The sequence below is a fragment of the Vigna unguiculata genome, chromosome 9 (assembly GCF_004118075.2).
Source record: "Vigna unguiculata cultivar IT97K-499-35 chromosome 9, ASM411807v1, whole genome shotgun sequence".
In the NCBI taxonomy this organism is placed as follows: domain Eukaryota; kingdom Viridiplantae; phylum Streptophyta; class Magnoliopsida; order Fabales; family Fabaceae; genus Vigna; species Vigna unguiculata.
Window position 1 is genome coordinate 10,951,247 of NC_040287.1, and position 72,089 is coordinate 11,023,335.

Consider the following 72,089-nt stretch of genomic DNA (forward strand, 5'->3'; position numbering starts at 1 on the left):
GGCCCACTGGATCAGAAAACTGCACACGGAATAAACATGGGTTCTTCTTATCGTATCCCATAATATAAAAAATAACAATAACTATTGAACTCCTTTCGCTACACTTTCTGATCGATTCAAATTCATATTTTCCGTTATCTAATCTGATTGTTTTTCAAATATGTTTTAAATTATATTTATTTGTGAGCTTTAAGGCCATATTCATTAAAACAATTGAGAATTCTCCCTTCCCTCAGTAAATTAATATACCATATTATTAATGTAGACCTTCAAAATCTATATAATTGAAGGTAGGGGTGGCAAACGGGCCAGCCCGGCCCGTTTTGGCCCGGTCCGTATGTGGCCCGTCAAAAAATGGGTCGGGCCGGGCTGGCCCGTCTAGTTTTTTTTTTTAATTAGTTTTCAAATTTTTTAATTAGTTTTATTTTTTAAATTTGTTTATATATATATATATAAAATATTATTAAAGTCATATTTAATCAAATAAAATATTATTTTAACTTTTAATTGATTAGTTAATGTTTTAATTAGATAAGTTAAAATAATTATTAAATTTACATATTCAATTATAACTAATAATTCAAACTTAATTTGTAGGTGTTAATAATTTAAATTACAATACTATTATATATTTCTACATTTAAAATATATAATCTAAAAAATTAATTTTTTTAATTATTTTTATTGTATTTTATTTTTTTAAAACGGGCCAACGGGTCAGAACGGGCCAGCCCGTACTTTGGCCCGTCAAGTTGACGGGCTGGACGGGACGGGCCAGAACGGGCTGACGGGTTGAAATCTTCAACCCAGCCTGTTCCTTTTAGCACGGGCTGACGGGTTGGCCCGTTGGGCCCGGCCCGTTTTGTCACCCCTAATTGAAGGTATGTTAAGAAAGAGAATATTAACACTTTTCTATCTAATAAATAAAAAGTAATTTGTATTTCTATGTATCAATTGGTTTAAAAAAATGATTTCATAAGAAAAATTCTAGTTTAATAAATTAGGTCAATAACTTTTTGTTAAAACCTACTTTTAGAATTTAGTTTGTTTTTCAAACTAAAAAAAAAAAAATCTAAGCTACTTACGATGAGTATATCTTCAATTTCAAATCAGTCTATTCGAGGTAAAATTAACAGAATGAAAATAAAAGAGTATGAAAAATGTAGATAAATACTGAAAAAATTAAAAATTATCTACCGATATAATTCGTTGATAAACACAAATTTTTGTAACTAAAATTACTGACGACTTATCAATTGTTAAAAATCCACCAATATTTATCATTAAATTTTAACAACAGATAAAAAATTGTTAATTTTTTTATTACTGATAATTTACTAATGGATTTAACTATAAAATTACAAGGTTAAAAGTACAAATTTTGACATCCAAATTACTGGTTAAATTTATTGACAAAATTTATTATTGTAACGTCCCAATTAAATGGATAAAATCTATTTAAATAAAACGTCGCATATAACATTATTCAGAGAGTGTGGAAAAACTGAAAAATGAAATACACAGTATCCCAACATAACAAGAAAGGGAAAAATGCCCCACACGGCCTAAACAAGGTACAAGGTCTCGTCAAGTGCGAGAGGACTACTACTACTAAACTCCCAAAAGTTATGGGTCCTCAAAGTGAACCCGATAGACGTCCAAGATTCATCAAACCGCAGCATCTTCATTATTATTACCACTGCCGGAAGTTCTCACATTTGCTCACATCAACAAGGTTGATGATCATCGCAAGGGAGGAAACCACACATGACACACAAGCAAGCGAAAGGGTAAGCTAACGAAGAAATCATCATATCTTACACTCAATATACAATTAAATATTCAAACATACATAGCAGACATCCACATGTGAGGTACCTAACCATATAAAACACCAAGACTTGACTATCCAGATAAGCTTAATGAGGCACCACCACGTGGCAGTGGAATTATGTCCTAGCAGTGAGGCGTCACCGCGAGGCCTTCGCGGAATTATACCCTTACAAGAGGCACCACCACGTGGCCTTCGTGGAATTACGTCCTGGCCTTGAGGCACCACCACGTTATCCTCGTGGAATTACGTCCTAGTCTCGAGACACCACCGTGAATCCTCACCTCGAGGTTCATTGAATTAGGTCCTATAGCTGAAGCACCACCGGGGACTCCCCCTAGAAGGGCCCACAGAATTACGTCCATAAGATGAGGCACCACCACGAGCCTCGCTATCAGGGTCATTGAATTATGTCCTACACAAACCTTACTCATACATTATCAATCAATCATGAAGTTCTTATGCATAACATTAACATGTCATTTAGTATGAGTAATCAACCATCAAATATATCTTATGCCAAGCTCATTTCCAATTCATTTGTTCTCACCCACAACATACATAGTACATGCATATCCACCCCTTTGTACATAATAAATTAATGAACCATCCAATCAAACAACCATCAACATTCATGAAACAAAGCATAGCAAAAACCAAAAGGAGGTCTCGCCCAAGCTAGAGTCCTCGCTCAGACGAGAAAAGTACTCTCGCTCAAGCAGCAGACTCTCGCTTAGGCGAGACTGCAACAATGGCTCCTGGAGAACTTCGCGAGCTCTTGCTTAGGCGAGGTTGTCTCGCCTGAGCGAGACAGTTCGTCGCTCAAATCGCAGCCACTCGCTTGGGCGAGCGCTCGAGCAGAAAAAACTGGGCGAGTTCTTGTGATTCTCGCCTGGGCGAGATGAGCTCGCCTGGGCGAGTATATCAGTACTCACCACTAAACCACGCGTATTCAAACAGGGACTCACTCACAACAACACCCAAAGCATTTTTTTACCATCAGAAACAACATACGATCACCCAAAACACGAAACAGGAACAAAGCACACCAAACAATGAATCAAAAGTATGAAGTCTAGCTTTCCTTACCTGAAATAAGCTAGTACAAGACTCCCAACCCCGAATAGCGAGCACATCAGCTACGAGTTTATCTTAATGAATTAGAGATTAGAGAAACAGAGTGGAAACATGATTAATAAAGGAACCTCAGTTGAAACCCCGACAATAAAGCTAGAATGAGAACAGAACGTTTGGGCGGTTAACTTACTTGGAACAACTGGTCCTCCTAGCTCAATGTAACGGTGGGAGTAAAGCCCTAGCAGAGGCGGCAACTACAGCTCGAGGTATGCGGGAATCTGTTTTACGCAATGAGCACAAGGATTAGGGTTTTGGCAGATTTAGGTCTGTTTTCCCCCTTCTAGGCTAGCCCTAAGGCCCAATGGTTAGTAGCAACCTTAAGAAAAGGAGAGCATGAAAAGTGGCCTTACAATTATTAATACAAATTCTAATTTGTAATGAATCTTTTGACAATAAATTTTTTTATCAATTATTAAAATTTTAACTTATTAATGAATTTTACTAATAGATTTATTATTCATAAATTTATTAGTGACGAAAATTTTTATCAATAATTAAAGTTCTAAATTTCTCGATAAAATTTATCAATAAATTTTATTTTTTCAAGAGTTTTGTTTCCTTTTATAAAATTCTTTTCATAATTAAATAAATTTTTGTACTCACCATAATAGTGTTGACAAAATTAAAGTTTTGGACAGTCTCGAGGTTTAAAGATCCATCAAATACTTATCTTATTTTAACATTTTACTGACTTACCTAATTTATTTATAAGCATGAGAAATTGATTAGGTGAAGCACATGTTAAAAAGAAAATGGCATGCAGTATTACTTTATTACATAAACTAGTTTTGCATGATTAATAAAAGAGGAAAATTAAGTGTTTAGCATTAAATTAAGTGTGCGAATGTGAGTTGGTGAAAATTTGTATTAATTTAAGAATTTTAAATGGTGCATGTTAAAATATTCTTCAAGGGAAAAACACAGTTAACCAACCACCCAATAAACACACATTGATACGACACTGTACAGACAAAACATATAAAAAACAAACACAAAAAACAGAGCAGCAAAAAGCTATGCAAGAAAAGAACCTGCATAAATTTAAAACACAAAACTGATGATAGTTAAAAATGATATTCATTTGAAGTGATTTATATTTTTATTATAATTGAAATAAGTTAATATTAAAAAAAAAATACTTTTTATGTATAATGATTTTAAATTCTATTTTCGGTAAATTTTCACCGTCCACTATAAGAGGAGTGAATACACATTTCATCTTTTATGGTCAATGTTTTTTCATTTATGCTTTTTGGAGAAAAATTATATATATATATATATATATATATATATATATATATATATATGATTGGTCTTTCGATGGAGGAAGTTCACTCGGAAGATACCAACATCAATGAGGTTTAGCTCAATGATTCTTATCGAAAAGATGACGATTTATTTTGAATTTAAATATCTTCTGTAAAGAACAATTAAAATAAGAGTAAAAAACACAGAATAAGACAAAAATGATATGATCCTTACCAGACAAATGACGATCTGCTTTGAATTTGAATATCTTCTGTAAAGAACAATTAAAATAACAGTAAAAGACATAGAATAAGACAAAAATGGAATGCACCACAATCTAGCAGATTGATAAGTAAAGAAAACTTCGCCACAAAGAGGTCCCTCTTTGATAAGAACCCAATCAAAAGAGTAGACGACATAATCAACGATAGATAAGTCAAGACGCCACAATCTAATCCAGGATTTATAAGTCAAGACGTCATGATCAAGATTGATAAGTCTAACGAAGGTTCGTCAGGATTCGCTACAAAGAACCTTGTCTTTGATAAGAACCTTAAGGCCTTAGCCAAGAGCCAAGAGAAATCTCTCTTTAATGAACTAATTTTATTAATGACTGAAAAGTGATTAAAAATGTTATAGACCTTTTGCATTTATAGGCATTAAAAGATAAAAGATAAAAAATAAAAACAGAATAAAATATCAAAAGATATCCAAAATATCAAAAGATATAAAAATATATCCAAGATATCAAAAGATATCAAAAGATATCCAAAAATATCAAAAGATAACAAAAGATAAAAAAAAGGATAAGTGAAATCATTTACATAACTAAACTTAATTAATATATTGAATTATATAAATTATTCTTTAATTGTATGATTTTCATGTCTCATGTCCCTTTTGATGCTAAAAGCTCCTCCTCAAGTTCTTCATGTATATATTCAGGAGATAGTCCTATATCGTACCCTCCATCCTAAATCGAAGTTGTCTTTAACTTCGTGTCACCTGAAGATTCCTTCACCATTGTACTAGATAAAGAGATAGTCATCTATCATAACCTCCTTCCTAAACTGAAGGTGTCCTCAACTTCGTGTCACTTGAAGATTCATTTTCCTTAGGTTTTGTAGTGTTAAAAGTAGTTCCCTCCTTAAATTTCTCTTTATCTTGGATTAGACTTGATGAATCATTCATGATTCTCTCCCGTTTGGAGAGAATTCGACCCAAATTCTAGAAGATCTTTCAAAGGTGTTGGAGGTTTGCCTCTAGGGCCAAATACCTACTTTTGTGAATATATTTCCAATCTTACATTTTTGCCCATAAGTTGGTTAGGAATGAACAACGAATTTGACTCATGTGAAGTTCTTCTAAAATTTGGATTCAAACTAAAAAAAATGCTTTGAATATCTGAAGTACTTGGCAAACAAGCTAATAGATTATCAAACATAGGTTTATTGAATTTCAAGCTTGTGTCTTTCTTTTCCATCACCCTTTCTTCCTTCCATTGTTGATGCCATTGTTCCATTATAAATAAATCTTCTCTAGGCAACAAAACAATACGAGACCAGTTAATATTCTCTCATATTGACAATTTAGATAACTCTCTCATCTCTTTCTCTTTTTCTCTCTTCTCTTTCTTTCCTTTCTCTCTTTTTTCTTTCTCTTTTTCTCTCTTCTCTTTCTTTCTTTCATTTCCTTCTCTTTTCTTTCTCTCCTTTCTCTTTCTTTTCTTTCTCTTCTCTTTCTCTTTTTTCTTTCTCTTCTATTTCCCTCCTCTTTCCCTCTCTCTCTCTCTCTCTCTTCTTTCTCTTCTCATTCTCTCTTTTCTTTCTCTTCTCTCTCTTTCTTTTCTTTCTCTTCTCTCTTAAATGTTGGAAGTTTGATTAACATCTTTTCTCTTCTATTATTCCACTCTAGGTCAATCTATTGTCCTCTCCTTGCGTGAAAATTACATGCCTCTTCTCTCCTACATTTTAGAATATGTTTGTTTCTTCTGGCTTTTACTTCTTGCTCTTCATCACCACCATTAGAGTCAACTGCATCACCCCTACTAATATTCTGGCCTACTCTGAGGCCAAGAAATATACTCATCGAACTAGAAACCCATCATAAAAAAGTCATTTAGAGTGTTTGGAACAGCCAAAGACAACTTGTGTAAGTTGTCTATGAGACGTCGTATGCTATGCCGAACTGCTTGCTGGCTATCCCAAATGTCCTCTTGTCTCGCAAATATTTTACCCATAGTTGCTTGGAAGGTAGCTTCAGAAATAGAAGAGGAGACACGAGATACACTCAGCGGTCAAGGGCGAGCAGTGGGTCTAGGTGCAGGAACATGATCAACTGGTTCGTTCATACAATGTTTAGAAATGAACCTGCTATTGATGGGGGGTTGGAGGCGAAGCAACACTGGTGTGTCTTTCGCCTTGCATAAGGCAATGATGAGTGTTGGAAAACCCAACTTGGTAACATTACTCACAATGAGGCAATCTCTTGTGATATGACAGCTCCAATATCAATTTCAATACTACTCATAATCCCAAAAATCAAATAAGATTACTCAAGATTGATATCTAAGGTATGAGTATTAGGAGAAATGTTGGTATATGAGAAAACACTCCACATTTGTGCCAAGGAGTTCAGATGCTTACACAAAACGCGAACATGAGTGTCGGAAACACCAATAACATAGGACTCGCCAAGAAGGCATAATCGTGTTGCAATGGCCTCAAAGTCCTTCTCTTCATTTAGAAAATTCCCATAGGGTGTGTTCCTATCAGTAGGAAAGACAAGAGTTCTCAAGAAAGTGTTTAATGCCTTGTGGTCGAACTTAATAATTTTGCCTTGGACCTTGGCTTGGCGAGCCAAAGAACCGTCAAAATTGTAAGCATATTCAAAAAACTCTTTAACGAGAACATCATCAACCTCATTGGGAAGGTTCCCCAATACTCGATGCCATTGTCGTCTCTCCAACTCCAACCTGAAATCATCAAACTCCCCCACCTTCATGTTGATATGCCTCTCCAATAAGATCCCGAAAGGCATGATCTCCAGAAATCTCCTTGTAGCAGCTTCAGATGTAAACTTATGCTGATCATACTCAAACTCGGCGTCTTCGTCCATGAAATCAATGGGAGGAGCACGGGACGAAGACCCTTGAGTAAATTTTTGCTTCTTAGAATCCCGAGATGCCTTATGAGGAGCCATTTGCAAAATAAACACCATAGAACCAACACATAGATTGTTCAATAGAAAAAGGTTAGAAACATCAATACTAATGACAATAAACAAAAATTAAACAAAACAACATTGTTGTAGAGGTCCACTCACTAGGTGAGTAGCGAGGACATAGGTATGACATAGGTTGCAGTCGCTAAGCGAGAACGTCTCACCGGACGAGCAATCACTGTAGGACCAAGCTCGCTAGGCGAGTGACAAAATCTGCAGCAGAAATACACTATCGTTGAACGAAAGCGAGCAAGCTCGTTAGGCGGACGCGACTTCATCAAGATGGCACACAAATAACTCACACGCACAACTCTACAAGCCAAACTCGAACACAACTTAGCAACACAAACACCCATAGATCCAAAACCAATAGTGATTAACCCTAAACAAATTACTAAATCAGAGAAAGGAAAAAGGAAAAAGAAGATGAGAAATACCTACCTAGAAGAAGATGAGTGCAAGAAGAAGAAGGAATGGCAAGGAGGAAGCACACAAGTGGAGCGCAATTCACACACAAGAAAAACACGAAAAACGACTAGGGTAAATGTAAAAGAGAAAGAGGACGAAAAGAGGGAAATCTAAGATTTTTAAGGTCTATGAGACGCACTACTCGTTGGGCAAGTACCTCATTTTTTGAAAAGTCAGATTTGACCCAACAACCAACTGACAACATTAAAGACTGTCGCAATCACTGAACAAACCTGGTACCTCGTTGGGCTAGTGGCTCAGTTTCCTCCAACTTCAAATTCATTTTTTTTTTTGAAGCGTGGTCGTTGGGCGAGTAGTGGTTGCCTAGCTACTAGTCCAAAGTGAAATTTCTTCACTAATTCGTTGGGAAGCTACTACTAGTTGTGCGAGTCTGCATAGTTTTAGGATTTCACAGAAAATTAGACTCGCTAGGCGAGAGTGGCTTACCTAGAAACTGCTCTAGATGCAAAATTACGCAATAATTCACTAGGCGAGTGGTGGTTATTGGGCGAGTCTGCATAATTTTTCAAAACCAGATTCTGCAGAAACTAACTCGTTGGGTGACTACCTTGGTCATTGGGTGAACTAAACAAAATAACAATACATAAAAACAGAAGCAAACCTATGCTAAGAGTGATAAAAAAACAAGCATTGGGTTGCCTCCCAGTTAGCCCTTCTTTAACGTCACTAGCTTGACTAGTAACAGTTTATTTATCAGAAAAATGAATGATAGTGGTGAGGCGTTTAACGTCACCCCCCACATAATGCTTCAAACACTAACCATTTACTATCCAACTTTTATGTGCATCATTAGAAGAATGACCCATTAGTTCAACTACGCCATATGGTTTGACTTCCTTGATGGTGAATGCCCTCGACCACTTAGATTTCAACTTGCCAGGAAAGAGCTTGAATCTTGAATTGAAAAGTAGCACTTGCTGACCTAGGTGAAATTTTGTCTTCAAAAGCTTCCTTCATGATAAAGCTTAACCTTTTCCTTGTATCTCTTGGAGTTGTCATATGCTGTCAATCTCATTTCTTCAAGTTCCTATAACTGCAACTTTCTTTTCTCTGCAAACAAAAATGAATAAAACTTAAGGAATTTCAAGGCCCATAAGCCTTATGTTCCATATCCACTAGCAGATGACAAGATTTTCCATACACTAATTGAAATAGTGACAACCCCACAAGTATTTTCATGGCTGTTCTATATGCCCAAAGAGCATCGTCAAGCTTCACCGATCAATCCTTTTTGGATGATGCTAGAGTCTTCTCAAGAATCCTCTTTATCTCCGGGTTGGACACTTCAGCTTGACCATTGGTTTGAGGATGATAAGGAGAGGCTATTTTATGCCTAACCTCACAATGTTTCAAAACCTTAGCTAATTGAGCATTACAAAAATGGGATCCACCATCACTTATGAGGTCCCTAGGAACTCCAAACCTTGAGAAAATATGTTTTTCAAGAACTTGATAACTATCTTGGCATCATTCATTTGGCAAGTAGTTGCTTCCACCCATTTGCTGACATAATCCATTATAACTAATATATACTCATTATTATACGATGAAGGTAGGGGACACCCAAAATCAATGCCCCAACAGTCGAACACCTCCACTTCCAAAATTGCTTGCAGTGACATCTCATTTCTTCTTGAAATGCTTCCAATCCTCTAGCATTATCACTACTCCTAGCATGAGCATGAGCATCTTTGAACAAAGTGGGCCAATAGAAACCAGATTAGAGCACCTTGACGATTGTCCTTTCTCCATTAAAGTGTTCATCATATGGCGAATTGTGACGATGCCATAGGATACCTTTAGCTTCCTCTATAGTAACACACCACCTTAATATATTGTCAACACTAAGCTTGAACAAGAAAGGGTCATCCCAAAGGTATTTTTTTTGCATCATGTAAGAATTTCTTCTTCTGCTGCCATGAAATATCTTTAAGGAGAACACCTGCAGCTTTGATATTAGCCATATCTGCAAACCATGGCCTTTGTTGAATGAGCATCAAACTTTCATCACAAAAAGTCTCACAAATATTCCTCTCTTTGCATGAAATTTCATCATTGACCAACCGAGAAAGATGATCTACAATAACATTCTCACTCCCTTTCTTGTCCCTAATCTCCAAATCAAACTCTTGTAATAAGAGGACCCATTTGATCAACTGTGGCTTGGAGTTAGGCTTGGTCAACAAATACTTTATGGCATCATGGTTTGTATAAATGATCACTTTAGACCTAATAAGGTAAGGTCTAAACTTCTCTGGTACATAAACAATGGCCAAAAGCTCCTTCTCCGTTGTGGCATAATGAAGTTGAGCACCATTCAAGACCTTGCTGACATAATAAATAGCATGAAAAACTTTCTCTCTTCTTTGACCAAGAACATCCCCAATGGCATAATCGCTATCATCACACATCAACTCAAATTCTTGAGTCTAAATTGGTGCAATTATCATTGGGGCAGAAACTAGTTTCTCCTTCAAGCTATTAAAAGCTTGCAAACACTCACCATCAAACTCTAAAGGAGCGTCTTTAACTAGGAGATTACACAGGGGTATAACAATCTAGGAGAAATCTTCTGTAAAAACCTGCATGACCAAGAAAACTTCTAACCCCTATGACATTTGTTGGAGGTGCTAATTTCTCAATGACATCCACTTAGCATGATCAACACCAATTCCCCCAGAAAAGACTTTATGGCCTAACACAATACCTTCTCTCACCATAAAATGGCACTTCTCCCAATTCAGCACAAGGTTTGTGTCAATGCATCTTTTCAAAATCACATCCAAATTCTCAAGGCATGAATCAAAAGATGGACCAAAAACTGAGAAATCGTCTATAAATACATCAATACTCTACTTAACCAAATCATAAAAAATGGCTAGCATGCATCATTGAAAGGTAGCAGGTGCATTGCAAAGGCCAAAAGACATCCACCTATAATCAGATACACCATAAGGGCATGTGAAAGCAATCTTTTCCTGATCCTTAGGATTAACTATTATTTGATTATATCTTGAATAACCATCCAGGAAATAGTAGAAAGCTTGCCCAGCCAACCGTTCCAACATCTGGTCCATGAAAGGGAGAGGAAAATGATCCTTTTGAGTAGCTTGATTAAGCTTTCTATAATCAATACACACCCAATGACTATTCGAGTTGGAATTAACTCATTATTCTCATTCTTGAAAACAATCATCCCTCCTTTCTTTGGCACAATGTGCACAAGACTTACCCAAAAACTGTTAGAAATTGGATATATCATTCAAGCTTCCAACAATTTCAGCATCTCCTTCCTCACCACCTCTTTGAAAGTGGGATTCAAACGTCTTTGTGGTTGTGTAATGGGTTTGTAGTCCTTCTCCAACATGATCTTGTGCATGCAATAGGTTGGGCTTATCCCCTTCAAATCAGAAGTATGACAACCTATAGCCCCTTGATTTGCCTTGAGAACCTCTAAAAGCCTTTACTCTTCAAACTATAAAAGTGCACTGCTGATTATCACTAGTTTCTTAGAATCTTCTTCTAAGAAAGCATACTTGAGATGATTTGGCAATATTTTTAACTCAAGTTTGCCTTGATCATCAAATTTCTCCTTTGTCAACTTCTCCACTTTAGCATTAGTGGAAGAAACTTCTTTAGTTTTTGCCAACTTCATAGTGACTTCTTCCACTTCGGCTTCCTTTTCAAGAGTTAAATTATCATAAGAATTAGTCAAAACTCTCTCAAGAGAGGATTTTACATGCATCTGACTCTTAGTTGTGTCAATAACTTCATCGAGGACCTCCACTCTGAAACAATTGCCACTATCATTTGGATGTTGCATGGCCTCTATGACATTGAAAGTCATAGTTTCATCTTGCACACGTACTTTTAGATGACCATCATCCACATCAATAATCACCCTGACAGTCGTCATGAATAGGCGTTCCAATATAAGAAGGACCTTAGTGTCCTCTTCCATATCCAAGATGACAAAATCCACTAGAAAAATTAATTTGTCAACTTTCACCAACACATCTTCTATAACACCATATGGACACTTACTAGACCAATCGACCAATTGAAGTGTCATCCTCATGGGTTTCACCTCCAAATCTCCAATTCTCCGCATCATGGAAAAATGCATCAAATTTATACTCACTCCCAAATCAATTAGTGCCTTTCCAATAGGTAATTTCCCAGTGGTGCATGGTATAGTGAAACTACCTGGATCTTTGAATTTGGGAGGCAAGAGCTTTTGAATAATTGCACTACAATTGCCTTTCGATTGTCGCTTCCTCAATGTACTTCCTCTTTTTGGTGAGCAATTCCTTCATAAATCTTGCATATGAAGACATCTAAAAGAGAGCTTCAAAAAAGGAAATGGTAATCTCAAGCTTTTTGAAAATATCCAAAAACCTAGAGAATTGTTTCTCCTTTTCTTTTCTGGAATGGGTTTTGGGATAAGGAAGTGACTTCACAATTTTTTTCCTCAGTATTTTTTCTCTTCACTCTATTCTTATCTTCTCCCTCAATTGTTTCATTTATCTCCCTTTTCTCTCCACTCATCTGTCCTTTTTTCTTTCTCACACTCATAACACCTTGCCACTTCTTGTAACAATAACCTTACATTGTTCTTTGGGGTTAACCTCAGTATTAGCCCCATAGTTCTTCTCTGGATTGTCCTCCAACTTCTTAGCAAGTTGCCTAATTTGAATCTCCAAATTACAGAGAGATGTCTCTATGCTATTTGGATTGGAAATGGACACTTGTACTAACTGTTGCATTGCTTCCTCAACCTTAGTGGTCTTATCAGCCAAAGATGGTTGTAAAATAGATGGAGGTCTATTAGAAGGTTCAGGTTGCCCCATGCTGGGGTGAGGCTTCCAACCTTGGTTATAGTTAACATAATTACCCTAACAACCTTGGTTACCCATATAATTAACCTCTTCTTGGGAATTAGTCTTCATGGTACACTGCCCATTTGAATGATCTCCACCACACAACTCACATCCTTAAGGCCTAAGCCAAGAACCAAGAGAAATCTCTCTTCAATGAACTAATTTTATTAATGACTGAAAAGTGATTACAAATGTTGTTGACCTTTGTATTTATAGGCCTTAAAAGATAAAAGATAAAAACAGAATAAAATATCAAAAGATATCCAAAATATCAAAAGATATAAAAAGATATCCAAAAATATCAAAAGATATCAAGAATATCAAAAGATATTAAAGATATCAAAAGATAACAAAAAGGATAAGCGGAATAATTTTCATTGTTAAATTTAATTAATAAATTTAATTATATAAATTATTATTTAATTGTATGATTTTCATGTCTCATGTCCCTTTAATGCTAAAAGCTCCTCCTCAAGTTCTTCATGTATATATTCAGGAGATAGTTCTCTATCACTCAACAGTATAAGGGATTGACACAACTTTCAACCCAAAACTTTAAGACAATGGGTTTGTGGATCTACCCAATGTGAAACTTAGACTCATAAATGGATTCTTAATCATTTCTATCTTAAGGGTGAGTCCCTTCCACCACATTGGTACACTCTCCCTCTAACAAAAGCATTCGAGTACCCCTGCTCGCAACTCTTGCTAGGAAGTGTAAGACTTGAGAAATTTAAATAATTAAATAAATAATTATTTAATAAATGCGGGTAGGGAAAACCTTTATGGCTAGGGGTGGCAATACGGGTCGGCCCGCCCCGCCCCGCACATTTTATGGGGGGCGCATACTCTGGCCCGCCCCGCATATACGTTGGCCCACGGGCCCGTGGGTTGGCCCGCACAGTTTGGAAATTTTTTTTTTACTTAAAACCATTCTAACCATTTTGAAGCAGACCTGGACATAAAAATAGTACAGTAAAATCATAAAACAGTGTAGTAACATGATTGTTGGAGTCTTATAACAGTGCAATCAAGCAAAACAGTCCATCAAATGAAGTCTTGGAGCATTAAACAAATGTAACAAACAAGTCCTGGACATCATATGAAGTGCAATAACAACATAAAAGAGTCCATAAAAGTGGTCTAGAACACGAAAACACCAAACCAACAAAGTTCAAATAAAAAACAGTCCAAAACATAGAAACATCTTCATGGTTGTAGTCTATTGTTCTTCATCTTCCATGCTTATAACATTGGAAGCAACACTGGAGGACCCTTCATTTACCACCACATTTTTGTAAGTAATATTTTCTCCATCTTCTGCATATATTCAAACCAAAAAAATAAATAGTAAGTAGGAATGAATTTACTTGACAATAAAAATAATAGAAAGTAAGAATCAAATAATTACCCTCAACAAAACCATGCTTCAAACTAGAAAGGCAAATATTGGATTCGACATTCTCGGGTAAGAGTCGACTCCTATATTTGTTAAGGATCCGAGACCCAATGCTAAAAGAAGATTCTGATGCCACAATTGTTATTGGGATGCTTAAGAGATCTCTAGCCATTATTGATAGGTCAGAAAATCTTAGACTATTATTTTTCCACCATTCCAAGACATCCACGTGCTCCATAAATCGAAAACCTAGATTTGGTTCCTCCAAATATGTCTCAAGTTGATTCTTTCCAATTCTATTACCTAATTCACTATCACACTCTTTTAATTCCTATTAACAAAACAATGAATAAATAAGTTAGTAACATCAATATGAAGAATTCCATACAAAATACATTCAAGTTAAATTAAACTTACATCAAATAGGCTTAGATGTGGAAGAGAAGCGGATGAGGAAGAAGAAGATTGTCCTTGTTTGCACTTTAGAACATTTGTTGATGTTGTTGTTGGCAAACTTTTACTATATTCAGCAAAAAGGTTGTACAACTTGTCCTTGATTTTTGCCAACTTCAATTCAGAAGTAAGAGGATCAATCTTTTCAAAGCAGTAGGCCAATGCTTGTAATTTCATTCTTGGGTCTAAAATTGCCCCAAAAGCAAGCACAACACTATATTCATCCCAATACTTTTGAAACTTAACCATCATTAATTCAGCCATATTCTTTATTACATCATTTCCATCCTTAACATTCTCCATCAACAAACTTTGAATCTTCCAAACTTGTAAGAAATACAAATTTGATGTGGGATAGCTTATGGCAGAAATTAAGGTTGTCATATCATAGAAAGGCATTAAAAACCTACAAATTTTTCCAGCCCTATCCCACTCTTCCTCTAAAGGACAATATTTGTAACTTTCATCAACCATTGGCAAGCTTCCAAAAACACGTCGATATTTTAAGGCACCTTTGAGCATCAAGTATGTTGAGTTCCATCGTGTAGGGACATCAAGACAAAATCCACATGAATAATCAATGTCATCAAATTTGTCAAGACATTGTTTAAATTTAAAGTTCTAGTCTCTGACCCCCTAATATACTTGATGCTATTTCTAATTTGATCTAGAGTATTGCCTAGCACCTTTAATCCTTCTTGCACAATCAAATTCAATATGTGTGCACAACAACGAATGTGAAAGAATTCCCCACTACATATCAAGCCATTATGTAGATTAAGTTGAGTTCTCAAGGAATTTTGAAGCACATCATTTGCCGAAGCATTGTCCAAAGTGATAGAAAAAACCTTTTTCTCTAATCCCCACTCTTGCAAAAACTTTCTTAGACAACTCAAAACCTGTGTGGGGGGGGGGGGGGGGGGGGGGGGCGGGGGCATGTGACAAAAGTTAAGAAGTTTGCTATTTAGTTTCCAACTCAAGTCCACAAAATGGGCAGTCAAAGCTATGAATCCCTCAGTGTTAATAAATGTCCACAAATCAGAAGTCAAGCATATCCTACCAGGAATGGAAAGAAGCAGAGTTTTAAGAATTATCTTTTCTTTGTCATAGAGTCTCCCAATATCTTCCTTAATAGTGTTTCTACTAACCATAACTGCATCAGGACACAAGTACCTAATTCAGTTCCTAAGTTCAGGATACTCAACAAATTTATAAGGCAAATTGTGCCTAACAATCAGTTCACACAACAACTAACGGTGCACTAATTGATCTATTTTCATTGTCTTTAATTTTCCTTGCATATCTAACATCATTTGACCAATATATTCATTTTTTATTTTACCACACTTCATAATATGCCGATTCAAATGTGAAGTTCCATATTTTCTTCTTCCACACGCAAAAACTTTGTTGCAACCATTACACTTTGCCTTATCCTTATCCTCCCCAACCTTACTAAAATACCTCCAATAATCAGATGTGCTAGCCTTATTTCTCCTTTTATCAACCTCAACCGTTTCAGACTGCTTTTCAGTATCATCTTCTTCAATTTCATTTTCACAAAGAGGTATGTTAACATCATCCTTATCAGCCATTCTTGTTTCTAAATTAATCTAATTCAATTTCCTGATACAATACACACATTACCAAACCAAATCAGCAACAACCAGCAATTGAGCAGGGGCAATGGCAACACACAGCAACAACAACAGCAAAATGAACACACATTTCAAGAAGTAACAATGTAAAGCAACACACACATACAAGCTATTGCAAATTCATAGAAAGCAACAAGAATGAAATCGAAGGGAAGACTCAAAACCTGTGTGATTGCTGGTGCGGTGACCCTGTGAATCGTCAAAGTGGTCGAGGTGAGTCGCTACAACACCGTGGTGGTCGGGAATCAAGAAGGGGGTGGAGGTGGTCGTGAATCGTGAATCGGGTGCTCCTGGGCTGCGCCGCGGTGGCCGTGAATCGGGTGAAAGGGATGGAGGGAGAAGCTCCTCCGCTACGCTGCGGTGGGCGTGGCGTAGAGTGGTCGTCGTTGGTGGAAGAAGACCTGCGCTCCTGTGGTTCGCGGTGCAGAGTGCTCGTCGTTGGTGGAAGGAGATCATTCGACGGCAGCAGCGTTGGCCGTGATTGGGTTGGTCAGCGGCGTGAATTGGAAGGAAGCATTGTGCACTCAAGAATAGATTGCATTTTTAGGGCAGACGAAAATGAGGAAAGGGGCACAGTGCGTTTTTACGGGTTCCCTGGTTTGGTTTCTCACTCTCACACCAGTACACAAAAGAGCATGTGCTCAGTAACTCAATTTTTATGTGGGCCGCGGGCCAGCCCGTGCGGGCCGGGCCATATTGGGCTTGCGTGTTCAATTTTCAGGCCCGCCCCGCGTAATTTGTGCGGGCTTGAAGGCCGGCCCGCCGGGCCAGGCTCGAATTGCCACCCCTATTTATGGCATTAAATGCTAATTGTCATGATGTGGAAAAGTACTAGCTCAAATGGTTGAGTACTTGGTTGTGTGAGAGGATTTGGGTTCGAGTCCTATGTATGCCATTTTTGTGTTATTTAATGGTATTATACATACATATATATATATATACATACATATATATATATATATATATATATATATATATATATATATATATATATATATACATACATTGTTTTAAAGTGTATGTGCAATATTGAGTGTAACATGAATTATTTTTTTAAGATGCTTTATTTATGTTATGTTGCATTTGTTGATTTTATTTGAGCTCACCCTATCTGCTTGTGTGTGGCGATGATTATGTAACTTGTTACATGGGAGCAGATGGTGATGTAAGTAAGCGTGCAAATGTATAGAGTTAGAGTGGGGACCCGCCATGGGAGTTTTACAAGTTTTATTCATGAACTATTTTTGTAATGGTTTTGAGAAACTTTTATGTTTGTAATGATTGAACGCCACAATTTTTAGTTAGTATTGGCGCGTTGACTTTGGATTTTAAATTTCCCACGTTTTGGGAAAAGCATTTATTAATAAATGAGGTTATTCATATATTAAATATTTTTTTAAATAAGTAATTTCCGGCTAGGACGTCATGTCCCTTTAATGCTAAAAACTCTTTCTCAAGTTCTTCATGTATATATTCAGGAGATAGTCCTCTATCACTCAACAATATAAGGGATTAACACCACTTTCAACCCAAAACTTTAAGACAATAGGTTTATGGATCTACCCTATGTGAAACTTAGGCTCATAAATGGATTCTTAATCATTTCTCTCTTAAGGGTGAGTCCCTTCCGCCACATTGGTACATTCTCCCTCTAACAAAAGCATTCAAGTACCCCTTCTCGTAACCCTTACTAGGAAGACTTTCAATACAGGGACATTGTACTCATCTGAGTCGGTCACCAAGACTAACCATCGACTTTGATACCACTTTTGGGTCTTTCGACTTGTTTGAGCCGGTCACCACACAAACCTTTGAATATGATACCACTGTTAGGTCTTTCGATGCAGGTGGCATCAATTATCTCATGGTAGAGGCCAAGTAGATCAGGTCACAATCAAATCGTGATGCTTGTGTTGTTACACTCTTAAGTAAAAAGAGTTGTCTCCTAACTAATGGCTATAACTTTTGGTCACAAGTTCGATTCCTGGTGGATAATTGTTAAAGGGAAGATTGTTACGGGTTACACAATTGTATTGTGGTGGAGGCCAAGTGGGCCAAGTCACAATCTAAGAGTGGGATTCCTAGTAGGACAATTGTTGAGGGGGAGATTATTGTAGGTGGCATCAACTGTCTCGTGGTAGAGGCCAAGTGGGCCGGGTCACAATCGAACTGTGGCGCTTGGGTTGTTACACTCTTAAGTAAAACGAGTATTTTAAATCTAGGGTTAAATTTGTTTGTGATCTTTAACTTTTAGTGAAAATTAGAATTAGTCCATCTTCAAAACTTTGGTCCAATTTAGTCTTTACAACTTTATAAATGCATGAGTTTAGTTATTTTAACTAAATCTTGTAAAGTTTATTTGACATTTCAAACATGTTTCATGATAGCATTTGAGTTGTTTACATCGTTTAACACATTTCTGATTCAAATGTTAATTGAGAAATGCATTTGAAACGTCAAATAAACTTAACAAAATTTGGTTAAAAGAACCAATTTCACACATTTCTAAAGTTATGAGGGATTAAATTGGACAAATTTTCAATAAAGGACTATTTCTAATTTTTACTGAAAGTTAAGGAACTAAAAATGTATTTAACTATTAATTTTAAAAGTTTAAGGTATTGAATTTATGGCTTCGTTTAATATCAAGTTTTTTATTTTTATTGAATGTGGTAGTTAAACACACATTTAAATTTTTAATCATTCTAAGTTAAATTAAAATTAGAAATGTTTTTAAAAAGTTAGAAAACTACCACAATTTCACCATATTTTGTATATCATCGTCATTTCAATTCATATATGCCTTATTTTAATTATATAATTTTACTTTGAGTTAAGTATATTTTTAGTTACTCAATTTTGACACAAAATTAGAATTTGTCTTTGTTACGAGATTGGCAAGTGTACCAAATCACATAAGTAATACAGTGGATAAGTCTAGATATCGTATCCCACATGGATTAATATGGTCTAAATTAATTGGTTAGTTATTGATAAAGGGTGAGTGTTAACTCTTTGGCAAGTGCACCAATTCGTTACAAGTAGTAATATGGAAGTCCAAGTATCGTTTTCCCAAGAAATTTGTGTTTTTTTGTCTAAGTGTAATTACTTACTAATTTTAGCAATGATGACAACATTAAAGGTTGATTTAATTCGAGATAAATGTGCAAAAGTAATATACACTAAAGTTAAGGAATAATTTAGGAAAAAACTTCACCAAGGTTGGATTTCATGAACCATACTAACGCAACATTTCCTACACAATCTTTCTATCTTGCTCAAACATCCACATCATAAGCATATCTTGCTTAAACATCTACATCATCAAAACATTAATTCCTTAACTATTTTAACACACGACTTGCATTAAGATTCGATGTCTAGAATGACCTAGAGATTATGTCTAGTCCTAGAACCCAATCTAATGGTTGTTCTATCCAAGGTTAAGTTCTAATGCATTTTCCAATGATTAGATACAACCAAATAGCAAATATTTCCATCAAGCACATTAATAATTAAGATAAAACATATGAACAAAGAAAAAGATTATATTGCATAGGAAAATTACAGAGAGTATAAGTTCATTACATCCAACCCCAATGAAAGAGGAGTTTAGTCACTCCTAAGCATCTAGAACACAAAAGATGGATGAAATTGATGGATGCATGAAGTAATTTGAGTTCTTTTTGCCCTAGAATGGCCTTTCCTGTGTTTTTCCCTAGCTCTGTTGTGTTCCCACACACCAGCCTCGTCAATTTCGTGTAACTTTCGAAACTATAACCACTTCAGAAAACCATCTCCTCGTTGGGCGAGATGACTTTCTCGCTGGGCGACCTGGCTCTCTCGCTGGGTGACTTGGAATGCTTGTTGGGCGACATGGTCGTGACAATACAACCTCACTTCTTCTCAAATCCTTCACTTTCCTATACAATAATCCCTAATAAAAGACAAAATATACCTAACCTAAAAGAAACCTAAAAACATCCTAAAACTTCCCACAAAACACATGAATTAATATAATTAAGAGGTCCAATCAAACATGAATAATAAGTATTTTTCACACTTTTCAATAAGTGAGAATAACAAAACATTTGTGGGTTAAAGGAAAAATAAATGTAGAATATAAAATATAATGGGAATTGACATAGTGGAAATACATAGCTTAATTTAGAAAAAATATAAGATAAAAGCTTCACTACGGCAAGTCTAAACTTTAATAAGAACCCTAATGTCTTAGACCTTTCCTTATTAAGAGATCGCATGAATGATCAAAATTTTGATGTTATGAATGACCAATGATGTACTCTATGTCTAGATCACTATAATAAAATGTCTCATTAACAACAAATTTTAGTGACCAAAAGTTGTTAGTCACTATAGTGACCAATTTAGATACCAATTTAAAAAATAAAAAAAATTATTGGTTACTAAAATAGTCACTATTATGAATAAAACATTATAATTGGTCGCTAAATTGGTTACTAATTAATTTTGACTCGCTCAGCAAGTATACTCCCCTAGGATATCTTTTAATAAGCTCGCTCAACAAGAAGTTACTCGCTAAGCAAATCAAAACAGTGGAGCTCTCTGACTTGTTCTATTTGAGAAATGGATTGGTTATATGTGTTTCCTTTTATGTCAGGAGCACTAAGGTATGTTTGGATCCTAGAAAAGATGAAAGATTAAGGTATGTTTGGATCCTAAAAAAGATGAAAGATTGACTCATAATTTTAAAGAGAAGGTAGAAAAGATTTTGAGAAAAAGATTCTAGAAAGATAAAAACTTTTATAAAATAAAACCTGTTTATAAGAATTCTATTTATACATAACTTCTTTAATAATAAAATATTCGAGTGTTCATTTTATAAAATCTCTTTTTCTACTCTTAACCATTCTCTAAATTTTCACCAAATTTAGAGATAGATTAAAGTTAATTTATTGAAAAGATTGAATAAGTAACATGAAAAAACAATAAATATATAACTTTTTGTCACAATAAATTTAATAGAAAAAATTGCATTAACATTTTTTAAAAGTAAAAAAATTAAAAAAATATCGTGAACAAAAATTTGAAAAAAATATCATTGTAAAAGAGGAAAAAAAATTAAAGATTTAAGAGAAATATATTAAAATAATTAAAAAATATCATAATCATTATATTTATATATATATATATATATATATATATATATTTAGAATTTAAGTGAGTCTTTACAAATTTTAATATTTATTACAAAATGCAACTACAATATAAAATATACTCGTGGTAGTCATGATTATTTTCACTATTGACGATGTTATGATATTTAATTTTCAAAATCTTATGTATGAAAACAATGTTTCAATAAATCAAAGTAGAACATTGGTGTTAAAGAAAATCATTATTAATTTTTAAAATAAAATAAAATATGTAAAGAATTATCTAAAATAAAGGTAGATAATATCTGAACATCATAGATCATAGATAGCAAGAATGGTGAAACTAAACAAAAACATAAATTAAAGCATTTGATGAAATACTGAAGTGATGGCATGGTTTCCCACTTTGTGTGGTGGGTGAGATAGACATAGACCACTCCCGAAGTCTAAAAGGGTTAAAGGGCTATGCAAAAGGTAGTGGTGGGTCTCATTGTCTGATATTGTCCCCTGCGTAACTCATGCCACAAAGTCTCTACACCCACTCACCTATCATAACCTATGGATGGTGCCTTTCAGACTTTGATGCACCGTTTCTTTGGTTGCACTTAAAGCTGCGATATGTGCATGCTATTTTTTGCCATCACTTTATACTGCACAATCACTCCACCCACAACATGCGCACTTCACCATCACCTAAACTCATTTCACTCACACACCAATTCACTCACTGAATTAGGAACAAACATAATTGCCACATGCCTCACTACCCAAACAACCCTATACTGTCCATAACCATGCCTCCATCCCATCAACACAACCCTCAAGAATATGCTTCTCAAATGGCTCATTGCCCAAACCAAACATTTCTCAACATTCGTGTAACGCATATTCCCTTGTCCTCCACTGTCACCTGAATGCACCAGCTTCACGTCTTTTCACATTTCAAAAATCAAAACTCAAGAAATCCCACACAATAATAACATTAACAATCACAAAAAGTATTTCAAAGTTTAAAGTAGGCACAGTAAATAGAAATGAAAGCGTGAGTACTACTACTAATGAATCTAAGCCTCTACAAAAGGACACAAGCTGAATTATAAATAGAACTCCAAGATATGACAAAAGAGAAAATGCAATGTGGCTTCACAATATTAAAGATCCATCTGTTTGAATTTTGATGTAGGGTAATAGAAAAAACCAAAGTAGAGATTCTTTGTTTTCAAGTGGTCCACGTCATGTCGTTCTCGAAAATCCAGTGGCACACCTCAATCTTCCCAGGGCCTGACCCCAATGCCAAGAATGCCCCATGTTCCGGGCCCCATGCTGACGTGTCAATGTGACAGATGGCAACGCCATAATTCATCTTCTCCTTGGTTTCCACGTTAAGGATATCAGCTTCATAAACTCTCACTCGGGGTACACTGTGGCAATAATACAGCAAGTAAGGGTACAAACTCTGATGACACGAAACTGATTTCGTTACTTTTCCACCGTCCATTGGGTAGACCTTACCAATCATCACACTCGATCCTGAACCGTTCACATTCTCCGTGGTCCTCACCACAGCACTGGGACCCAGCACCGATGCCGCAAACTCTATCATCTCCTCTGCAGACGCAACACACCGTTTCGTCTCTCCCCGGCTCGGCGCCCTCTCGCACTCACCCAACGCGTTAACCATCACGCGCTCCGTCGAAGACCCCTCCCGCGCGTCGAACAATTCCCTCATTTCGTCTATCCTTGCCGACGAGAACGGTAATTTCGAAGCAATCGCCAGGGGCAAAAACGACCTTGCAGGCATTTTATCTTTAATGTTAGGCATTGTAATCACGTTCCCTTCCTTCATCATCGATTCTCTGAAGAACTTACCCGGCTCCACCCGCTTATTAACAACTCTGCCACTTGTTGCGCTGAAATTGCGATACTCTGAAAACGACGCGCCGTCTTTGTTGTACACTTTAAACGCGCGGCCTAAGCCGTAAGATTTAAACCCGAACGAACTCTTCCCCGTCGCGCCCTTTCCGTACTCCGCGAAACTGTCGTTTCCGACGTTGAACGACATGCCGTAGTTCTCGAATGAGGCGGTGCCGGACTTCGACCTCGCGGCGTAGCTTTCGAACGAGTCGTCGCCGACATTGGCGCGGTTCCGGTAACTGATGAAATTGTCGGCGGCGGATCCTCTCGATCCGGCTCCGTATGTTTTGAAAACGTTCCGCGGATTGTTACCGTTGAAGCTGTAGGACCTGAAGGAGTCGTTGGCTGCTCCCGCGCTGAAGTCGCCGTAATTGTTGAATTTCGATTGCAGAATGTTCGCGTCGCTGGCGTAATTCTTGAACTCGCTGGTTCCGCCAATGACGCGTTTCCCGTAGCTGGAGAAGGATTGCGATCCGGAGTTTGTTTCGTTGCCGTAGCTGGCGAACGAGAGTTTGTGGTTGGAGGAGCCAGAGTCGTAGGTGGTGAAACCGAGGTTGGGAACGTTCACCGTTTTATCGTAGTTGTTGAAATCGCTGGAGGATTGAGACGCGGCGGAGCCGTAGCTGGTGAAATTCGTATTCGCAACGTTACCGTTATCGGCGTAGTTCTTGAACTGTTCGGCACGGCGCGTCGAGGAGTCGCTGTATCTCCGAAACGCGTCGTTGTTGGCGTTTAGGCCGTTGGAGTAGTTTTTGAAGGAGTCGACTCCGTCGACCCGAGAGGAACCGTAGTTAGCGAAGTGTTTGTTGTTGTAAACGGCGAAGTTGGCGTCGTCGTTTTTGCGCTGGAGTGTGTGCGTGTTTGATGCGTCGACGTCGAAGGAACAGAATAAGTTGGGTGAGGAGCAGAGGGATTGGTGAAGCTTGGGATTGTAGGGTTTTGGTTTTTCGTTCAAAAGTTTGTTGAGAATACCATAGTGTTGTGGGGTAAGAGGTGAAGCTTTGGCCAGAAGAAAGTGAGGGATTGGAACCTTATTGGTGACTCGAGCGTTCCAATAGCGAATGAGAGAGGCTTTGGGGCTGAATGGGTTTATGCGCTCGCGTGTTTGAAGCAGAGGTGTGTAATTACTTGCCAGAGAAACCTGCATTTGTGGAACAAAAGTTACAGAACATGGAAACAAAACAAAACAGAGCAATGCAATGCAATGCAATGTGGTAGGTTTATTATTGCTGTTATGTTGTTGTTATGCAAATTATAAAGGTAAGACTCTAAGTGTTTGTTCTTACATGGAAAGATGAGAGCGACAAGAAGAAGCAGAAGAAGAAGTGGATGATCATTTTGAAGGTGTGAGAGCGTGTTGCGTGGGGAGTGGAGAGAAACTAGACAGTGATATAGAAGAAGAAAAATAGAGGGGCCATTGATCGCTTGGAGCCGGGGGACAATAAATTTGTGGTCTCCCCAGACACAGTTTGCTTTTCTCTGCGCGAACATGGTATCAATGACTAGGTACGATGCTTTTTTTTTTTCTCTTTTTTTTTCTCTCTTTATCTTATGCAGTGGCTCTGAAGATAAGTATGGGTAAGTTTATACTTTCTTATATTTATATCAAAAACGTCTTTTTATTTGGTTGTCTTTTCTGCTATTGCTCCTTAGATAGTTAAATAGCGTGGCCTCGTTTGAGTTGCAGGTGAAGGTGTTATGTTGCACTAGATAGTTAGTGGACCACATATGCTTCTTGTAGCACAGTGAACCATGATGATTTATAGTATAGTAATGGTCAAGTGGATGCTGAGAATAGGATCATAGTTCTTATTTTGAACATTTTTATTGAATGGATTAGGTAAAGTTAAAATAACAGATAAACTAGGCAATTAGTCCAAGTGTGGGACTCTGAACTCGGGTTCTGTAGATGCTTCCCTTTTGACTTTAGCTGTTCATTAACCGAGTAGTGGGCCTTCATTTACTCAATTCATCTAACTCCACCATCATTATTAATTTGATGGATTCATTATTTTATTAAAAACCCTGAATCTACAGAACTATCATTTACCTAAAATTGTGCTGAATGAGTTAAAGTTCTGTAAAATTTAAAAACAATGAATGTTTTCTTCTGCATAATAAAATTAGATGAGAGTGAGGTTCTGTTTCCTTCAGATTGAAGCTATGTGATGAGCTTGATACCCTTTTGCAAGGATCAAGGTGGTCTTGGTTGGATAGACTGATTGTCAGGTTGTGGTGAATGACATTCAAGTGAGTATAGGGACATCACATGTAAGGAATGCGATGTTTAAGTGAGTGCAGATGAAAAGATAAACTAAATTAATACAAGATTCCTTTTATGGACTCTTCTATTGTTGTAACTAACTAGGTATTTAGGATTAGTTTTGGTATCTCAATACTTCGCCATTAATTGGGTCAGCAAGTGAGTCAAGCTAGAATTCAGATAGGTTGGTCAGCTTAAGAATAAGTATGATTTCGTGAAATTATTTTTTCTCAAAATCTTATAAAAAATATAATATATACTTATTTTTACAAAATAAATTATATTAAACATAAAGTTTAATCAACTTTCGACCTCTCTCTAGCATATAATGTGTTTTGGTTTTAGTCATTATTATATTTTTGTTTAACTTTGTTTTCTTTCTTTTTGTTTATTTATTCTAAGCGTTAACCTTCTTTCTTAATCTTAACTATGTCATGACTTTTATGTTTTCAAAAATCTCACCTCAACACATGCATTACAAAGACTAAAATAAAAAAATAAGACGTATAAGAGTTAATTAAAAGATGCTTTTTTAGATTAAAATAGAATTGATATATCTTTTTGTAATAAAATAAAATATTAAATAGTTTTAGTCATTGAATATATATATATATATATATATATATATATATATATATATATATATATATATATATATATATATATATCAAAAACAAAAAAAAAACATTTAAAAGAGAAAATAAAAATAAGCATTTACAAAACATACATTTAAGTATTGTACCAAAATTTACTTATAAATAAGGACAAATAAATTAAAAATAGTAAATTTAAGAAAACAATGTTATTTCCTGCAATTTGCACTATTTTAAAGAATAAAATTTAAATTAAATTAATAATAATAATAAAACGTACATACCGCAAATCAAATGTAAGTATTATGTGCTGACTAGGGATGTCAAAAACATCCGTATTCGCGGGTATCCGCGGATGAAACCCGCAACGGGTAGGAAATGGATATTAAAAATGAATACCCGTTACCCGCGGGTATGGGTATTTTTGATACCCACATGTTAACGGGGCGGGTACGGGTATCATAGTATCCGTACCCGTGGATACCCGTACCCGCTAAACTTTACCTTATATATATATATATATATATATATATATATATATATATATATATATATATATATTAGTAAACAACATTATGAGTCTTTATCCAATAATGGTGGTCAGATTCTTACCCCACAAATGAGTAAATTACTTCCATATACTGTGGAGGTATTGATGTGTCTCTAAGATTGGTTATGGACCAACATGGAAGGTAATGAAATTAACACTTTTACTTAGATATTTTAATTAAGTGATTGTTAGAAATTTTACTTAACTTCTTATGTTTTAAGGCTCTTCTAGATTAAAATTGGACAACATGAAACTTTATACAATGTTGCAAGAGGTGGACATTGATGAAGTTAGTAATTTCTTTAATATTTTATTCAAAAATAAACTACAATATAAATTGGTAGTGATTTTTTATTTGTTTGTTTTTCAAGAATCAATCGGAGAAATGAGACTTGTTGATCTAAGCACTAATTATGGTTAAATATTTATTTTTTTAAAATAATTTTGTAAATACCCGCGGATACCCGCGGATATGAAAAAAATAGACGGGTACCTGCATAACGGATACCCGACAGATATGGGTACGGGTACGGGGCAAATATTTATCCAACGGGTAGGGTACGGGGGAGCTACTACCCGTACCCTACCCTACCCGTTCACATCCTTAGTGCTGACAAATCGGATCGCACGTGCGAAAATGCAGTCCACAGTGGTGCAGATATTTCGGTCAGAGTAAGGAATTGGACTAGCGTTACATTTTCTCAAACTTTAGCTTAACGGTAAATAAAATATGTTACTGTATTAACAAAAGATTATTGTCAGAGTATATTAAATAATTACGAAATAATATATTATTATTGCGTAGAAAAATTTGCACTACCCACCAATTAGGATCCATTATTTTTTGTTTTTAATATAGTTATTATAAACGTTAATAACTAGTGAATGTATTAATTAGATTCAATTGTTGAAAAGCTTTAGCATTTTAGCCAATCTTTCACGGTCTGATTTTTTTTTTTGTAAATTATTTTATATTTCATTTTTAAACGTATAAAATTATTTACTAAAATGCATGTTTTACAACGATTATAATATGAATTTCAAATTTTATTGATGATATCTTATTCAGGAGGCTTAAGGTCCAAGCAAGTAAAACTTTATCTTAAAGTTTGTAAAAGAGTTTCTAATATTATTTTGTAAGCAACAATGGTGGAAGATTGGTTTTTTTTTCGAGCCATCGCAGGGAGTTCAGAATTTACTTAGGTCAAATGTATGAACCAGTCATCGCCAAGAAGAAAGTTACCGCAAAAAAAAAGAGAAACAATAATGATAACTGACGAAGGAACCAATTTCTCTATTCTTTTGTGCATAGTGTGTGTAGGCATGTACCTGAATTGCTACATGCTCCTTCTTGATTTAGGTCTTGATTTAGGTACGGTATATATGAGCATGTACCAGACATATGGTCATTTTTTATTTTGGTATAGTGTGTGTGGTGTGTGTGAGTGCGCGCGTGTGCGTGCGCGTGTGTATATATATATATATATATATATATATATATATATATATATATATATATATATATATATATATATATATATATATATATATATATATATATATATATATATATATATATATATATATATATATATATATATATATATATATTGTACCACACCTAACCAAACAAGACCAAATTAGTAAACAGTGCATATCAAGACAGCCAAGTATACAACCTAAGTCGGCTTAGCATAACCTATACTGGTCTTGACCTAAACTTCTAAAGGGACACCCTACACCAACGTGTGTGTGTGTGCGTGTGTGTGCGTGTGTGTGTGCGTGTGTGTGTGTGTGTGCGTGTGTGTGTGTGTGAGTGTGTGTGTGTGAGTGTGTGTGTGTGTATGCGTGTGTGCGTGTGTATATATATATATATATATATATATATATATATATATATATATATATATATATATATATATATATATATATATATATATATATATATATTGTACCACACCTAACCAAACTAGACCAAATTAGTAAACAGTGCATATCAAGGCAGCCAAGTATACAACCTAGGCCGGCTTAGCATAACCTATACCGGTCTTGACCTAAACTTCTAAAGGGACAACCTACACCAACGTAAGCCATCAAGACAAATAGCCGACCTAGACCGACTACTCCAGCATATCCGCTAAGTTTAGAACCTAGGCCGACCACTCTAATGAACTCAACATAATGGAAACGTCCACATCCAATAAACCTTAAGGGCTTGGTCAAGACCCAGCCCATGAAATGGTGAAACGTCATTAATGCTCTATAAATACACGTGGATCCCATCATTTAAAGGTACACATTCATTAATCACTGATTTGACTCTCGGAGAACTTTGACTTACTTGAGCTTCGAAGATTCTTCTGCAGGTAACCCCTCCTGGGTTCAAGCTGATATGTACCAACCAGAAGGAGGCCAACCGAAGAGATAGCAGACTACATGGTAAGGTGACGCTTGTGCCTAACTTATCTTATTTGTTCTCTGCAGGAACAATTGGCGCCCACCATGGGGCACAAGACGAACACCTTTAGTACCCGTTTTTCTCTGAAGATGGTTTCTACCCGCAGCAGAGCTGGAGCTAACAATCCCTCTCCGGCTTTCCAGCCTACAGAGGAAGAAAGTGAATACAATCCCACCCCCCACACCTTCACCACCACCCAACAGACACCTGTTACCTCTACCCATCCCCATCACTTTCCATCCGGTCAACCGGGGCTCACCGCACCCCCAACTCCCGCCCCCACCCTCCTTACCACCCATATCCCCTACAACATACCCACCGCCCTCCATACCACACATATCCCACCCTACAACCCACAATATCTTCCCATAACCCACATTCCTCCTCACAACATCACCTCCACCTTTCCTGCTATGATTAACCACCCACCCCCACCTCACATGCCCCCTCCTCACCAGCCTAGACGGCGGCACACATTCACGGATTTTATCGCTAATACCTCTCTCTCGGCCCAGTGGGAACCATTCACCCTGGATCGCTATACCGGCGAAACCGACCCTGACGAGCACCTGAAAGTCTACATCACCCACCTGTACACATCCCAAGACGCAGTCTTTTGCAAAGCTTTCCCCACCACCCTCAAAGGCCCTACCCTAGAATGGTTCACCACCCTCTCGCCCTACTCAATCGATAGTTTCGACATCCTCTCCCACATGTTTTCCACCCATTTCGCCAGAAGCCGTCCCCATCAAACCACCACCAAATCCCTACTGGGTATCAGACATGAACCTAATGAACCACTCAGAGCGTTCATCGATCGCTTCAGTAAAGCCGCCCTTCGTACACCGCACCTCAACCAGGAGATGATTCTCCAATGCATGACTCTCACCCTACAACCCGGCCCCTTCACCAACAACGTCTATCTCCACCCACCTGCCTCCATGCACGAACTCAAGCTGCGTGCAGCCGACTACGTCCGCATGGAGGAAATGCAAACCCTTCACACCAAATTCTGCAGCGACTACGCCGCCACCAACTCCAACCCCACCCCACAACCTAACCCACGCCCTGATACTCGCCCACGTGAACCCCGCCAACCTCGCTTCACCAGATACGCCCTCCTCACAGTAGCCCGCTCCCGCATTCTAGACGAAGTCCTCCAAGCCAATCTAATCCCTCCACCACGCAAGACAACCACACCTCCCAACGCCGACATGACCAAATATTGTCGCTACCACCGTAACCATGGTCACACTACAGAAGAATGCAAAACACTCCAGGATAAAATAGAAGAACTGGTCCGTGCCGGCCACTTTCGTCGCTTCATTCGTAGGGATGACCATTCCTCCTCCTCTCGATCCCGCCACCCCCTGCGACCTGACCACAGACTTCAACCAAATGACTCCCATCACAATAACCACCCCACCCAACCCAACAATCAACAACCAGAGCCCGCCCGCACCGACATCACCCTTGCCAACCCCCCCTTACGAGGCACCATTAACACCATCGTCTGCCAGAAAGAGACACCTCCGCCATATACAATCCATCAACCATATCTACCATTCCCACCACAGACGCCGTATGCCCCCTATCATATTCACAGATGACGACTTCCACGGTCTCGACCACCAATAGGATGACCCCATGGTCATCACTGTCGAAATCGAAAATTATGCTGTTAAGAAAGTCCTTATGGATCAAGGCAGCTTAGTTGACATCCTCTACTGGGCCACCTACCAAAAATTACAACTTCCTGACACCGCCATGATCCCATATGATGAGCCCATATACGGCTTTTCCGGCGAACAAGTATCCACCCGGGGCTACATAGACCTCCACACCGTCTTTCGGAACGGAACCCAAACCAAAACCATCCCAAAGCGCTTCCTTATTGTCGATGCGCCAACATCTTACAACATCCTCCTAGGCCACCCTTCCCTCAATACACTTGGCGCAATCGTCTCTATCCCTCACTTGGTCATGAAGTTCCCTGCCCCATCCGGCGACATCTTGACCATACATTATGACCAGCGCTTGGCACGCGAGTGCTACATGGCAAGCTTACGACCACAACTCCCAATCCAACAAACCAACCATATCGAACGACCCCCTGGTTCCAGCATAGCCCTATCCGGCGAGGACCTTGACCCCAGAATAGGCCGGGATGTCCGCCTCGAACCAGTCGAGGACACCACTCCTCTAGAGCTCCCCAATGGCCACTCCATTAACATAGGCACCGGTTTAAACTCTGACGAGCTTGCCACAATCACACCCATCCTCATCAACAACACAGATCTCTTCGCCTGGTCGCAGACCTCCCTGGAGTAGACCCCCAGGTGGCATCCCATAAGCTGTCCATATATAAAGAAGCCCGCTACGTATCCCAGAAAAAGCGCAAGCTTGGGGAAGAACGCCGACAAGCAGCCAAGGTGGAGGCCGACAAGTTATTGAGCGCAGGATTTATAGAAGAAGCTCAATACACCACTTGGCTTTCTAACGTTGTCTTGGTAAAGAAAGTCAATGGCAAATGACGAATGTGCATAGACTACACGGACTTGAATAAAGCTTGCCCTCGCGACGCCTACCCCTTACCCAACATCGATCGACTCGTAGACGGCGCGGCAAGAAACAAGGTGCTTAGCTTTTTGGATGCATATTCAGGTTATAACCAAATCTCCATGGCCACAGCAGATATGCATAAGACCGCCTTCATCACGGATGATGCCAACTACTTCTATAGGGTCATGCCCTTTGGCCTAAAAAACGCCGGGACAACTTACCAACGACTAATGGAGAAAGTCTTCAGCCACCTAACAGGACATTGTGTTGAAGTATACGTCGATGACATGGTTGTCAAGTCCCCAAGCCATCATCAACACGCTGAAGACCTGGCGGCAGTATTCTCCGCGCTGCGCCAATATAACCTCCGCCTAAATCCCGACAAATGCGTATTCGGCGTCGACCGGGGTAAATTCCTTGGTTTCATGTTAACCCAACGCGATATAGAGGCTAACCCTGAAAAATGCAAGGCTATCATCGAAATGTGTAGCCCCACTACTGTCAAAGAAGTCCAACGTCTCATTGACCGTCTCACCGCCATCTCTCGCTTCCTACCCAAACTAGCTGAATAAACTCAACCCATAATCCAACTCCTAAAGAAATCCACCTGGTTCACGTGGACTGATGATTGCGAACAGATCTTCCAAAAACTCAAAACAACCCTAACCTCACCGCCTATCCTCTACAAACCAGACACCAGCCAACCCCTGCTGGTATACATCACGACCACCGACTATACCGTCAGCGCAGCGCTTGTTCAAGAAGTAGAAGGCACACAACATCCTGTGTATTTTGTGAGCAGAACACTGCAAGATCCTGAAACCAGGTATCAGATGGTAGAAAAATTAGCCCTATCCTTGGTCCACGCAACACGCCGCCTTCGCCCATATTTCCAAAACCATACCATAACCGTCAAGACCGACTACCCAATCCAAAAAATATTACAAAAGCCGGATCTAGCCGGATGCATGTCATCATGGGCCGTGGAACTGTCAGAATTCAACATCCGCTATGAACCCCACGGCCCCATCAAAGCCCAGTGTCTTTTAGACTTCATCAACAACCTACAACAAACACCCATTGAGGACCAATGGACACTTCATGTAGATGGCTCCTCAAACCCAAGGGGTGCCGACGCCGACATCGTCTTAGAAGGCCCCAACGACATCCTCATCGAGAAATCCCTTCACTTTGCTTTCAAAACGTCAAATAACCAAGCCGAATATGAAGTCATCCTCGCCGGCCTTTTCCTAGCCCGTGAAGTCGGCGTCAAGAAGTTAACATGCAAAACCGACTCCAAACTCACCGTAGGTCATCTAAATGATGAATTCCAAATCAAAGACCCCATCCTCCTACAATATTATCATCTAGTTTGTGCGGTTATTCAATCCGCTTTCGAACAAGTCCGTGTCGAACACATCCCGAGAATTGACAATGTCAGAGCCGACATCCTTTCCAAATTGGCCAGCACCAAACTCAGAAACTGTAATCGATCCCTACTATAGCAAACACTCTCCACACCTTCCATCACACACACTTGCCAAATATTAACCCACACCCTAGCAAACAACGTCACCCCCTCCCAAACCCAAAACTGGACCACCCCCTACATTCAATACCTCAAAACCGGTAACCCCCCTTGACGCGGACAAAACTTGGCTGGCTAAGGCTGCCAGGTACACTATGGTAGGCGATGACCTCTATAAACGCGGATACGGCCAACCCCTACTTAAATGTGTCACGACAGAGCAAGCCCAATATATCATCAAAGAGCTACACGAAGGAATTTGTGGTTATCATTCAGGTGCACGCACCATGGCTACAAGAGTTCTCAGAGTCGGATACTTCTGGCCCACTATAGAAGCAGACTGTCAGGATCATGTCAGGAAGTGCAAGCCATGTCAGAAGCACGACAACCTTATTCATCAGAAATAGGAACAACTACACCACATACTATCCCCATGGCCATTCGCTAATTGGGGAATGGACATCCTCGGCCCCTTCTCACCCGGCAAGGGGCAAGTAAAATTCCTAATCGTAGCCGTTGATTATTTTACCAAATGGATCGAAGCCAAGCCGCTAACCACCATCACGGCCCAGCAAGTCCAGCAGTTCGTGTGGAAGGACATTATATGCAGATATGGTGTACCACATACCATTATAATAGACAATGGCCGACAATTTATTAACAAGGAGTTAGCCAAATTCTACACCGGCCTAGGCATCAAGCACATCACGAGCTCTGTAGAACATCCACAAACCAATGGGCAAGCAGAGGCAACAAATAAAGTCATCCTCGTAGAGCTGCGCAAGAGGTTGGATACCGCCAAAGGCCGATGGCCTGAAGAGTTAATAGAAGTACTATGGGCTTACAGATGCACCCCCCAATCATCAACAAACGAATCCCCATTCAGCTTAGTTTACGGCGTAGACGCCATGATACCAGTAGAAATTGGCGAACCATCCCTGCGCCGAGAACTATACGACCCAACCCACAACCACCAAAACATGGCCTTACATCTCGACCTCCTACCCGAACTCAGAGAAAAAGCCCAAATACGCAATCTAGCTGCCAAACAACGAGCTGCCAGAAAATATATATAAGTTACACTTAGTTCGAACAATTCTTTCAATACATTGAAATCACCTTAAAATAATGTATTTAGAAAAAATCGAATAAGTATATTATTAGGTCTTCTCCAACTAAATACTCTTCCCTTTGTAGAAATTTAAATGATTCAAACAAGAAAAATCAAATTTTAACTAAATATAATCGTACAAAAATTTAACCGTATAATTTTTTTCCAACATTATTAGTTATTTTTTCATTGTATTTATGATAAAAAATTATTCAGACCTATGTACCTATTCACAAAAGAAATACACTATATCATCATTTTGCTTGCTTCTCCGTTGTAGCTTTCTTGACAACAACTTCCTAGGCCACATCTTTCTCGGTAGCCTCATCCTTCTTGTTCTTGGCAGCTTGTTTCTTAGCCACTTCTTTCTCACTAAACTCTTCATAAGTCTGAACTAAGAAAATCTCGAACATTGTACATGCGATGGGACGAGAAAGTTATCTTCTAATTTGTTAAAGAATGTATAAGTACTAGTCCTTCTACCCGTGCAACGCACGGGTTTTTTTTACATATAATATTTGTGGTAATAGCAATTGGTTTTTGAATATTTAATAATCTATATGATGAGAATCTAATGTTTTTAAAAGATGTTGAAGTGCATCAATAGAATAGATGAATTTAGACTGTAATTAAAGTGGTATGTCAAGTTAATATTTGATTTCATTGAATATTATCTTCAACCACCAACAACAAAAATATGACTAATACACTACTTTGTTAAAATAACAATAAAAAAAGAATAAATTACATACCTAGAATGTCTCATTTGTACACAACGACTTCTTTGTTCAACCTTTTTTGTACCATGATTTTCCTGCATGCAGAGCATAAAATAAATAAGTTGATATATATTTATAACAGCTTTGAAATGAAAAAAAATATTAGAAATGACATACCTATAATTTATTCTTTTTCAAAGAGTTTCAAAAATTTCTTTGTACACAGTTGTGTTTGTTACCTTTCCATCTTCATCCAATATAAGTATTTTCAATCCTCTTTTGGTTTTGACTCTAAAAATAACAACATATAGTTGGTCATGTGTGAATACAGGTTGTGGAAGATAAAGGCCGACTCTAGAAAGTGTTTGTCCTTGACTTTTGTTAATCGTCATTGCAAAGCATAACGATATCGGAAACTGTCTTCTTTGAAATTTGAAAGGCAACCCAGAATCAGATGGCACTAAATCCATTCTTGGTATAAAAATCCTGTCACCAATGTTTTTTCCAGTAATTATAGTTGCATAGATTACATTCTTGCCTAAATGGTTGACTTGCAATCTTGTGCCATTGCATAGACCTTTCGCTTGATCAATGTTTCTCAAGAGCATAATTGGAACACTTGTTTTCAACTTCAGTTTATGATTTGGTATGTCTGAACATTTGATATCATTTAAAAATTCAGATGTAAACCATTCAGATTGCACTTCATCTTGTTCATAAGATTGGCAAGGTGTATCTGAACTTAAATAAGTCACGTCTTCACCACCGATTAAAGACAACATGAAATCATTTACTTGCTCTACAGAATCATTTGTTGGGCACAAAATTGCTCTATCATCAAAATAATTAGGCTTCAGCATGTTAACCACAAATTGAGGATAGACAAATTCAACCAATGCCAATAAAGGTAAATCTGTGTTTGTAATTAGGAGTTCTTCTGGAATTTCAACCATGCACTCACCATTCTCATTTAGATCCATTTTTCCGTCTCCAATCTTCAATATCCAATCAGCAAATTCTTGAATCTCATTGGCTGTTTGAGTATTTGATGTAGTACTTAATCTCATGTTCTTGGATAACTTTAGCATTTTACAACAATTCCATAACTCTGAATAGTTGATTGCTGATTTTATGATATCAAACCTAGATCCTTTTTTGATAACTGGTAGAATTTGTCTAAAGTCACCTCCCAACACAACTGCTTTGCCACCAAATGGTTTGTCTTTATTGCCATCATCAACATTTCGCATAATATCTCTTAGTGTTCTATCAAATGCCTCAAAGCATATTTTATTCATCATTGGTGCTTCATCCCAGATAATCAAACTGGTTGCCATAAGAAGTTTTGCTCTGAGACTACCTTGTGCTATGTTGCAAGTTGATTAATCGTTAATTAACAATGGGATGCAAAAGGTAGAATGTGCTGTTTTTCCACCAGGAAGTAATAAAGAAGCAATTCCACTTGATGCTACGTTTAAAACAATCATGCCCTGGCTTCTTAGACCAGCTGACAATGTCTTCCACATAAAAGTCTTACCTATACCACCATAGCCATATAAGAAAAAGAATCCTCCCTTTTTTGAAAGAACTGCTGTCATGATATCCTGATATACATGAATTTGTTCATCATTTAGTGCTTTAAACAAACTGTCATGTTCTTTCACCATGTCTTATTTATTATATTGCAGCTCATCAACAATAAATCTATTATTGAATGTATGTCCATCTGAAAGATCAAGTTGAGGTAATGAAGGATAATCTTTCAAACTTCTACCATTTGACATTAGCATTTCCTGTATTTCAAGCAGACATATTTTTTGTAATTCAGCAGTCTGAATTTGAAGACCTGCAAGAAGTAAATAATACAATTAAAATATATATGTATAGCAAATTAAATAAAAAACAATATAAAATACCTGGTAAGTTCATCTCCTTTCTTTTTTGGTACAAAATTCCATCACATAAGATACTCCAAGTAGAATTCCAAACTATATCGGGTTTAGAAATTGTATTCATCGACAACAAAGTAACAAATAGTCTTCTAAGTTGATGCCCAGAAGCAAATTCACTTGCTTCTTTTATTGCATCAATATATTCTTTATCGTCAACCAACAATCCCAAAACATAGCAAGCTTCTTGGTATGTTTCATAATATTTTCCATCAATTGTCTTAATGCTTTCATAATCAATACAACCTTTGTGAATGGTAAGTAATATCCTCAAATAATAAAGTTCTCAAGACCCAGGAGGAATATAAGTAAGTCTACCAATGTTGTAGCCTTTCTTCCTTGGTTTCCATTCTTTTTCTTTGGCAAACCACACAAATTTACTTGGAAATCCTGAATAAGTCAATTCTTTACCTTCCTCATAAACTTTGTTAGCCTCAAACCAAGCTAGAAACATTGTGTTAGCATTTTCGTATATGTTGAAGACCACATTAATATCATCATCATCTTTAAACAAAGCTGATTGTTGGCCAGGAAGATGAAATGTCAATCTCTGAACAAGAGGCCATCTGTGATAGATGTCAAAAGAAAATATTCTCCAAGCGGCTTCACATGGTGATAGATACCTACAATCGTAATACCTTTTGATCTCATCAATAATAGTTGATTTTTCAGACTGTGCAGAGTTGTTGCTTATTTTAAGAGTAGCTCTGTCAGGACCTTTGTTCACATATTTGAACAAATATTTTATTGAATTGGTGTTGTTGCAATACTCTGTATTGACGTGTGCTTGATACCTCATTAGAAGTGGTGGATTGTAAGGAACAACACTTCTATTGTCCAGCTTAATTCCATTCTTCTCAACAAATCTACCATTATCACGTCTTCTATAGCATGGATATCCTTCTTCATCAATTGAAGTCGAAGATGTGAATTTTTTAGGATAAAATTTAGAACATCTTCCTTCTTTCATGCAAGGTGAATTATATCTTGCAAGTCCGCATGGTCCATGAATCATGTAACTTGAGACAACTTTTTCCAATTTCGGGTACAAATCCGCATTGGGCAATTCAGCTGATATTACTTTATCAATATCAGTTGAATTCTTCAGTTTGCTTTGTCCATCCAACCATAAAAGTATATGTGCATGAGGTAAACCTCTTTTTTGGAATTCTACTGTATACATTCCTACATATATAAATAAATAATAGATATAGTTGTTAGAATTTAATTTAATAAACATTTATATAATGTATATTACTTCATATATAACATACCTACAGTGGTTTTTCCAAAGAAGTCCTTTTTTTTAAAAAATTTGTCATCATTTCATCCAGCTTCATTTTGAACACTCTACATACAATATCGGGTCTATCTGAAGCTGATAAGCCTTTTGCTAAGACAAATTCTCTTATTTCACTCCAATTGACATTGCATGTTATAGTAATGAACAAATCAGGATATCCAAATTTTTTACAAATTGCCATAGCATCTTGACAAATTGAACATGTATCTGGTACCACTAGTGAATGAAGCAGGCAAAACAATACGTCTTCCAATTAAAGAAGGATCTGTCTCTCCTCTATTAACAGCTTCTTGTAATCCATTAAGAATATCACAGCGAATTAACTTCTGATTAGCTTTGATGAAAGACAACCTTTGGGCTTCAACCATTGTATAGCAATCGACCAGAAACTATTGGAACAATCTGCATGCATTCACAATATTTCTTGCTTCTACAGATCTTTGTTGTATTCTAAAGGCAATAAATTCTCGCAAAGAAATTATAATTCTTACCCTGGATTTAGTTCTTGAATGAGATTCTCTTATTGTGATATCCTCTTGATAACCATCTTCTCCATATGGAAACATGAGAGGATATTGCAGTGGAATGAAAGCTGTGTGAGTTTCATGCAGTCTTGTTAATTCACCAGAACATTTTTTTACCACTATATCTCTGCCTACATCCATATTGCCAAAATCACCAACTATTAATACAGCTATTTCATCACATGAAGGTGTGTTATAGACTCTAAGGTCTTTGTTTCTGCCTCTAAATAGTCTTAGTGTGAAATCTGATTCCATATGTTCCAGTGACAAATATCTTACTCTTCTAAAAGATTTCGCAAGAACATTGTGATTGTCAATCATTTCAATCAAATCAGCAACCAATGATTCATCTATAACAGATTCCTTGGTGTTTAAACTAAAACATAATAAAGAGAATAAATGTCAACAGATGTATTTAAATATTTCATATAATCAAATTAGTTCATATATTCACTGACCTGAAATGCTTCACTATGTTACTCATTTCATTTTCTGTATCATATATGTACAACTGTGCAAACTTTGGCTTTGATCCATGCTCTGGCAATAAACTGCCAATACGGTGATAGTTCTGTCCATTAAGAATAAATTGTGGTGGAGCAGAACCATTGTTCATTGAATTATCTATCTTACCACCAATTGAAGTAAATGAAAACATGCTATTATATACTCTTATATTTTGTAGAAATGATTTGATTCTCTGATCTTCACCATTTAACAAACCTTTAAGAAGATTAGGTGATCTTTTTAATAGTGGAATTTGCACTTTTCCTTTCTGACAACACAATGACAATTGAACTTCCTTTGAGGTGTTACATTTTTCTGCTCTTTTTTCATACCAAAGTTCAGCTTTACAGTATTGGCATTCTAAGCAAGGTTCTCCAATATTGAGAAGTTCTGAACATCATTACAAATCATTAGCATGAAAATGCATATATTTATATCTGCAGTTATATACAATTCTGTTGGAGATTATGTACCTTGTAACTCTCCTTTGCAATACAATTTGTTTGTAGTTGTAATACTTGTAGTATGTGCTTCAATATTAGTAAGATGAAAATTAATTAATGATTTCAAAAAAATTTATATTGACATCAATAAGTTGAATATCTGAATTACCATCATCTCTTATCGTTGCTGAATCATCATTTGTTGTGTCTGAACAATTATGTTGTGTTGTTGTTTCATCATCAAGATTGAATCTGTTTTAAAGTGATTGTATGACTTGAAAAGGATATTTGACAACTTTATTCTTAGAGACAAAATGCGAATCATTTACAACCTCTGATCTGCCACCTATGAAAAACAACAAAAAACAATTGTCCTACCTTCATTGGCATTGTGAGTATGAATATTGTTATATATGAATAAAAATCTACTTACCTGCACTGGAATTGTAATTATTTTGTCCATAATTTCTCTGACTGTTATTGTTAAAAACTGTAGTCATTCAAAAACATTGATATAAATTTAAAATTTGACAGTTTCATTTCATTAAAATAGGTATATAAGAAATTAAGATGAATGTAAAAATATACCGAAAGGACTATTGTATGTTAAAGTAGAAGTTGCAGATTGTGAAGTGATTTGTTGTTCAACTAAAGTACTTGAACAACTTGATAAATTATTGATAGTTACTGCATTGAAATGAAGCTTAGTTTAAAGTGAGACTGAATTAATATTATTCATAAACAATGTTAAAATAAAGTATTGGAAGAACTTCAAAACTGACCAATTTGTCTGTGAAATATTGAATTCAGATTCTGAAGGTTGTTATTGTTGTTGTCAACATCTGGAAAAGGATTATTGTAGAAGCATTGTTTAACAAAATAAACAATAATACTTTAGTGATTCATTTAACAACAATCTGTAAAGATATAGGTTAGAAAAAGAATACTTACTAATATCCAACTATTGTAATGGCTTCCTGTGTATATTTTTCTGAAATGATTTTTCAGATACAGTTGCTTGATATGTGATTAAAACAACAAAGATGTTTGATTATGCATCTGTGTTGTGAAGTTACAATCCAAAACATACATTTACAAATATAATTCTAAAAAGAAATCCTGAGATTTTGTTACTTTGAGAAGAATGGTTTGCAAATTTAGTTTTCTTTCTTGCATTCTCTTCTTTGTCATCTGTAACATAAAAAAACATACAAACATACAAATGCATCCTTTTTAAAAAAAATATTTATGAAGATTTAGGGAAGATAAATGCTTTAAGTAAGATGTTAGTGACTTACATGAATGTTGATTACTTCTTGCATTGAACCTTTGTTGTAGCACCAGCTTCCTTCTCAGCCTTGCATTTTTACAATCGTTTTGCTCCATTACAGTACCAAAATGTTATGGAATAGTTGCAAAGGTTACAATGGAAGAAGCAAAAAGAAAGGTAAGTTGACTCAATGGATGCAAAAGTGTTTACTGTTTTATTACTATATTGGTGAATGTCTTTGTTAAACTTTTTGGTGTAGATTGTACCTCTAATCACAATTGTGGAAACAGAAATATTTGTAATTATAATAAGAAGCAATTGTAAGAGTACAAAAAGTTTTTAGTAGTAGACAAACATTAAAAATAGAAAGAGCATGCAGTGCTGAGTGTTAATACATCAGAATCATTCATATATATAGCACTGATTTCAGAGTTGATTTGTTCTTGCAACTAACAAAACATTTGCTTTTTATGTAGGTACAATCAGACGTCTTTTTTATGCACTACTATATATAGTACAACAAAGAGGACTGTTTCATAGGAATTATCTGCAATTTTAACCTCATTATGTGTGAAACTGATAACATACAATCAATGTATGCACAAACTAAAGCAACATACATCCATACATATGATTATAGAACATAACAAACTTTTCATCAATCGTCGAACTTGTCATCTTTCCATACCATCATATATATTTCATTTGAATTATAAAACAAAATTATTTTATTTATGAATATCATACCATAACATGTATCACTTTTCATCTTTCATAGAATTTCAGAGAAGCTTCAAAGAGATTTCATTGATAAGAAGGTAGAACTATACATATGCATTGCTGAAAATATAAAAACTTCTAAGTTGACAACTACATAAGTAGCAGACATAAGAACAAAACTACTTATACTCAGCAGTTCCAAATAACACCAAAAAACTAACTGTAAATTAAAAATTACAATATGTTAGCACTTTGACATTCTGATTGCTTTTCATATGGTCCACTTCAAACACCAAGTCAATAGTTTGATGAAATCCATGAGAAGTATAAAATTCCTTCCAGCCACTTCCAATTTTGCTAGACTTCTTGGGATGATTTCTCAACGGTAGTTTGCACTTGACTATTTTATGCGGTCCATAAAGATAAATGTATTTAAATCTTCCTTGACGAAGATAATTGCCAAAATCAGCTGGCAAATCCTAAAAATACATAAAGTAATAATGAAATTAATATATGGATAAAATGTTTAAAATAATATAGAAACATAAATGTAAATATGAAATAAACATCCATTTAGTAATAAATATGAAATGAATCTCACCAGATGGCTAGCATTGCATTGGTTTGGATTTTAGAAATATGAAGAAATGCAACTTCGGTCCATTGAAAAGGGGTTCATCTGCCGCAATTCTTTTAAGAAAACGTGCAATAGACAAAGGTTTGCATTTACTGAAAAAACAGTGATGTGAAAGCAAGAATGACCGACATATCCAAAATAAATAGTGTGGAAATCGTGTAGTTCATAAAAGTGCCTTAATTCAGTCCATCCTCCAATTAGCATTGGTTTTTGTAAATTCTTGTTATAAGTGACCACATGTTTATTCCCTTCTTCATCTGTTAAAGTCCATTGACGCTCAAGATCGTCATCATAAAGAATGGCGAATGCACGATCCACAAAACCAATAGTCTCCAAAGAGAGAATTTTTTTAACAAAAACATGGATTAGTTAAGGTTAAAAAGAGGATATTGATTGCAAATCCGTCACACAAAAAAAGAGAGTAGAAGAAATCTTGTAAAAGAAAAAATGTCTGAAAAATTTGACGAAGAACTTACCTCGTCCTGAAGGTGAATAATAGAGAACTGGTACCTACTCATTCTATTAATAACGTCCTCTTCATTGAAGTTGTATTCCATTTGCTTGGACTTTGAGAGAGATAGTAGAGAAAAAGTTGGAAGAATGTAGAATATGATTGAACTGATGTTGAAGTTTGATCAATGGAGATGAATATTTATTTATAGAAGATAAATGACACATGAAAAAATGGGACAATTACAAATAGATTCTTAACCAGTAATGTAATTATTACTGCATTGAAAAACGGGAACACAATTATAAAAGAATATAACATTAAAAAGATATAACGTTATTAAAGATATATTAAATTATTATATTATGCTATAAAATATCATAATATAATATATGTAATATATAACAATAACAATTTTCCAACTATATTTCAACCTCTGAAGTTTAGATATTTAGATATTTATATATAACATAAAATCTTGATAATATAATACAATAACATAAATCGAGGTACTAAGTAAAAATATAATATTTCTTTCGAATTTTATATATATATATATATATATATATATATATATATATATATATATATATATATATCAAAAATTTAATGTACAATATTTAATAAGTTAGTAATTAACAGAAGATAAGTGACTCAAAATTGTATATGGCATCCAATTCTGTTGTGACAACTTAAAATCTGTCAACAGATAATTGCTTTGCCATATTTATCTTATTTATGAAAAGTAATAATTATAAAAAATTGACATTTATAAATTCTGTTTTCAGAACAAATATATATATCTTATTTATGAGTCACAAAAGTTTTCACAAAATATCTTTTTCACAAAATATATGTTATTTACGACTTTAATTACATCATGCTACAAAATAACATCAATTTTCATAAGTTCTGATGTAGCTGGCAGTCATATTTGTTGACAAAAATTGAAAAATGTCAACAATATCTTATGGACCAGCATATGAAAAAAATATAATTCTAAATAATGTAACTCAGAAGCGCATAATATAGTTATAATCAAATTGAACATAGAAGTTGTAGTTCATATGAAATTAAAGACAAAACGACGCGTAGACATAGTACAGTCCCAAAATGAAAGGCATAAAAAAAATTGTCTTGAAATAGAATAACTAAAGTCCAATCTTTTTAATATTTCTTTTTAAAAGCTTCAATGGAACATTGTCTTCTTCGATGGATTCAAGTGATGCAGTCTTCTTTCCAGATTCTCTCTTATGTGAACTGTTACCATCATCATTGGTTGGATTATCTTCGATTAGTTCAGGTGATTAGGATCCAGACTCAATTGTTTCTTTGGTAAATCAGACTAATAAATCCTACAGTACATGTTCAAAATTGATAACATTAATAAAAGTAATAAAAAAAGACATCATTAAAAAAAATTATATCAATTGTATACCTCTGAAATATTAACGGTGGACTCATTGACTATACGCATTTTCCCCTGCTAAACTCACCATTCCCAGCATAAACATCCTTCAAATAGGTATAAATAATGAGATTATAAAAAAGAAAAAGATAACTGAAATTTGTAATCTACCAAATTTCATCGTAAATTATATCTTACCACAGATTTCATGGAAGAATCATTGAACTTTTGAATTATATCATCATTAACACATATTTTCTTTACTCTGAAAGACTGCGCAAGTTTGAAATTGTGATCGTTCCTACTTTCGACTTTAAAAAGCAGACTTTTATCAACTAACTCATCAAACTCCTTAGGCAAATTTCCAGAAGCATTCATCTACAAAAACAAAATAATTAAAGATTGTGTAATTACATATATAAGTGGATATATTGAAGAGTATACCTTATCATGAGTGTCTAACATATCAACACAAGTTTTTTTGAAAAGGGTGGTTGCATCCCTATCAAAGAGGACAAATGTGGTTGAATCGGAAGAGTCAATAACTCGGATCTTAATCCTATATCTGAAAATTGAATAAAAAAATTCATGAACAAAAGTTGTAATTACAATGTTGTTTAAAATTCACATTAATATTAATAAACAATAAGTTAACCTTGGAAAGACTTTTATAACATGCTTGTTACACTTCTCACAAAAGAACATCTTGGAATTAGGATAAACAGCTTTGTTGCACACACAAGCAGTATACCACCAGTCATCGTCAACCAAGATATGCTTAATTGTTCCAAACAATATGTAAGTGGTGACATTTCAATATAAAAAAGATTAATGAAGAGATTATTGTGAATTTCAAAATTTGCACAAAAATAAATAAATTTATTCTAACCTCTTTACAATCTTTTAGACCTTGAATGGTGGTCCTAGGTGTAAGTGTTAAAAAGTCCTCTTCCACAGTATTTTTGGAACTCTGAGAAAGTTGCGTTAGTCCTTGAGAGGGATATTCATTGTTCTCAAACATTCTGTGCAATACAAAATATAGTTTTTCTCATAAACAATAAATCTATTATTGAATGTATGTACATCTAAAAGATCAAGTTGAGGAAATGAAGGATAATTTGCATTATAAAGTAACCAAAATATAGTTACCAAAATGGATTATAAAGTTTGAATAAACTGAAGAACAATTTCAATATTACCTTGATTTTAGGTCAAATGCTTCATTGAAGTTAACATTGTACTTAATACGGGTGCAGAACTTACAATTTTGAACTTGAACCTTATCTATATTTAAAAATATAGTGTATGTGAGAGTAACATGGAATAAGTAGTACTAACTATTTTGTAAAAGTAATAAAAAAATTTTACCTTGAAAAGTTTTGACTTTTGCAAATTCTATACTTACAGCAGCATTTTGTACTTCTCCACTTGAAAGAAATACATTCAGTTCATCGACATAAATACCAAACAAAGTACATTCTATTCGAAACCTAAAGATTAAAAAAATGTTATGTCAAATCGTTATTTGAACAGAAATATAAAAGGAATGTAATATAGTATTGATATAGAATACCCATCAGCTTCTATTGCTATGACATTTAATTTTGTTGTCTTTCCATCAACTTGCAATTCTCTTTCAGTCCCCACTCCGACCAGTAATCCCAAGATATCTAAAATGCCATTCATAAATGTTATATCATATACTTTAACAATAAATGTTTATTAAAAAAAATATGAACAGTATTGGAACTAAAAATATTAACTTACCAACTAAATAATCAGTATCAAATGCAGTGGTTGTCAATAAGGACAAATGTGTGTATTGTGGTTTCATATCAGGAACCAAGTTAACATTAAGCAAAGAAACTTTTGTACCAAACTGGAAATTTATCTTATAAGGGTGGTGTGTTGTTCTGTATATTCCAGAATTCGGAGCCACACTGAAATTTTGTATGGCATAAACATGGCCTTCAGAAATCTCATTCTGAAATTTGTAAATTAGAGTACGTCTAATTGAAGCATGTATTTTAGAACCCTAAAACAGATCAAAAGAACATATATAAATATAACTATAAATATGTTTAAGATACATATACTTTATTAATTCCAATTTGTAAACTAAAGTACATGTAATGGAAGCATGTAAAGAATAACATGAATAATAACCTCTTTGTCTTGAATAACGAACTCCATGGAAAAAGGACACCTCCGTTTACTGAAATCAGGAACAAACCATGAACGAATGACCCTAACGATGATATTTCAATTTTCCTTCTGGGGACTTACTTCGCTTACGCTCTGGCTTTGGTTTGGAACTTCAAAGAGAGACATCTTGAACTCACAACAACAATATTGAAAAATGAGAAGTAAAAAAGTCAGTATTAGATTCGTGACATATTTATACTTACATAGAGAAAATAGGAACTAATAAGACAAAATTGTAATTCATACAACTAAAAAAATAAAACCAAAAAAAAGGTTCAAAACAACTATATCAAAATCTATTTTTGATTGGTTAAAGGAGACTAAAAGAAGTGTAAGGATTAATCAAAACATGGATATGGCAATTTTTGAAAAAATAAAGGTTCAGATGTGAGTCGTTGATAAAATTTGAAATGGTAGAAGAAAGCAAAAAAGCAGAATATATTCAAATAAGGACTCTTCAAACATGGAGTACGAACCTTTTGACAGAAGTCATGCCAATATATATTGGTGAAAACTGCAAAAAACAACTATTGATGTCAAAAGAAATTAAATATTCATATTGATTTATTCACAGGTTTCATAGAAAAGGAAAATTAAGAGAGAAGCATTCTGATGAACATAAAGCATGAAGCAGATTACTTGAAAGTGACTAAAAAAATTGTTGGCGTGATGGATTGAGTAGTGAACCATTAATTGAATCAGTAATGTTGAAAGAATGAAAATCTGCAAATACATACTGGTATATAAAGCATTCACGAAAGAAGAAAGGTAGAAAAAAGTTATAGCAAACCCTAATTACTTAGACAAAATTTCATACCTATGGAGTACAACAAAACTTCTATATTTATACATAAAAACAAATGAAGTACATACCTTTGATGAGTGGAAACGTTAATGGCTTGTAAGAATCCGTTAATGGCTGTGAAACGTGCTCTGGATGAAGAAAGTGTGTTGGATCTCTACAAAAAGTCAAATAAAAGTGTGGTGTACAAAAGCCCTAGAATCTTCGAGGAGAAGCGACTGTGTTAAAAACTTCGAGGAGAAGCAACTGTGTTGGATTATTTAAGTTAATGACGTAAAAAATTATAATAAAAACAAATATAAATAGTACAATTTAATATGTAATGAAATGATGGATGGTTACAGCAGAAGAAAATGTCGTGGAAGGTGGAAGATACAGAAACATAATGAAGCACTGGAAAATGTCATATCAATCGACATTGAAAAAAAAATCTGAAAAGTATTATAAGGGATGTGTATGAAAAATCTTCTGGAAAGTGTTATATTTAAATTAATATAATAAATTTTAAAAAAGCAGAGACATGATATGATTTGTGTTTGACAGTAATTAAATGCCAAAGATTTTCGTATATGGAAGAAGATATGGAGCATGTAAGAGTAAATAACTTTGCAGAAGTTGAAAATACAAATAGTTAAACATATACATATATATAATATAATAATAAACCAAAAAATTAGATACAAAAAAAACATATTATGAATCTGTTAAGTAATATTGTTTATCGATTCTTCATAGGCGATGATAATAATCATTTATATTAAGAAGAACATTGACATCCTTGCTTGCTTGTTCACCGGCAACCTCAAAAAGAATTAAATCTTTTTCCTCCAGTCCATGAACTTCACGAAAATGTTTCCATCCACTTCCTATCTTCACTGATCTAGCTCTAATCAACCACTTGCATTCAACTCGTGCCTTTGGACCGTAAAGCACAATGTGTGAGAGCTGACTGTTGGCAAAATATTGACGTAAGTTTGAATTTAAATCCTGCAAATAAAAAATATAAGAAATAATATAAAAAAGAAATGATTTTTTATGTGTCAAGGTTAAAAAGAATACATTAAGTTTTGTGTAGAGATTGTAAGAAATGACCAAAAAAAAATCACCAGAAAGCTTGCAATGCAGTTGTACTTAGAAAGCTGGAACTCAAAATGAATTAACTTGGACCTTATCAGAGGAGCATTTGTTCGAACATGACTTAGGAATTTATGGACAGTTGCTTCTGAACAGTGATCGTAAAAGTGTATTTCAAAAGCAGAATTTCCAGTATGCCTTAAATAACATAGTTTGGGTGATTGGACTTGATAAAACTTTCTTATGTCAACCCAGCCATCAGTAATTCGCGGACCATAAGTATTCATGTTGAAGGTAACATGGTGAACATGGCCTTTTTTATCAGAAATAGTCCAACGTGGCCCTAGTTCAGTGCCTAATTGAATGACAAACAATCGGTTGATGAACACAAAATCCTTGTAAATAAAAGCAATATAAAAAAAATATTAGTTAACAAAAATCAAAGAACAATGATGGTAAATAATGTATAAGAAGCAAGTTCACAAAAACCTGGTCTTCCATGAAAATAGTAAAGAATCCACCCTTCCACTTTGAGCCAAGTATGGATTGTTCACCAAGGATGCATTGCTTAGTGGTCATCTGTTAAATTAGTAATCCTGCACAAAATATTAAGTATAGCAGTCGAAGAGTATGCAGAATGATAGAAGTATGACGGTGCAACAGACACTCCAATCATCATTCTCGTGAGAAGTGAAAAACATAATGAGAAAAATATTTAAAAAACTTAAACGTCTCTTGGAAACCGAAATGGTAATTAATTTAATCAGCTGAAGCAGTTCAAATAATGAATAAGGGTTGGAGATGATCGAGGAGTTCAATCATCATTACCTCGAGCAGTGCAAAAATTAATGCGGGAATACTGATAGACATGGTGATTTGAAATTAATTAAAAACATTATTTATTGTAATTTCCAATGCGTTACAATGTTTAATAATTCTGTAATATTAAATGAATATTACAAATTATAAATTGAAAGATTTTTATACAATGATGTTGGAAAGCAAATGTTTTAATACTTTATAAATAATATTTACGTTAAATGCTTCTCTGCAAATAAATGAATGAGTAATATTTAATGTCTTTTAATGACGTGTAACATTTAAATTTTAGATATAATGAAAAATCATTTGAATGAATTTATTTATTTAATTAACAATAATTGATATTTTGTTTAAAGTAAAGATTTAAATGTAATAGATTTATTTTATAAAAATATATTAGTGATTAATCTATTTGATAAAAAACTTAAAAATTAAAATAATTACGTTTAAAAAACTCGTCACCATAAAATGAAAAAAACAATTAACTTCATACACAGTAAATCTTTAAAAGCAAACACAGAGAGTAATATATATAATAAGTGCATAGAAAATATAAGTCCACTTAAAATCTTCTTATATATTCATATATATATATATATATATATATATGAAGATTAACAAAAATAAAATACAAAATGTTATAACTTAAAACCAAATTAATGTGTGACCTTCAACTTCAAAAAAAAGCTCACGATGATCATTTGCAGAAAGTTGATGAAGATTACAAAAATTTTTCCAGCCAGTTCCAATCTTAACAAAATTACGTCTTATGATCAATTTACATTCGACTTCTCCCCTTGGTCCGTGTAGAACAATAGATCTAAGACCACTGTTTTTAAAATAAGTGGCAAATTCTTTTTTCAAATACTGCAACAAAAAGGATAAAAGATCTTACTTATTAAGAAGCCATGTAAATAAATAATCAAAAAAAAAAAAACTAACCAAGTGACTGGCTTGACAATAGTATGTGGATAGTTGAACTTCAAAATGCTTTACGTTTGACATATGTAGAAGACGACAGATAGAAAGATGGTTGAAGAAGTTGGCTTTCAATGTTGAGTCGCAAGCACGTTTAGAGACGTGTAGTTGGAAAGACGAATTTCTGAAATATTTGAAGACAACCAATTTGTCAGACTGATCTGCATAAAAAGATATTAAATCATTCCAGCCTTGGGTGATCATTGGAGTGTGAATATTCATGTTGTATGTAACATTATGAACATTCCTATCGTAATCAACAATGGTCCATTATGAACCAAGGTCCTTCAAATTACGTATTATGAAGAGTCGGTCGACGTGTCCAAAATCCTTCAAAGATAAGGAAGTTTAGAATAAAGAAATACAAACAAAGAATACAAAGGAATGTGGAGGAATAAAAACAATACCTGGTCTTTCAAAAACATAGTCACGAATCCGCCAAGCATTTTTCTAGAAAGTATGGCTTGTGGTGTGCGCACGGATTCCATTGTTTGAGAACAGAATGGGTATGAAGAATAATTTGAAGAGAAGATAATGGGTCACAGAAGAGAAATAAGATTTGTCAGTTTGTAGTCGCCAATATATAGAAAGAGAAAATGAAAAGTCATTACTGTTGTCAATATATAGAAAGAGAAAAGGATAAGTCATTCCTTTTGGTAGAGTCCGTACTTACTGGTGAAGCGTGCATCATAATTTTTGCAATTAATTGTGAATATAAAAGTGAATAAAAAGTACGAATTAAAAGATAATAGGGTTGAAATAATAAAAATAAAAAATAATTAAAATAAAAAATTTCAGATTTGTCAACTGATTTTTTTACATAAAATCAAATATCTTAAAATATTTCAAATGTCGTAAAAAACGGAAAGTGGCAATGAGAAGAGAATACAAAGAGTTGTGAAAATGTTAAAGAAAGAATCGAAAAACATAAAAAATAAAAACAAATAACGACATGAACAAAGCTGAGATGCATGTGTTGGTAGTCTGGAGATCAAGCCTGTAAACAAAAGAAACATGATGAACAGAAGAAAGCTCAGAAAAAAATATAAAGCATCTCCAGACTCGGCTTTTTGCGGTTTAAATCAGATGTTTGTGGTTGTACTCTTCATTTAAAGAATCAAAACACCTGAAACATAAGATGAAGCCAAGAATCACTTACATCTAAAAAAAACATAAAGAACCATACCTGTTCGCTTGAGAAAGCAAAAAAAAAAGATCTCCACAAAAGAAACATAAGATGAACGAAAAATCTTAGATGCATGTGTTTGTACTCTTCAGTTGAAGCCCTTAAACAAAAGAAACATGATGAACAGAAGAAAGGTCGGAAAAAAATATAAAGCATCTCCAGACTGGGTTGTTTGCAGTTTACCACAGATGTTTGTGGTTGTACTCTCCATTTCAAGAATTAAAACACAAGAAACATAAGATGAAGGCAAGAATCACTTAGATCTCAGTAAAAAACATAAAGAACCATACCTTTTCGCTTGAGAAAGCAAAAAAAAAATGATGTCCACAAAAGAAACATAAAATGAACGGAAAATCTCAGATGAATGTATTTGTACTCTTCAGTTGAAGCCTGTAAAGAAAAGAAACATGAAGAACAGAAGAAGATGAACAGAAAAAAGCTCAGAACAAAATATAAAGCATCTCCAGACTCTGTTTTTTGTGGTTCAAAACAGATGTTTGTGGTTGTACTCTTCATTTCAAGCATTTAAACACCTGAAACATAAGATCAAGCCAAGAATCACTTAGATCTCAGTAAAAAACATAAAGAACCATACCAGTTCGCTTGAGAAAGCAAAAAAAAAAACATCTCCACAAAAGAAACATAAGATGAACGGCAAATCTCAGATGCATGTGTTTGTAATCTTCAGTTGAAGCCTGTAAACAAAAGAAAAATGATGAACAGAAGAAGATGAACACAAGAAAGCTAAGAAAAAAATATAAAGCATCTCCATAGTCGGTTTTTGCGGTTTAAAACACATGGATGTGGTTGTACTCTTCATTTCAAGGATTTAAACACCTGAAAGATAACATCAAGCCAAGAATCACTTAGATCTCAATAAAAAACATAAATATCTCCATACAAAAAAATCTCATTATGAACGGCAAATCTCACATGCATGTGTTTGTAATATTCAGTTGAAGCCTGTAAACAAAAGAAACATGATGAATAGAAGAAGATGAACAGAACAAAGATCAGAAAAAAAATATAAAGCATCTACATAATCGGTTTTTTGCGATTTAAAAACAGCTCGATCAAAAGAAGAAGATGAACAGAAGAAAATGTTAGAGAAGAAGCTAAGAAAGGCAAAGAAACCATGATGAACGCGGAGCAACAGAGACAGAGAAAGAGAGAGAAAGAAGTGAGACGGCGAAAGCATAGAGAATGAGAAAGAGAGAGAAAGAATTGAGAAGGCGGAAGGTGAGAAGACTGAGGAAGAGAAAGAATGAAGTTTGAATTAAAACTTTGGTTTTTTCATTTCTTTTTCAATTTTTTTTCTACCTTCAAAATGCTGAGAGCTTGACACATCAGCGTTTTTTCCTTTTGTAGATAAAAATTTGAAATGAGAAGTACCTCAGATATATTATTCAATTGAAAAAATTACCTTTTGTTAGTTCCCAATTGTATATAGTATTAGATGACATCCCATAAAGTCATTTATAAAGCAATATATAATTAGAAGTTATATAGAGTCATAATCAATATTTTGTATATGATATTATTAATTAAAATACAAATATTAATTAAATTAATTTGATTTTACAAATATAATATAAAAAGATAAATTTTTAATATAACTCAAATTTGAATTATAATATATATATATATATATATATATATATATATATATAAAATATTTCAAATATTTCAAAAGCTAGGATTTTATTATTTTGCGTTACCGCATAATCATTCTACCTATAAATACATGCTAGTGTAAAATGAAATATATAAATGTGAAATACCTAATTTCCAATCATCTTTGTACCTTTTGTTATTCTAGTTTCTTTTACATTATTTGTCTTTGGTGTATCTTGCTTATGTATGTGGCTAGAAGCATTGTGTGTGCATGGCCTACATAAAGAGAAAAAAAAGAAGGAAACATTGAGTGAAGTGCCATGTGTAAAGAAGGGAGAAAGAAGCATTGTGAGTGGGCGTCTCGAGTAGAAGAAAGGAGAAAATCTTGATTTGTTTGGATGGGGTAGAGACTGCTGATAGAGGCTTTTTGTGTTGCATAAGCCTCATCAAATAAAACAAAGTTTCCATCTTAATTAATGTAGCATAGAGGTCAACTAAGGTGAGTCTAAGGACCACAATTCCAATGAATTCATTGAGTAATTACTTTCTAAACAAACAATAATTGGGGGTTCTAATGTGTAAAAAAAAGGAAAACAATAAAATCTAAAAGCATTAAATTGAAAATCTATAAAATTGAAAACTAGCTACTTAATTGAAGTTGTGAAATCTGAAAAAGATGGTTAAAAAAATAAAAGAGTGCAAGCATTGTAAAACTGAATTTGTTTTGGTTAAAAAAGGGTGAGTGTTCTCTTACATAATTAGTATGTCTTGACTTCGTAATATTCTTCTCCTGTCTAAGGTATCCTATTCATCCAAATTGGTCAGTAGTACTTGCTAAAGATGCTCCAACACTCAAGTAAGTTCAATATCGAACGATCAAGCGAGTTAAAACAGTCTTAAAGGTGTATTAAATGTACCAAGAACCATATCTTTGACCTCTATTTATAGTATTCTTCAATGGACTTTGATTAGGGACGACCTAATAATGGCCCAACCTCTCTTAATCATGATTATTGTCCTACTTAGTATAATTCATTTACTTAATTAGGTAGTCTTGGTTTGGGGTTGACCCAACCATTTGGTTCCCAAGGTAACAACCTGAGTGATAATGTTTGGTCTACAAAATCGTAAAGGAACCCTAGAAAAGGTTGTTTCACTAGGTAGTTGCGTGATGATATAATCATTAAATCTCATTGTAGTCTGCTAAATTGTACGACTATTATGAGGTTGCGAGCAATAAGACCATGTAAGACTTCACTATTTGGTTCAATGAGACTATTCGACTCTTCTAGGACAGTGGTACATACCCTACAGAATTTAAAGTGCAATGATAGGAATTGTAAATGCAGAATTAAGCTCAAATGAATAGAAATGGAAATTGCAAAAACAAAAACTAAAATTGAAATTATATGAAAAGAAATCAAAATAGCAATGTAAACTAGAAACTAGAACAATGAACAAAAAGAATTAGCAAGTTGAATTAATATGGAAAAGGATTGAAACATGAATTGAAATTTGTCTTATGGAGAACAAATAAGAGATATTAGGGAACACAAATAATTCCTTACCTCAATCCTTGACCTTTCGAGCTGGCTCCTTCTTGACTTGCACATGGCATCTCCTAACGTAGGCGGTCCAGACCCTTAAGGGGTTACCTACGAAGAAAGCTCTGACGATCAAGTCCACAAAGGGCTCTTTAGAAGTCAAATATCAGATTAGGAAATTAATGAAAGTGTGTCCCTTAATTGTTGGGCTCCACGTATTTATAGAGTTATTAATTATGATTGGCATCCCTATGGGCTGGGCCCTCCCAGCTATGCTGGGTCAACGTTCGGAGCCTAGATGGGTCTGGGCTAAGCCCAAGTCCTATGTTAGGGTTGTTGATACTAGGGGCCCTGTTTGGGATATTCTAAGTTTGAAGTCATCGACTTGTTATTATGTATTGTCCTTTACAGTAGGCGGTATGGGCCGCTATGTGATCCTACTTTATTGGTTACTGGTGTATTGATTTTATTTGTGGGGCTATACCTAGGCGGTCTTGGTCGTGTAGTTACCTTGGTCCGCCTAGGTATAGTACATCAGTCCCCCAACCTTTGTCGAGACAGATGTGGGATCAAAGGCTTAGATGTGTATGAGTTTTGTGCAAGTGACAAGTAGTGTTATCATCTGTGGTATCCATCTGTTATGGTTAATTTTGGCGATGCAGGTTATCGTGACCATGTGCCCCTTGGTTCGTGTAGTTCTTGGCAAGAAAAATTACTTCTTGGTAGGGTATGGTATGGTAGTCCCCCAGTTTTTAAGTGTTATGAACAATGTTAAGACTAAGGTAGAAGTAGCGATGGTAGGTGAAGGGGTGCCATATGTCAGGGGTCTAATAAGAGGGATTTGCGCTGCCATTTCGAGTGTTGTGACATTTCTCATTCATTATGACGCTTCCTATGATCGTTGCTTTTGGCGGAAAAGTTGTAGCGATTCAGATGCTGGCTATAAATACAAATGCTGAGGAAATTTATTCACCTTGGTTCATTTGCAAGAAGTTTGAGAGAAGTAATTTGTGTGCGTGAGATCTGTCTGATACGTCTCTTGTTTCTATTGAAGAGAGTAAGGGCTATTGACTGTGTGTGCCATGGTCAAGAAGGGGCTTCTGAGAAATTTTTCTATATGTACATCTACTACTTCTCACAGTTATACGTGAGGTTACCGTTTGATGACTTCACTATGGGGGTGCTACATTTGTTGAACGTTGCCCCTACTCAACTGCATCCGAACAATTGGGCATATCTTCAAGTTTTTCGGGTGTTGTGGCAATCTTTGTATTTGCAGTTGTCTCCGTAATCATTTTTATACTTTTACGATACTCGACCCAAGAGTCCAACAACATGGTTGTCGCTAATAAGCCGACCAGGAATAAGTAGGTTGGAGGCGTTTACCCAGTCATTTAAGCATTTTAAAGATGGTTTCTTCAAGGTGGTGAAGGAGCCCGGGTGTTCATACTTCTATAATGATGATGGGAACACTAAGTTCCCCTTCAGCTGGACCGACAACCCTTGGCGGTATAAGGATATGAAAATGGAGAAGTTATCGCTAGCGGATAGGGAGATGGTGGAGACCTTGATGAAGTTTAATGATAAGATGCCCACTAAGAACTTAGTTAGGGTTTATAAATCCATACATTCAATTGTTGATATAGAAGGTATCTTTTTGTGTTTTAAGTGGTATGTTGTGTTTGAGTTAACTAATCGGCGTTGTTACTATTACTGTAGGTCGTGTGGCACAGGTTGGCAAGAAAAATTTGAACTTGTTTCAAGCTTTTCGCAAGGAGAAGGTGGTGAAGGCCAAAAATGCTGGGAATACTGAAGTTCCCAACCTACAAGATCCATTGGTGGAGGTTCATGTACATGACGGCTCAAAGAGGAAGGCGGAGGTGCCCACTAAGTAGGGTGGGGGTAAAGACGTGAAAAGGGTAAGGGTCGCCTTGTTGGGGCCGGGATCCTCGTCTGGTGTGACCAAGCCCAAGGCTGGGTTGATAGAGTTACCAGAGACTACCGTGCGGCGCAACATTGATATTAATTTGTCAGAGTCTTTGGTTAACTCTATTCACAATATGGAACCCAATGCCATGGTGAAAGCAATGTTAAAGTTTAGCAGCAAGGCTTTGATACTAGGGTGTAGGGTTGGAAGCTTGTATCAAAGGGAGCTAGAGGGTAGTCGGTCTAGGGTGGAAGAGTTAAAAGAGGAGCTGAAGGGTCAGACTGATAAACACGCTAAAGAGAAAGCTGTCTGGAAGAAAGAAAGGGAAGAATGGTTGGAAGAGAAAAAGAGGTTGGGGTCCTGAAAGGTGAGATGTTTAGACTCCGAGAAAAAGCTAAATGCGAATATTGCCAATCTAGAGACCGACTTCGATGAATTAAAGGAAAAACATGACGGTCTGGAGAGCAAATTTGAAGACCTGAAGGGTTAGATATTCTAGGAGCATATCAATGGCTTCCAAAAGGGGTTAAGGCAAGTTGCCTTCTTCCATAGTGATATAGATGTGTTAGACACCAAGTTCGATGTAAATAAGGACGTGGTTGGAGGGCAACTTGTGACCAAAGCGGATTCCAGCCTAGAGGAAGAGATGGAGAAGTTGGCGGAGGAAACTATGGTGGATACTGGAGCGGTGGTGGCTGTTGGAGGAAATTTGGAGAACATATAGACTTAGGCTTTATAGTTTTAACATTTGATTAACATTTCTTCAACCTAAGTTTGTAATACCTCGTATAACGTTTTTTTTCTTTTAATGTGATGGATGCTTCTGCGTATGTTTGTTTAGACGAATCCCTATTTTGTATGATGCCGTTAGGTTACTGTTATAGGCACGCGTTATCGGTTAAACATGTCGGTTTGATTATTGTTGTAGTTGCACGATGTTGGTATGATAGACCATATACTTTATTAATGTGGTTTGTATCTTCTAAAAATAACCAAGGATTTGGGTGAAAGACATAATAACTTTAGTATACGGCCCAGACCGTCTATTGGTGGGGAGGTTTTTTTAGAAAATGTCTTAGCGATGATTAGCGAAAATGTATAAATGTTAACTGAATAATTAGTGTTTGACCTAGGCCGCTTACTTGTGGTAAGTGGTTGGGAACTTAAAATGAACTGAATAATTAGTGTTCGACCCAAGTTGCTTACTTGTGGTAAGTGGTGGGGAACTTAAGAAAATAAACTGAATAATTAGTGTTTGACCCAAACCGCTTACTTGTTGTGGTAAGTGGTGGGGAACTTAAGAAAATGAACTGAATAATTAGTGTTCGACCCAGGCCGCTTACTTGTGGTAAGTGGTGAGGAACTAAAGAAAATGAACAAGTATATCTGTTGAGTATAGGATAAAGAACCCATTGTTTTATTCATGAAGTTTGGGGTGCCTCGTTAAAAACTCCCTGGCCAAAACCCTCCTTAGGGAAAAATGTCAAGTGAGGAAAAAAAGTACACCCAGGGTTACAAGTATTGAATACCCACGTATTCGGTATCTCTTCTCCTGATAGCAGCTCAAGTCTGTAGGTGCCTCCTCCTACATCTTCTCGTATTCGATATGAGCCCTCCCAATTGGTTGAGAACTTGCCGTCCTTTTTCCTTGCATTACTGGCCATTCTCCAAACTAGGTCTCCTTTAATAAACATTCGTGGGCATAAGTTTGAGTTGTATTTCCTGGCCACTCTCTACTTTACCGCTATGTTTTGGATTTGTGCTTTTTCTCGTAATTCGATTAACAAATCTAGGTGGGTACATAGATTATGCTGGTTTTGGTTGGGATCATATACTTGACGGCGTAAGGAAGGTTCGCCAATTTCAACCGGTATTATTGCTTTAGCACCGTAAACCAGGCTAAAAGGGGATTCATTAGTGGCGGATTGGGGGGTGCACCTGTAGGCCCATAATACTTCCAGCGGGTCCTCTGGCCAGCGGCCCTTCACGCCATCTAAACATTTTTGTAATTCGACCAGTATGACCTTGTTGGCGGCTTCATCTTGTCCATTTATTTCTGGATGTTCTACGGAGCTGATGATGTGCTTGATGCCAAGCCCGGTGTAGAATTTGGTGAGCTTCTTATCAATGAATTGTCAGCCATTATCGGTTATGATAGTATGTGAAACTCCATAGCGGCATATTATGTCCTTCCACACAAACTTTTGGATCTGTTGTGCTGTAATCGTGGCCAATGGCTTGGCTTCTATTCACTTTGTAAAGTAGTCGATGCCGACAATGAGAAACTTCATTTGTCCTTTCCCTAGAGTGAAAGGTCCCAAGATGTCCATTCCCCACTTGGCGAACGACCATGGTGAGAGTATGAAATGTAATTGTTCCTGTTTTTTGTGAATGAGGTTGTCATGCTTCTGACATGGTATGCATTTCTTAACAAAGGCTTGACAATTTGCCTCCATGGTTGGCCAGAAGTAGCCGACTCTGAGTATTCTAGTGGTCATTGTTTGTACGCCTGAGTGGTAGCCGCATATTTCCTCATGTATCTCTTTAATTATGTATTCAACCTGCTCTCTTGTAACACATTTGAGTAAGGGCTGCCTATATCCTCGCTTGTATAATTCGTCACCTATCATGGTGTACGGCGTTGCTTTTGCAAGCCATCCTTTGTAGGTATTGGGTGGGGGGTTACCGGTTTTAAGAAAGTGGATGTAAGGAGTTGTCTAGTTATCGGCGTGGCCTAGGTTGAGGCAGATGTTTATTATGGATGGCGCAGATAGTGTCTGTGTGAGGGACTTATGTCTGCCTTTGAGTTTAGTGTTTGCGAGTTTTGACAGAACGTCTGCTCGTACGTTTTCACCTCTCAGGATATGCTGGATATGTACGCGATCGAATCCGGACTGCATGATGTTGTAGACCAGGTGGTAGTACTGGAGGAGAATTATGTCTTTTATTTGAAATTCGTCGTTGACGTGTCCGATAGTGAGTTTCGAATCTGTTTTGCATACGAGGCTTCGTACACCAACTTCAAGTGCCAATGATAATCCTGCGAGAATGGCTTCGTATTCGGCTTGGTTGTTGGAGGTTTTGAAGGCAAAGTGTAGGGATTTTTCAATGAGAATATGGTTGGGACCTTTTAGGAGAATACCAGCACCGACACCCCTTAGGTTGGAGGAACCATCAACATATAGTATCCATTGGTTTCCTCGGGGGGGTGTTGGAGGTCGTTGACGAAGTCAAGTAGACATTGGGCTTTGATACGGCCGTGCGATTCGTAACGAATGTTGAATTTGGAGAGTTCTACGGCCCAGGACAACATTCGTCCGGCAAGGTCAGGTTTTGAAGGATTTTATGAATGAAGTAGTTAGTCTTGACGATGATATGGTGGTTTTAAAAGTATGGGTTGTGTGCACCAAGGAGAGGGCTAATTTTTCTACCATAGTATCTGGTATCAGGATCTTGTAGTGTTCGACTGATAAAGTATATTGGATATTGGATTCCAGCAGATTCTTGGACCAGGGCGGCATTGATTGTGTGGTCTGTAGTCATGATTTATACTAGGAGCGGGAGGTGTATATCTGGTTTGTGGAGAATTGGTGGGGATGTGAGAGTAGTTTTGAGATTTTGGAAGACTTTTTCGCAATCATCGTTCCAAAAGAACTTCACATATTTTTTGAGGAGTTGGATAATGGATTGGGTTTGTTCGGCTAGTTTTGGGAGAAATCTGGATATAGCGATTAGGTGGCCTATCAAGCATTGGACCTCTTTGACATTGGTGGGGCTGCACATTTCAATGATAGCGTTTCATTTTTCAGGGTTGGCTTTAATGCCACGTTGTGTGAGCATGAAGCCTAGGAATTTGCCATTATTGACGCTGAAAATGCACTTTTCGGGGTTGAGGCTGAGGTTGTACTGTCGTAGTGCATAGAATACTGTGGACAAGTCTTGCGCATGTTGCAGATGGCTGGGTGATTTTACAACCATGTCATCGACATATACTTCGACACACTTACCCATCAATTGGTTGAATACTTTATCCATTAGCCTCTGATAGGTAGTGCTGCATTTTTTAGTCCAAAAGGAATAACCTTGTAGAATTAATTAGCGTCGTCCGTGATGAATGCGGTTTTGTTCATGTCGGATGCGGCCATTGGTATTTGGTTGTATCCAGAATATGCATCTAAGAAATTGAGAACTTTGTTGTAGACTGAGTCATCTACTAGTCGGTCAATGTTGGGTAAGGAGTATGCATCTCTGGGTCAAACTTTATTAAGGTCTGTGTAGTCGACGCATATTCTTCATTTGCCATTTGCTTTTTAAACTAAGACGACATTAGTGAGCCATGTAGTGTAGTGGGCTTCTACGATGAACCCGACATCTAGTAACTTCTTGGCTTCCATTTTTTCTGCCAATTGTCGTTCTTGTCCTCACTTTCATTTTTTCTGCGAAATGTACCTGGCATATTTGTATATTGATAGCTTATGAACTACTACTTAAGGGTCTACATCGGGTAGGTCTGCGACTAACCAGGTGAAGAGGTCGCCATTGGCGGTTAAGGTGGGTGCCAGGACGTCGTGGTGCTCTGATTGGAGGCTTGCTCCTAATTTGAGGGTGCAACTAGTGGGGAGGTTTAGGTTTACAATTTCCTCAACTGGTTCGATGTGTGAGTCACATCATATCCTGAGATCCAGGTCGTCGCCGGATAGAGCGATTTCGGAGCCTGGTTGGCGTTCAATGTTATGGGTTTGGAGGATTGGTAGCTGAGGGCGTAGGCTTGCCATATAGTATTCTCGTGCGAGTCGTTGGTCACCATGGATGGTAATGATGTCGCCAGATGGTGAAGGAAATTTCATGGCTAAGTGTGGTGTGGAGACAACAGCTCCTAGAGTGTTCAGGGGTGGACGATCGAGTAGGACATTGTACGATGTGGATGCTTCCACGACGAGGAAGTGGATGAGGATGGTCTTAGTTTGGGATCCTTTACAGAAGACGGTGTGGAGATCAATGTATCCACGGGTGGAAACCTTCTCACCGGAGAAACCATAAATGGGTTCATCATAGGGAATCATTGCAGTGGAGGGAAGTTGGAGTTTTTGGTAAGTGGTCTAGTAAAGGATATCAATGGTGCCTTGGTCTATGAGCACTTTTTTGATCGTGAAGTTCTCGAGCTAGATGGGATCATCTTATTGTTGGTCAACATTGTGGAAATCGACGTCGGTGAAGGTGATGGGGGCATTCGACGTCTATGGTGGGAATGGGTAATGTGGTTGATGGATTGGATATTACGGAGGTGTTTCTTTCGAGCTGATGAGGTGGAACCATCGCTGGCGAAGCCCCATGAGATAGTATTGATTGTGCCACGTAGAGAGAGATCAGCTTGGTTGACGTTAGTGCGGGCTGGTTGTTGATCTGGGCAGTTGTTTGTGTTTGGTCAATTATCGTGACAAGTGTTGTGTGGGGGGCAGTTGTCGGATTGTTGGAGATGAGAAGGTCTATCTTTTCGGACAAAACGGTGGAAGTGGCCAGCTCGAATCAATTCTTCTATTTTATCTTGAAGCGCCTTGCATTCATCGGTGGTGTGGCCATTATTTTTGTGATATTTGCAGTACTTGGTCATTTCAGCATTGGGGGGTTTCAAGGTTTTGCATGGTGGTGGGATGAGATCGGCCTGGAGCGCTTCGTCAAGGAGGTGTGATCTGGTGACGTTTAGTGGAGCGCATCTGGTGAATTGTGGTTGCCTAGGCTCTTTGGGCCTAGATACGGGTCGTGGAGGCGGTTTGTCTGAACTGGCGGACGAGGGTGTGTAGTCGATGCAAAACTTGGTGTGTAGAGTCTGTGTCTCCTCCATGCGAATGTAATCTGTAGTGCGCAGTTTGAGTGCATGCATGGAGGCTGGAGGGCGGAGGTAGACATTGTTAGCGAATGGACCAAGTTTGAGAGTTAGAGCCATACACTACAAGATCATTTCTTGAGTGAGGTTGGGCATGCGGAGGGTAGCCTTGCTGAAACGGTCAATGAAGGCATGCAGCGTCTCGTCTCTTTCTTGTCTTACGCTAAGGAGGGATAAGGGTGTGGCCTGGTGTGGGCGGCTGTCAACAAAATTAGTGGTGAAAAAAGGTAGGAGAGGGTGTCGAAACAGTCTATTGAGTATGGGGGGAGGGTGGTGAACCATTCAAGGGCGGAGCCTTTGAAGGTGGTGGGGAAGGCTTTGCAGAAGACGACATCGTCGGATGTGTAGAGGGCAACATGGGTGATGTACATCTTAAGGTGTTCGTCGGGTTCGGTGTCTCTCGCGTAGCGGTCCAGTGTGAAGGGTTCCCACTGGCCAAGGAGAGGTGTGGTTGTGATGATGTCATTGAAAGGATGGTGATGTCTAGGTGGTTGTGGTGGTAACATGTGTGGTGGGATGGTATGTCGGACGATGGTAAGGAATGTGATGGTGTAATGGTAGGGAGGGATATGAGTGGTGGGAAGGGTGGCAACAGGTTGATTGGTTATAGGTTGTCCAAGGATGGTGGTTGGATGATGGATAGTCGTGTGGTGGGCGTAGATGATGGGTGTCTGCTAAGTGGGGGTGAAAGTGTGTAGGGTGAGGTTGTATTCACTTTCTTCTTCCCTGGGTTAGTAGATCGGGGACCTGGGGGCCTCTGACGGCGCCTTACCCTTACCCTTCTAGGTAAGATCAGCTTCAATCTTCCTCCTCAGCCTGGAGTTCTCTTGCCTAAGTGCTTCCATCTCATCAGCATTATGCTTCTTCAGGTCGGTAAGTTCTTGTTGCATTTTGGCTTGGACTTCGAGGATGGCGGCCAAGTCCGGGGTGGTATTTGCAGGCACAATAGGGCATGCCTCAGGGTGCTTCATGGTTCCGGCTCTGCTGCGGGTGGAGACCATTCTCGATAGTGTTCGGATTGCTTGGTAAGATATTACTTCGTGCTCCACGGTGGGCGCCAATTGTTCCTGCGGAGAACAAATAAGAGATATTAGGGAACACAAATAATTCCTTACCTCAATCCTTGACCATTCGAGTTGGCTCCTTCTTAACTTGCACATGTCATCTCCTAACGTAGGCGGTCCAGACCCTTAAGGGGTTACTTGTGGAGAAAGCTCTGACGATCAAGTCAGCAAAGGGCTCTTCAGAAGTCAAATCTTAGATTAGGGAATTAATGAAAGTGTGTCCCTTAATTGTTGGGGGCCACGCGTATTTATAGAGTTATTAATTATAACTAACATCCTTATGAGCTGGGCTCTACCAGCTATGCTAGGCCAACATCTTCAATTTTGAAAAATTAAACTGCATCTCGTATAGAACTCCAAAAAATTTGTTCTAGCACTCAAATTATAGCTGTTTGAGTCTATAATTCGACGCAAAAAGAATCAACTCAATTGGACACCTCTAGAGAAAGTTATGAGCAAAACAGTTAGCAAATGTCAAAGCTAAAAAATCAGCGTTTTTACGCAGTGCTAGACGCCACTTTGGGAGCATCGGGCGGTAACATAACAAAGAGCACCCATTTTTAGTAGTTTGGGCGCTAATAAATGGCACCAAGCGATACCGAGTCAGAGAGCAAAGCTCAAAATTGTGTTGGGCGTGATTTAATGGCGTTGGGTGGTGCTGTAACTCCTAAAACTTCCAAATATTTACAAAGATGCTGAGGTAGTGTAATAATCTTCAATATGAGAGTATAGAAATTGAGTTATCAATTGCCTCGTGCACCAAAGGGTTAAGAGAACCCTATCTCTGCTTCTTGGGTTAAAAAGCCAAATATTTGTTTATGGCCCAACATATTGGTATCTAGAGGAAGGTTTTGAAGTACCTGCTGTGTGAAAGAAAGCATAACTGAAGAGAGTGTGGGATGGCTAATATACCAGGGAGTCTTCTTGTATTTTATGCATAAGGATATGAGGATTGGTGTGTGTAGATGGAGGCTATCTTTAGGTTTTAATAAATGGATTAAATTATGAAAATAAGTTTCCAAGAATGCCTCAGATGATCAGAAGCATACATATAAGGTGAATATGAGACTAGGTTGCAAGGCTAAGATGTTGATGTATCAATGCATCTCGATAAATGTTTTTTAGAAGACCTCGCAACCTGCCACTGTAAAGCAAGCCAAGGACACATTGAAGTAGGTGTATGTGAATATAGGTAAAACAAGAAGGGTGTGTTTGCAATCCTTAAAAAGACAATTTGAACTTCTCTCCATGATAGACAAGGAATTTATTATTTAGTATTTTAACAAGATTCAAGTTCTTGTTAACTCTATGCGTGTGTGTGTGTGATGAGGTTGTAGAAGACATCAAGATTGTGGAAAAGGTGTTTAGAACGTAAACTCCAAGGTTTGATCACATAATCATTACCATACAAGAAACGAAAGACTTGGATACTATGATAGTTGAAGAGTTGTAAAACTCATTGAAGGCACGTGAGCAAAGACTTATGGATAGGAAGAGCAATGAAGAGGTGTGATAAGTGTCAAAAATAAGTAAATTTTCCATTTGAAGTTGCACTTATCATGTATCAAATTGTGTTATTTGTATATTAAACAAACTTCCTTAGCTTAAGATACAAAATGAAGTATTTAGAATTAGAGTTTTAGGAATTATAATGATATTTTGCTATTTTGCAGTGAATAAAAGAAAATATCAAGTATGTAGTTGAGCCACAGTACTAAAGTTGAGCCATAGAAGTAGAAAAGACAGGACAACACATTTTGACTTTCTAGCTGAGCACAATAAATGAAGTAGAGCCTCGTGAGGAAACCTTCTTTGCAAGGAAACTTAGAGCCCAAATCCATGAGGCTGATAGCTAAGAAAACCCTTTCAAGATGAAAAGGTCACGTGCTAAGCACCAGGACAAGGGGTTGAGCTAAGAAGGAAACCCACTTATGAAATAACCCATGTGGTTGAGCACCAAAATTTGGGCTAAGCACTGCCCAAAAATTTCTATAAACAAAGACCTTGGGTCTTCATTATAGGCATTGAGTAACATAGCAGTAGTATAGAATAAGGTCTGTGAGGCACAAGGGAGGTGCTCTTAGTGTAAATCTTATGTGTAGATGTTGTTGGAGTTGCATTGTAATATTTTATGAGTAGTTGAACTCCCTCGTGCTCAGGTTTGATGTAATCAATTCTGATTCTATATACTTCTACTTCTTGGGTAATTATATTTGCTTTCATTCAATTGTTTGTGGTTTGATTTATGCTTAATCATGACTTAATCACTCATCTATTTAACTAGTTTGAATTGAGTTAGGAAATTGGTCTCAAACTATGGTCCAACTAAATCATCATACTTGTATTGATGCTTATCTAAGTAGCCAGAGGGAATGCTAGAAGAAAGAGTCTTGCACATTAAAGCAAGGATTCACTCTACTTGGAGTTGAGGGATCACACTGTGTTTGAAGTTCTTAGGTTCTAGTGTATTAGGGATGAACCTAGATTTACATAGAAAGAGTACTCCTAGGACATTGAATGATTTGCATATAAGTTAAAAAGATGATAATGATATAGTAGAAGAAGATGAGATGAAATCAATTCATAGCTCATACTCCACTCAATATAATTACTACTATTTATTTTTGCATGCACTCTTTATCACAAACCAAAAACCCAAAAATCAAACTACCAATATACTTGTTAAATCCCTGTGAATACGACACTTGTTGATACTACTACGCACCAGTGCACTTGCTGGGAAAAGGTTGTTAAGAAACAATCATCAAGGTGGAAGAACAAGCCTTGCATACCAAAACTGGCTAGAAAAATAGAGAACAAGGAGCCTGGAGAAAAAAGAGGTTAAGGAAATTGTATAAGTGGACAAAATGGTGAGAAAAGTAGTGACTCAAATAGTCAAGAACAATTTTCTAGAAAGGATGTTGATAGAAGAAGTGGTAATCAATATAGAGGTAAAGGAAAAGATGGAAAGAAGGGTGTTGATAGGAGAAAGATCCAATGCTATAATAGTGAGAAATATGGGCATTATTCATATGAATGTTGGCACAACAATAAGAAAGAAGGATGGTGAAGCTCATTTGGTGCAAGATGAAGATGGATCAAATTCTGATCAGGTGTTGTTGATGGTGACCACTAGTAGTAGTCAAGAAAGCTCCTCTTGGTACCTTGACACAAACTGCTCCAACCACATGACTGGGAGTCGAGAGTGGCTAATTGACTTAAATCCACACGTGAAAAATAGTGTGAGATTTGTTGACAATAGTACAATTTTGGTTGAAAAGATTGGCAAATTAATGATCATCGAAAATATGGAAGAACAACTTATATGAGTGACATGTTATACATTCCAAATATAAAGAATAATCTCCTTAGTTCAGAACAACTATTGTAAAAAAGAATATGTGATGAATTTGTAGCAGAAACACATAAAGATATATGACTCTAAACAAATGTTGATGATCAAGGCACCATTGTCCAGAAATAGGACATTCAAGGTGAATTTCAGTGCTACTACAATTCAATGTTTGGCTGCCACTAATGTTGAAGAAGAGAGCTTGTTGTGGAATTACAGGTTTAGCCACCTAAATTTTAAAAGCATGAATCAGTTGAGCAATAAGCAAATGGTGTGTGGAATGTCACCAATTTACTCACCTTCGAAGACTTGTGAGGGGTTTGGGATATACAAAAATAACCACGGAAGAGATTTAAAATCAGTGTGCATCACATATCATAGCAACCACTTGAAATAGTCTACTCATATGTGTGTGGACCCTTGGATACACCATCATTTGGTGGCAACAAAGAATTTGTTACCTTTGTGGATGTGTTAACAAGGAAGATTTGAATATACTTGATAAAGGAAAAGAGTGACGTGTTCAAAATTTTTATTAAATGTTGTTCACTAGTTGAGAGACAATCTAAGAAGAGTTCTAAAATTCTTAAGACAAACGGAGGAGGGGAATATAACTGAAAGAATTTCTATGATTTTTGTGCGGAGAAATGGATAGAGCATTAAGTGACTACACCTACACACCACAACACAATGAACTGGCTAAGAGAAGAAATTGGACCCTATAGGATATGACTAGATGTAGGTTGAGAGGGAAAATTTTAACACATTGCTATCAGGGTGAGGCAATGACTATTTCTACCTATATTCTGAATAAATGCTTTGCCAAAAGATTAAGGACAATGACACCAGAGGAAGCTTAGCCTGGAGCCAGGCCATCCGTTTAACATTTGAAGGTGTTTGGATCAACATACTATAGATATATTCCAAATGAGAGAAGAAAGAAGTTGGATGATAAGAATGAATCTATTATATTGATTGGCTACCATCCAATAGGTGCTTACGAGTTGTATGATCCACTCAAACAACAGGTAGTGATTAGTATAGATGTTATTATAGATGAGGCAACATCTTGGAGTTGGAAAATTGATGTAGTGGTGAATGTCCCTTGTATTCTGGAACATAGATTGGAGAAACCAGAAACTGGTGCTGCTAAAAGATCAATGAGAACTAGATTTCCTTCAACTATCCTTGTAGGCCATGATGTATATGATGGCAACATGGTCTCGACAGATGGTGAGCTAGTGCACCTTGCGTTTTTAGTTGACACAAAACATATCACTTTGAGATAGGTGCTGTCAATTAAAGAATGGAAGGATGCACTAGTAGAAGAATTAGAACAATTGATTAGTTGTAATGGGTTTTTTTGTAGATACATGGGGTTGACTATACGGAGGTATTTGCACTAGGTTATAGGATGGAAACTGTTAGACTGGTCACACTAGTAGCCAATTCCAAGAACTGGAAAATCTACCAGATGTATGTTAAATCGGCTTTCTTCAATGGTCCATTAGAGTAGGAGCTTTACATCAGTTTTGCGGTAAAAGGGAGAAAACATCAGGTGTACAAACTAAAGAATGTTTTATATGGTCTTAAACAAGCCCCTAGAGCTTGGATTAAATTCATTGATTTGGTGTTGTCTAGACATGGTCACACATCACAAAAACATACTTATCGTGTGCGTACATGGATGATCTATTCATCACTAGAAGTGCAAAAATTGATATTGAGGAGTTTAAGGAGGGGATGAAATCCGAATTTGAGATGAGAGATTTATGACCCTCAATTACATTCTTGGGTTGAATTTTGTTAACACCCATAAAGGAATTTTCTTGCACTAAAGAAAATATGTGTAAAATTTTAAAGAAGTTCAACGTGGAGGAATGTAATGTTGCATCCACACCCGTGGTTGCAGGCTTGAAGTTAAAAGAAGAAAAGGAAGCACAATTGATTGATGCAATCTTGATATATAGTAGTCGACCATATATCAAGTTTGGAGTGGGTTTGCTAAGCAAATTTATGCATGATCCTAGAGTCCCTCATGTTTGTTGTGAAGCATATTTTGTTGAACTTGAAAATAATAGATTATGGAATTCTATTTCCTAAGGCAACTAAACAAAATGAAATGGTTTTAGAAGCCTATTTTTACTCAGATTGGTGTGGAGAGGAGTACATATGGATATTTTTTATGTATCTAAATGCACCTATTTCTTGGTGCTCTAAAAGATAGAAGGTTGTAGGACTATCTTCATGTGAGGTAGAATAAGTAGTTTCGTCAGAGGTAGCTTGTTAGAGTTTATAGTCGGAAAATTTGTTAGAAGAATTGAAACTAGTTTATAAGAACTCAATTCAGCTACACATAGACAATAAATTAACAATCAATCTATCTAAGAATCTCATTCTCCATTGCAGGAGTAAGCACATTGATACTAACTTCCAACTTTTTATAGATGAAGTGTGCAAGGAGAAAATGGCCCTAATCTACTACTACACCGAAGAACAGGCAACTAAATTTTCACCAACCCATTACAAGCTTGATTTGAGAAGCTCAAAGAGCTAATAGGTGTGATCAATCCAGGGTTCTTGGTTTAAAGGGGGTATTGACCTATGTAATCCAAAACTACACTAGGATTCTATTATTTTATTTTACAACATAATTATTCTACCTTTAAATACATGCTATTGTAAACCAATATATATATATATATATATATATGTGTGTGTGTGTGTGTGTGTGTGTGTGTGTGTGTGTGTGTGTGTGTGTGTGAAATACCTTATTTCCAAAAATCTTTGAACCCTTTGCGATTCTAGTTTCTTCTACATTATTTCTCTTTGGTGTCTCTTGCTTGTGTACATGGTTGGAAGCATTGTGTGTGCATGGCTTGCATAGAGAGAAAGAGGGAAACGACAAGTGAAGTTCCTTTTGTTGAGAAAGGAGAAGGAAACACTGTGTGTGAGACTTGAGTAGAAGAAAGGAGAAAAGTTTTTTGTGTCTGGATAAGGGCAAAGAGTATAGCATGTACGAAAGGGTTAAGAGAACCCTATATTTACTTATTGGGCTAAAAGGCCATATATTTGTTTACGACCCAACAAGCATGTACTAGAATAATTCATGGTATCTCTTGATTTCGGTATAGGGTATATATATGGGCATGCACTTGAATAACTAAAATGAATAACTACATGGAGTCATAAATGTGTGTAAAGAAGTCATACCTACTTGAAATGATTCTTTCTTATTGAAATCAACTTAAAGTAATGTGTTTAGAAAATAATTGAATAATTATACTGTTAGGTTTTAGTTTCACCTTCTTTAACAAAATACTCTTCCATTTGTAGTAATCTAAATGATTCAAACAAGAAAATCAAATTTTAACTAAATTTAATTGTAGAAAAATTTAATAGTACAATTTTTGTTCTTATAAAACTGAATATGCCTTGCAAAGATCTTCAAAATTAGCTCTTCCCATGTGCTTCAACCTTCAAGCCGAGATGCCCTAGATCTTTGTCTCCTCAAAACCAAAAAAGGGTGTGCATCAGATGGTAATAAATGTTGTAATAATAGAATATAATTAATTTACCTTGTGTATTGTGCTATTTATGTTGTGTTTATTAGCTTTTACTTGGATGGGTCTGGTATTCGTGGCCCAATGAGGGTCCAACTTTTCTAGCAACTATACTAGGTCAATTGTAGTGCAACAAGGATGTATCCACAGGGAGGATGTGGTAACTAGATCAATAGTTTATAGTTGACTCAAAGTTTGGCAATGGAACAGTAGATGAGTTTTGGTTTTTTATATTGTTAAAGATAAATAAAACTATATTTGAGAGAGGTGATGTTGATTAGGACATTGGGATTAAACTTAGCCTTTTAACTTCAACTTTATTGCCTTATAATGATCTATATATTATGTTCTTTATCTTACTATTCATAGAAGTACGTTTACTTATAGAACTGACATGTTTATGTGTTAGAACCTAAGGCTGTCAGACGCAGGATTTCCCAATCCAGGTGGAGGAACCCTTGCTTTAAGAACAAGACTCTTTAAACCAACAAAGCCTGCATATCCATGTCTGGTATATGCCAAGGGTCATGATACTTGATTGAATCTAAACACTAGACCAGATGTCTCTTAATCTAATGCTGATGAGGTGCGATGATTGGCCAAATCACCACAGAGTGAAATACAAACCATGTAACCAACACGTAAAACAAGAAAAAAATAGATATATAATCAAGTGTAATACATAGAGAGTTTAAAAATTACATTTAATCCCAACTATATAGGAATTAACTGCTAATGATGATTAATACAAGATGAACTTGGAGTAGCATCCTTCCTTTCATAACTATACACTATTATAACATAAGAACTAAGCTAGTCTAAGAGTATCTCTCTCTATAATAGTATACAAAATCAAGATGAAAATAACATGGGTCATACCCTATATTTATAGAATTTTACATGCTGCTCTAGCTTCCAAATCTTAGAGTTTAGCCATGGAGGTATCATTCCAAAATGGTTTTTCTTCCCAAGCTTGGCTATCTAGCTTTTGCAGGTCAACAATGGAGGTTTCCCTGCCATGGAAGTTTCCTTTTCGTGCTCAGCTTCAAATCTGGAGCTTCACGTTTCTTTGGAATGAATTTTTCTTAAAATGTTGCTTAAGTGCCAAATTTCGCTGCTCAGCCATAAACTTAAAATTAAACTTTCTGAGTTCATCTTTTGGCTTGAGCTGCGACTTTTGGGGCTCAGCACCAACTTTATAATTTACTTCGTTTTACCTGCAAAACAACACAAAATGTATTAAATTCCACTTTTTATATTTTCTCATGACCTCATTCTGCAATTATGTAAAATTAAGGCAATTCTAATGATTTTTACATTGATTTAGTGCAAGATAAGTGTCTAAATGATATGCAATTTAACTAATAATTGACACTAATCACCTAGTCCACGTACTTAATCACCTTGATTAAATTTGCCTAATATTTTGCTAATATATTTATTCATTACCTTAACTTAATCACAGTTTACCATTATTGTTACGTCCTACCAGACATGATGTTGTTTTGACCGAGTATATCTAGCCCGAGAAACACTTCGATCTAGGTAGTCGAGATGTTCTTGGATATATATAGTACACTTTTTTCAACATTATGGGTAACTTTGTCATTGTATACAGGGTCGGATTAAGGCCTAAGCAGGTAAAGCCTTTGCTTTAGGCCTCCTAAAAGAAAGACCTTCTAATTTTTGTTAAGTACTAGTATATCTAT

The 72,089-nt window shown here is 36.3% G+C and overlaps 2 protein-coding genes and 1 long non-coding RNA gene across 5 annotated transcripts; 1 reads left to right on the forward strand and 2 right to left on the reverse strand.

Annotated features, from left to right (window-relative positions):
* Positions 1 to 13,928: 13,928 nt before the first annotated feature.
* On the reverse strand, positions 13,929 to 14,630 carry LOC114195999 (zinc finger BED domain-containing protein RICESLEEPER 2-like). The gene is made up of 2 exons (XM_028086470.1): positions 14,219 to 14,630; positions 13,929 to 14,127 (listed from the first exon to the last, which is right to left on the reverse strand). Exons 1-2 carry the CDS (start codon positions 14,442 to 14,444, stop codon positions 14,030 to 14,032), a joined length of 324 nt encoding a protein of 107 aa, XP_027942271.1. The 5' UTR covers positions 14,445 to 14,630; the 3' UTR covers positions 13,929 to 14,029.
* Positions 14,631 to 22,419: 7,789 nt separating this feature from the next.
* Positions 22,420 to 24,837, reverse strand: LOC114164265 (polygalacturonase 1 beta-like protein 2). The gene is made up of 2 exons (XM_028048869.1): positions 24,656 to 24,837; positions 22,420 to 24,510 (listed from the first exon to the last, which is right to left on the reverse strand). Exons 1-2 carry the CDS (start codon positions 24,704 to 24,706, stop codon positions 22,675 to 22,677), a joined length of 1,887 nt encoding a protein of 628 aa, XP_027904670.1. The 5' UTR covers positions 24,707 to 24,837; the 3' UTR covers positions 22,420 to 22,674.
* Positions 24,304 to 41,791, forward strand: LOC114164266. Of its 3 annotated transcripts, none has more exons than XR_003599517.1 (4): positions 24,304 to 24,583; positions 24,664 to 24,875; positions 41,218 to 41,326; positions 41,626 to 41,791. It is a non-coding gene; the product is annotated as an uncharacterized LOC114164266 (long non-coding RNA). The 3 variants fall into 3 exon arrangements; XR_003599518.1 differs by having other exon boundaries at positions 41,271 to 41,326; XR_003599519.1 differs by lacking the exons at positions 41,218 to 41,326; positions 41,626 to 41,791 and adding an exon at positions 35,485 to 35,799.
* Positions 41,792 to 72,089: the final 30,298 nt, after the last annotated feature.

Bases quoted from the DNA above. Each gene is read 5' to 3' on its own strand.
- LOC114195999 (XM_028086470.1), bottom strand. From the start codon at position 14,444: ATGGAGCACGTGGATGTCTTGGAATGGTGGAAAAATAATAGTCTAAGA. The intron at 14,128-14,218 runs GTAATTATTTGA...GAATATATGCAG, and splicing joins GAAGCATGGTTTTGTTGAGG to AAGATGGAGAAAATATTACT.
- LOC114164265 (XM_028048869.1), bottom strand. From the start codon at position 24,706: ATGATCATCCACTTCTTCTTCTGCTTCTTCTTGTCGCTCTCATCTTTC. The intron at 24,511-24,655 runs GTAAGAACAAAC...CCACAAATGCAG, and splicing joins TGTCGCTCTCATCTTTCCAT to GTTTCTCTGGCAAGTAATTA.